The sequence below is a fragment of the Gopherus flavomarginatus genome, chromosome 8 (genome assembly GCF_025201925.1).
Source record: "Gopherus flavomarginatus isolate rGopFla2 chromosome 8, rGopFla2.mat.asm, whole genome shotgun sequence".
Lineage (NCBI taxonomy): Eukaryota > Metazoa > Chordata > Testudines > Testudinidae > Gopherus > Gopherus flavomarginatus.
Window position 1 is genome coordinate 109,662,540 of NC_066624.1, and position 69,365 is coordinate 109,731,904.

At 50.8% G+C, this 69,365-nt stretch overlaps 4 protein-coding genes across 8 annotated transcripts in view; 1 reads left to right on the plus strand and 3 right to left on the minus strand.

Moving 5' to 3' along the window:
• ZDHHC19 (zinc finger DHHC-type palmitoyltransferase 19) overlaps nucleotides 1–2,700 on the minus strand; it is a 15,490-nt gene extending 12,790 nt beyond the window's left edge. The window contains exons 1-2 of the mRNA XM_050963738.1: nucleotides 2,629–2,700; nucleotides 585–771 (exon numbers count right to left, since the gene is read on the minus strand). Coding sequence (XP_050819695.1) covers nucleotides 585–771; nucleotides 2,629–2,700 — 259 coding nt within the window. The remainder of the gene's footprint in view (nucleotides 1–584; nucleotides 772–2,628) is intronic.
• A 9,329-nt stretch (nucleotides 2,701–12,029) lies between these two features.
• SLC51A (solute carrier family 51 subunit alpha) lies at nucleotides 12,030–23,745 on the plus strand. Its single transcript, XM_050964825.1, has 9 exons — nucleotides 12,030–12,064; nucleotides 12,856–12,950; nucleotides 13,352–13,506; nucleotides 14,560–14,633; nucleotides 16,925–17,083; nucleotides 19,067–19,178; nucleotides 19,450–19,596; nucleotides 21,011–21,116; nucleotides 23,343–23,745. Exons 1-9 carry the CDS (start codon nucleotides 12,030–12,032, stop codon nucleotides 23,477–23,479), a joined length of 1,020 nt encoding a protein of 339 aa, XP_050820782.1. The 3' UTR covers nucleotides 23,480–23,745.
• Nucleotides 23,746–24,256: 511 nt separating this feature from the next.
• Nucleotides 24,257–57,348, minus strand: PCYT1A (phosphate cytidylyltransferase 1A, choline). 5 transcript variants are annotated; one of them, XM_050964823.1, is made up of 9 exons: nucleotides 49,139–49,206; nucleotides 43,738–43,890; nucleotides 39,447–39,546; nucleotides 36,152–36,268; nucleotides 34,351–34,502; nucleotides 33,316–33,394; nucleotides 30,516–30,658; nucleotides 29,727–29,915; nucleotides 24,257–24,360 (listed from the first exon to the last, which is right to left on the minus strand). In XM_050964823.1, the coding sequence occupies exons 2-9, from the start codon at nucleotides 43,852–43,854 to the stop codon at nucleotides 24,349–24,351; spliced, it is 909 nt and encodes a 302-aa protein (XP_050820780.1). In that variant the 5' UTR covers nucleotides 43,855–43,890; nucleotides 49,139–49,206; the 3' UTR covers nucleotides 24,257–24,348. The 5 variants fall into 5 exon arrangements, with proteins under 5 accessions (XP_050820780.1, XP_050820776.1, XP_050820775.1 ...); XM_050964819.1 differs by lacking the exons at nucleotides 24,257–24,360; nucleotides 49,139–49,206 and adding exons at nucleotides 24,670–29,092; nucleotides 57,269–57,348; XM_050964818.1 differs by lacking the exon at nucleotides 24,257–24,360 and adding an exon at nucleotides 24,670–29,092 and having other exon boundaries at nucleotides 49,139–49,207.
• Nucleotides 57,349–60,943: 3,595 nt separating this feature from the next.
• On the minus strand, nucleotides 60,944–67,719 carry DYNLT2B (dynein light chain Tctex-type 2B). The gene is made up of 5 exons (XM_050964837.1): nucleotides 67,602–67,719; nucleotides 66,354–66,487; nucleotides 64,106–64,175; nucleotides 62,588–62,651; nucleotides 60,944–61,392 (listed from the first exon to the last, which is right to left on the minus strand). Exons 1-5 carry the CDS (start codon nucleotides 67,667–67,669, stop codon nucleotides 61,345–61,347), a joined length of 384 nt encoding a protein of 127 aa, XP_050820794.1. The 5' UTR covers nucleotides 67,670–67,719; the 3' UTR covers nucleotides 60,944–61,344.
• Between the last annotated feature and the right edge of the window lie 1,646 nt (nucleotides 67,720–69,365).

Genomic DNA, 69,365 nt, shown 5'->3' on the forward strand with positions numbered 1-69,365 from the left:
GTCGGGAGGTGCTGCTCTAGCCCAGAGCAGACCACTCCCACCTGAGACAAAGCATTGCACAGTGAATATGGCTCTCATTATTGAAGGGAACAGCAGAATGCACCTGTGCATCCTGCCCTCTGCTGGAGGTAGATATCACTGCTTAACAGCGTGTCATAGACTCTATAATGGCAACAGCTGCTGAAGAGTCCCCCCAGCTTCAGTGGCTGGGGCTGTGCTTTGAGGATCTGAGCTCGCACCTCGTCACTATCCCCAAGTTACCAGAGGCCAGGATTTAATACGTTACTTTTGTCAAGCAGATTTGCTCATTGCTGGCTTCCGGCCTCTGTCTGTGCAACTGTGGCTGGGTGAGCGGCACAATGGGAGGAGAGGAGAGCACTGGGGGGCAGTCAGGTGCCTGTCCCTGTCCTGCCCGTAGGTTAGGTTTCTGCAGGACCCAGGGAAACCCCGGGCGGTGACTTGAGGCATGCCAGCCTGAGAGCTGGAGGGCCAGGGAGAACTGCAGAGCCCTCAGGACAAGGCCAGCCCTCACAGCAAAGCCTATCTGTCCCGCCCCTCGGGAGCCTGGGCCATGCTCCTGTTACCTCGGTGAAGGATCCCAGGGTCTGTGAAGCTGGCCAGCAGGAGGTTGGCCACGGCTGGGATGAAAAGGATGCCCGCGACCAGGGGGAAAGCCAGGGACACGTGGACGGCCAGCCAGCTGCATCTGAAATGGAAGGAGAGCGGAGCGTGGTAGCCCACAGCCAGCAAGCTCTTGGTGCAGCTTGGATGCTAAGCAGGGGGAGACCTGCTCAGTGCTTGGATGGCAGAGAAAGGCGCCAGCAGGGGTGGGGATAGGGGCTGCACCCCCAGGATCTGCTGTGCTGGGGCAGGTGTTGGCACCCAGAGGAAGGGGGAAACAGAGGCCATGTGGGGCCATTGCAGATCCCTGACCCTCCTCCTGAAGTCAAAGAGAGTTGCTAACACTGGGGTCCTGGGCAGATTCCCTCCTGGGTCCGGGTTAGCGCTGGTCTGATCCCTGAGCAGGCTCCTTTGCTGACCTGTCTGCTCCTGCTGGGGGGGAAATTCCCGGCCAGCCCACGAGCACCGAGGTTGGCAGCTCTTGGGACTCTTCTGCTGGCCAGAGGCTGCAGCGGGTGAGTCTCCACTGCCCCAGGGTCCTCAGACGTGTGCTCGTGCAGACATTCCCGCTCAGCCCCTCCTGCCTTGGGGTGGGGGTGGGCTTGAGAGCCTCTGTGGCACCGACAAAGCATGAGTACAAGTCTGTGGTGCCAGGCGGGGAGGCTGCCCCCACATGCCAGGAGATGGACCCATTGAAAAGAACCTGGGGGAAGGGTCCCAGACTTTTCTGACCCTCAGGGAAGGGCTGATCTGGTTTGGGGGCCAGGGCTGCTGTTCTCTCTGCTGTGGCCCATCCCTAGCAGGAGTGGTAGGCCCTGCCCAGCTGATGCCTTGGCAGAGTTAGGGTCTCAGTGGGGGTGTGGGAGAGACGGGCTTAGCGCAGCCCTGAGCTCTAATCCCAACTCCAGCTCTGACGCCGTCTGAGCCAATCCCTGACCTTGCGCTGGTTCCACGCCTCAGTTTTCCCATCTGTAAAATGGGGCTGTGACGAACTGGGAATGTTCTTAATGTTTTCTCTGAATACTGTGTTGGTGCCTCAGTGTCCCCATGGCAGTTCTTAAGTATCTGGCAGAGCAAAGGGCCAGTGCACCTAAATGCCTGGCACTCTGTCTCCTAGCAACTGATGGCCTGGGCCCCTCCCCTGCAAAGGTGCCAACTGAAGGTGTTGGAGACAAAGGGATCAGGTGACCTCCTGGCCCCGGGAAAAGAGCTGAGCAGAGAGGAGGGGCTGGGAGGGGTGGTTAGTCTGGAGCTGGCTGAGGGCAGATGTGGGGGTCTGGCTCACTGACCCCCAGAATGGACCCGGCTGAGGGGTCCAGTTCGCTGTACCTACAAGCTCTGTTTTAGACCCTGTTCCTGTCATTGACTAAACCTCGGTTTTACTGGCTGGCTGAGAGTCACGTCTGACTGTGAAGTGGGGGTGCAGGACCCTGTGGCTTCCCCAGGACCCCGCTGGGGTGGACTCGCTGTGGGAAGCGCACGGAGGGGCAGAGGATGCTGAGTGCTCCAAGGAGAGACCCAGGAGGTGAAGACATGTGAGCTTCTTGCCCTGAACAAGTCTGCTCCAAGGGAGATGAGGCTCCCCAAAGTCCTGCCTGGCTTTGTGGGGAGCAGTTCCAGAGCAGCGCCCGGGGACTCCGTGACAGGGGCGAACCCACCTAGCTGTGGGGGTTCATTGCAGGGCCGGTGTACAAGGCTTAGGTCTGGAGGCTGAGCGCTCTGTCCTTCAACGCTGACTCCTGGGGAGATCCATCTACAGCTGGCAGGGCCACCTAGCATGGGGCTGACCCCAAAACAGACACTGTGCAAACGAAGACCCCTCCCTTACCTGGCTGGCTCCCCACAGGCCTTGGGCCTCTTGACACCCCAGGAGGCTCTGACCTAAAGCACAAGCTGGTCCGTCTGCATGGGGACAGGCTAAGGTGCTGGGGAGCAGGTGCTAAATTCACCAGGACCAGCCCAGCCCTCTCTCCATGCCCAGCGGGGCTTGGCACTCCCGGGCCTCACCCCCTCTCTGCAGCCGGATGCCCTCTGCCCTCGCTGGGCCTGCTCGGCTGCCCTTGTCCCCGGGTGACTCATCTCGGGGGGAGGGGGAGGTGTTGTCCCAGCCAGCCCAGATCACCCTGCGTCCCCTCTGATCCCCTGCCAAACTGTGCCCTGGGCGGAGCTGGCTTCTTCCAGGATGTGCAGGTCAATAACCGCCTGTGGCTTAGTGGCAGGTGGGTTTGCAGGGCTGGGTCACAAAGGTGCCTGCCCCTCTGGGATTGACCTCATCCTCGCAGCTCCCTCTCCCTGGAGCAGCTCCAAGCACTCCGCAGCCTGTACGCGTGCAAGGGTCGCCGCAGGGCAGATTGCAGCCCCCTCTGGGGTGGAGGCCGCAGCGGGAGAGGTTTTGGCTACAGGCACTAGGGTACACGCCTGTCCATATGGAAAGCACCAGGGGGGTCCCGGCTGCCCATCAGGAGCTGTAACTGCTGACTGGAGGAACGGACAGGCGGACGGTACAGCCCTCGGTGCTGCTGAGCTGGTGCCGTCCTAGTGGGGTTTCGAGCCAGGGGCCCTGCTTACGGGAAGGAGAAGAACAGGCTGCTCAGGGCCAGGAGGGAGCTGAAGTGAAAGGAAGCGAAGAGGCTGGGCAGGACCCAGTGTGGCACCGCCCTGGCAGGGATCATGGCAGTGGCTGTGTGAGCACCCCACAGAGCCAGGGCTCTCCGAGACCCCCAGAACCTCCCCTGCAGAATGTCAGCACCCTGTTCCCTCGGTTACACGCTGACTTCACAGGGAGCTCCGCGGTCTGTGGGCCATCACAATGGTGCACTGGGGCCATGTGAGAGGGGAGTGGGGTCTAGTGGTCAGAGCAGGGGGAGCTGGGAGCCAGGACTCCTGGGTTCTATTTTGAGCTGTGGGAGGGGAGTGATGTCTAGTGGTTACAGCAGGAGGAGCTGAGAGTCAGGATTCCAGGGTTCAACAGCCACTCATTCATTGTATGAGCTTGGGCAGGGCTTGGTCCCACTCCGTGCCTCAGTTTCCCTCTCTGTACAGTGGGAGGGGTGACAGGTCCCTCCCCAGGAGCACGGTGGGACTTGCTGACTAGCGTGTGCCTTTAGAAGAGACACACAAAGGCCCAGAGCTGCCCAGCATCCCAGCATTGCTCACAGCCCTAAGCAGGGCCATGCCGCAGGAGGGCGGCAGAGACAAGGCCCCAGAGACCCCCACTGAGTGCATTGCTCCAGGAAAGGGATTTGGGTGGGTGCCCCCGAAGGAGGCAGAAGGGGTGTTATTAGCCACCCTTCCCATGGGGAAACTGAGTCACAGAGCAAGGGAGTAACTTGTCCCGGGCCTCCCAGGAAATCAGCAGCAGAGCTGGGGAGAGGACCCAGGAGTCGTGGCTCCAAGCGCGACACACTGGAGTGCCTCCCTGGGCACAGCGCTGGGTTTCCTGCCCCCGCCCGGCTGACACACAAACTCTGCCTAGTCCAAAGCACACGGGTGCAGCGTGCAACAGCACTGGGGCCATGAGCGTTTCCTGGAGATCCCTGGCCCGCTGGGGAGGCCACAACCCAACTGCTCTCTCCTTGCCCACCCAGGGACGGGGGTGTGTGGCCCTGATCCCTGCTCTAACCCATGGCTTTAGCACCCAGCAGCGCAAACAGCAATCACTGCCCTGCTGACAGCGCCAGTCCTGGCTCCCAGGGGCCATGGCTAGGATGGGGAGCAGAGAGCACCAGCATTCAGGCCTGACTGCGGCTCCGGCCCTACCCCCTCTCTGCAGGATCTGGCAGGGTAAGAGCTGCAATGCCTCCCTGGTGAGGGAGGCTGCCTCGGGGCTGCGACGGGCTGGCAGAACAGACCCTCAGCCGCCTCTCCTGCAGCGCCTGCTGTCAGTGCCACGTGGGCTGTGCTGTGCTAGTGGGCACACAGGGCCTCCCCGCCAGCCTAGACACAAGCAGGGGGCCAGAGCAGAGCCGTGAGCGCAGGGGTGAGCGTCCTTCCCCACGCAGGAGCCATCGAGTTCACTCTGTGCTCTCAGCAAGGCCCAAGAGCCAGGCTCCCGACACCCCTAGGGACGAGACGGTCACGGGGTTAGTCCCGGTCATTGTGGCAGGAACGTACCTGCCCCGGGGGAGTTCAGATGGTCTCTGCCAGGCTCTAGAGATGTGCAAGACCCCAGAACCATCTGCCTTTTGTGGGTTAGGCAGAAATAGCCTTTCCTCCAACCAGAGCTGGGACCGTTCAATCCTCTAGTCTGGCCTCCGGTCTGGCACAGGCCCTTAACTTTCCCCCAGGGACCCCTGGACCGAACCCCAGAACTTGTATCTGGCTAACACAGCAGGGCTGGACTGGAAGCCACCCAGGAGAACCCACGCTACCCTGGGCAGGTTGCTCCAGTAGTTTGCCACCCTCACTCTTCAAAGCGTGGGCCCTAGTTCTGATTTCAGTGAGTCTGGCTTCCGCTCCCAGCCGGCGGCGCCTGTTCGACCGTTCTCTGCCCCATTAAAGAGCCCGCTAGCGCCGGGGACGTCCTCACTGGGAGGGAATGGGCACGCGGTGACCCAATCGCCACTCGAGCCCCCTTTGGAGACGAGAAACACATCGAGCACTTGCAGTCTCCCACTCCAGGCATTTTCTCCAGCTCTCAACTCATTTTTTGGGCTCTTCTCTGCATTAGTTTTTCAACAGGCTTTTTAAACAGTGGGGCCCAGGACTGGCTGCAGTATTCCTGTAGTAGCACTGAGCGGGGCCGGATCCCCCCTGTGCTACTCACCCCTCCCGTTTATTCTTCGAAGCGCTCTTTAGCCCCGTTGTAACAGCATGGCTCTGGGAGGGCGTGTGTGGCCACTCTGCCCCCTCAGAGGCACAGCTGGCCTGGAGGCTGGCCCCCAGTCTGGAGGTCTGGCTGCGCTCCTTGGACCTAGATGTGCGTCCCTGTGCGTGGCTGGGTTCAAATGAATTGTGCTGGAATGGGCCCGGCTTCCCAAGTGATCCCTCGCCCTGCCTGACACCTTTGTCCGCATCATTATCCCCTCTCTGCCATCTTTGTCCCCCCCTACACTTTGCCAGCACTGGTTCTGCGTTTAGTTCCAGACCATCGACGAAAGTACTGAACAGTAGCGGGCCTCGCCCCGATCCTTGCTGCAGACACTCGCTAGAAACCCCTCCACGTAATGGTCAGCAGCTCCTTTGAGATCACTCAGTTAGCCAGCTCCTAATCCACTGACCCTGTCCTCCGATGATAATGCAGAGTGTTAATGTCCTGTGGCGCTGAGTCAAACACCTGACAAAAATCTCTTACACCTATGCAGTGACCTTTAACCACCAAACTTGTAACCTCCCCGAAGAATGCAATTGGGTTTGTCTGACAAGACCTATTTTCCATGAACCCATGTTGACTGGTATGCACTGCATTCCTAGCTTTGATTCTTTATTGATTAAATCCAGTATCAGCTTTTCCATTATTTCCCCTGGGACTGATTGATGTCAAGCTAACTGTCATGCATTGAAAACTGTTAAAATAGCAATCATCACTTTAAATTCTCAGAGGTTTTCCTGGTCTTTCCAGGTCAGAGGGCTCTGTAGAGAAGCAGGTGATCAGTGCCTGTCTACAGACTGACTGCCTAGAGAAAAGTTGGGGGAGCTGCACCTTTCTGTTTTTAGGGAGCAGCCTGCTTTGTCTCTCTCTGTTTTTGGCTTGTGTCATTGTTCTGGATTCTAAGAACTAAAGCTGTGTTATGTTGCAGCCCTCCAGCAAGAGGAGTTATGGTTTTATCTAACGTCTCTCTGTGTGCCAAGAAATGTAACACTAACCAGCCTAGTTACCCTGGGCGGACCACTTGCCCTTTCTGAATACAGGCACAACATGAGCACTCTTTCAGTCTTCTGAAATTTCCGTAGCATGCCACAATTTATTCAAAATTAACATCAGTGGGTCAGAGATCTCCTGAGCCAGCTTTGCTTGGTCTCTTCTGTGCAAGTTCCCTGGGGCAGATTTATCTCAGCCAAGCCCCAGAGAGGATAAAAGATGGACCAGACAAGATCCCTGTTCTTTCCTTATTCTCCTCTTAGCTCCCTGCCTACAGCCCCATCTGCCTGCCCCTCACAGCCAAAGCTAGCCCCCTGCACCACACCCCTTTTGTACTGTGTGGGAGGTGGGGGCCTCACTACCGCTGGCCCAACCCTGATCCCTGCACTCAGGGCAGACAGCTGGGCTCCATCCTTTGGGGATAAGGTTAACCCTTTCCCTGCCAGCATCCACAGGGGTTCTAATCATCCTGTGTCTAAACAGTCATGGTCACACTGGCCTGCCGGCTCGCCCCCTGCTACTGTGGAACAAAGCAGCAAACCCAGAGGGATAAGGCCCTAGGTGGGTAGCAGAGGGAGGCAGCGCGGGGCACACACAGGCCTAGGAGGCAGGGTTCCCTTCCCTTACCAGCTATGGGATCCTGGACAGTTCATCTCCCCTCCCCACTCATTGTCTGTCTTGTCTGTTTGGGGGCAGGGCCTGTCTCTTGCTCTGTTTCTGTGCAGCTCCCCGATCTCAGCGGGGGCCTCTCACACGGTGCTCTGCCCCTTTAAGGCCCCACAGAGCTGGGGAGCAGCAAGCCCTGCCCTAGGGAGCAGCCCAGCAGGCGGGTGTTGGGACCCAGCTGATCCAGCATCACCAGCTAGTAATTGGCTCCAAATCCCAGCTAGGAGATATAAGTGAGGCCCGGGGGTGGGGGGATTAAAATGAAATATGGCCCTGAGCAGCAGGGGAAGGCTGCAAGGGGGCAGGTAGAGCTGGTCCCCCTGGTGTGTTGGGACCCTTGAGCTGCTGGCGGGTGGGGGGCCCAGCTCACGACTCGCACGTTGGTTACGTTTCTCTATTTCTGGTGTTTGTGCGGCAGAAGAAATTGATCAAAGAGCCTGCGCACAAGGCGAAACCCTAGCACTGGGCACAGCTGCCTCCTCTGTTTTGTCCCCAAGCCGTGCACAGGCCCATCTGACTGCAAGGTCTCGTCAATGGTGCTGGAACGGGAGGAGTTTTTTGGGGAGCATGCACCCCCCTTTTAGCATGGACAGTTTGGAGGGCAATGCCAGGCAGCGTGAAGCGCAGCCCCTGCTAGTATCACTCCAAACCTGCCTGAGGCTCGCAGTTTTGGGGGGTCAATGCTACCCCCTGTCCCCCAAACTACACCCATGTTACAAAGGGGGGGGTATGGCCCTCTCAGTGTCCCCCCCCACGTCTATCAAGGTCCCGGTGCCTGTGGTCTCTTTCCACCCCTGACATATGTCTCCAGTGCCCAGATGTTGCCAAAAATCTTGCCAAGGGCGAGGCTGCAGGTGAGCTGCAATCAGAGCCCCGCGGCTGGCCCGGGCCAGGGGGCTGCGGCTCGGGGCTGGCTGATGCCGTGTAGACAGAAGTAACCTCGATCCAAGTATCCAAACTCCTGTGTAGCTTGTTAGGGCCGCCCTCTAGCGGTGAAGGAATGTGACCGTCTCCTTGCTGAGAGACCCCCAGGTATTTGTTTGGACACCCTGCGGCAGCGCTCTCGGGCTGCTGAGCTCTGAGTGCAGACAGACCCCTCTCAGGGACCAGCCATCTGCTCAGCAGGACCCTGAGCGAGGCTTTCTTTGGATCCAAGCCAGACACAGAAAACTTTAATTGTGACAATCTTCTTACACCACCAAACTCTTAGTTCCCTGTGACAAAGCTGTCGGGTGGGAGAGCTGGCTGGGGACTGAGAAACACACATGGCCACATGGCCTAAAGAACAGGAACGTCTGTTCTCGCTAACGATGCACAATCTGAATGGCCGGTGGTGCAAACACGGGCCTCGCGCAGCCCCTGGGCAGGGTTGTTTGGCTCCGACAACTTGAGCATGTAACGAGCTGGCAGACAATGTGTCACTCACTTCTCTTCTGCACCCTTAGAGCGAAACAGTCACTGTTCTGCGGTGCAGGGGCTGGCTGCACTGCTGAGTCGTCTCTGAGTGCACCCCACCGGGCTTGGACCTCAGGCCTCCACACCACCGCTCTCATCGTGGACTCGACTTGCTCGAGCTCACACAGGGCCCCTCAAGTGCTGATCATTCTGGCCCAGCAGCAGGTCCAGCTGGATCAGCAGCTGAGGTTTTTCCATTCAGGAGCTGTGACTTAGGTTGCCAGGTGTCTGGTTTTTGACTGGAAAATCTAGTCGAAAAGGGACCTTGGTCAGCACCACCAACTGGGCTGTTAAAAGTGTGGTTGGCGCGGGGCTGGCAGGCTCTCCACATGGCTCCTGCAAATGGTGACATGTCTCTCCGGCTCCTAGGTGGAGGTACTGCCAGGGGAGCTCCATGTGCTGTCCTCACCCCAAGCTCCGGCTCCGCAGCTCCCATTGGCCAGGAACCGCAGCCAATAGGAGCTGCAGGGGTGGCACCAAGGTGCCTCCCACATCCCTCTCCCTCTCCTCTACCCCAACCTCCTGCTCCAGTCCTGAGCCCCCTCCCACATCCAAACTCCCTCCCCCTCCCGCACCCCAACCCCCTGCCTCAGTCTGGTGCTACCTCCCACACTCCAAATCCCTCAGCTCCACCCCCCAGCCTGGAGCCCCCTCCTTCACCCCAAACGCTTCATCCCTGGCCCACCCCAGAGCCCACACCCCAACCTCTTGACCCAGCCTGGAACCCCCTCCCATGCCCTGAACCCCTCATTTCTGGCCCCAGCCCGGAGCTCACATCCCCAGCCAGAGCCCTCACCTTCTCCCGCATCCCAACCTCCTGCCCCAGGCCAGTGAAAGTGAGCAGGGGAGTGAGGGTGGGGGAGCGTGAATGACAGAGGGAGGGGGGAAGGAGTGAGTGGGGGGCAGGGCCTAAGGGGAGGGGAGGGGAGGGGCAGGGGGTGGGGTAACAGTGTTCAGTTTTGTGCGATCAGAAACTTGGCAACACTAGCCATGACCTGTGGCTGCCACTGACCCGAAACAGCCTTTCTCCAAGCAGTACCGTTTGTTTAACCCCAGGAGCAGAGCGCTTCGGAGCAAAGGGCTTTAACCCAACCCCTGTGCACGGCTGTCACACCACACTCCTGCTGGGGACCAGGGAAGCCGAAGTTTTCCAGGCCCACTCGGCAGGGGCTGGAATCCTTGCAGGCGTCTAGGCTCCTAACTTCAAACGAAATTGATGGGAGTTGGAGGTTGTGGGCCAGCATCCTCCCTCTCCAAACCCTGCTCTCTCCTTGCGGGACACAGCGGTGATATGTAACTGTGATGGGGGGAGAGCAGCTTCTGGCCTGGGACTAGGCCCGGGGCATTCGCCCCAGGGCCGTCTGCAAAGCAGCAGTGGGACGTGCTGGGACGCCAGCAGCAGGCAGCGGCAGCGGGTATCACTGGCCCCTAACCTAGGTTGTGGCCCCACCCATGCTCAGCACCCCATCCCCTGAAGCCCGCCAGGGGCTGGGACAGCCATGGGCAGCTTGGGCCACTGCTTGGACCAGCAGCTGTGGTGGCTCGGGGTGGCGGGGCAGGGCCAGGGGTGACCTGGGCTGGCCGGTGGGGATTGGACCAGCTGGGGTGGGTCAGGCCGGCTGGCACAACTGAGGTGGGCAGGCTGGAGGGGTTGGGGTTGGCTGGCGTGGCTAGGGCCAGCCAGCCCGGGCTCCTCCAGTCGCAAGGGGGTGGGAGAGTCTCCAGCCATGGGGGTGAGGGGATGAGGGGGCTCAGGGGCAGGACCTCAGATGGAAGGGGCGGGGCTATCAGGTTCACCCACCGCCCCCCAGCAGGGAAGGAGAAGCAGTCCCATGTAGCGGGGTGAGGCAGAGTCTGCAGTGGCCCCTCTGCATTAGCTGCTTTGGGACATTTAGCTGTTGCAATAGGGAAGGTAGAAATCCGGCTGGGCACGTGACACCCCCCAGCCCCTGGCCACCAGCCCCCAGCGTTGCCTCAGTGTCTCAAACTCCCCCACAACTTTTGATTCCCAGGCCCCGACCCCACTCCACAGGGACTAGTTCGCTCCTGGGGGAACCAGCCTGACAGGCCCAGTGAATCAAGGTGAAGGCTTGTGTGTTGTTCTCCAGCATCTGAGGATCCACCACCTGCCCCTTCCTGGGTGCATCTCCTGACAGCCGTGCTCCAAGGGCAGCCTGGTTAACACACAATAGTCATGCATCGTCCCTGGCAGCTCCAAGCCCATCCCCATGGGCCTACAGGCCGGGCCGGGCCCCGACTCAGAGCTCGGCTCTGGTGCAATTCAGAGCGAAGCCCAGCCTAGGGGCTGGTTGGTTCCTGCACCCCGCACTGCAAAACTGCCCTGGGGTGGTGGCCAAATCTCAGTGCAAGAGACCAGGACGCGTCCCTGGTAGAAGATTTCTCTGAGACTTTGCTCAGCACCCAGAGAGGGGAAGCCAGGGGCCAGCTGGGAGCCCAGGGCGCTGGTGGTGGCAGGAAGGTTAATTGTGATTCCATCGGTAGGACTGGACGTGAGAGACGGAAACGACCCACTCGCTGCTCTGGTTTGTCTCCTGGGGCCGGGGCAGGGCTGTTCCCTGGCCCATTTGCTGCCAGTTCATCCAGTCTAGTCTTAAATGCCCCAAGCACAGGGCCGCTCCGGGGGAACTATTCACTCTCCGGACACTTCCCCATGTTTCCTCTTTCTTAATTCCACTCCAGGGCAGCGAGTGCACCCGCCTCAGGCCTCCAATTAATCCCCTACGCCCAGAGCTGCTGCTCAGACTGTTTCAGCACATTCGGCTCCTTTCGGTTTCCCTTCTTGGTTGTTCCCCCTTGAATCCCCCCCCTTGCCTCCCGCTCTTTGCTGAACTCTTTCCATTTTGCCTAGCCCCACGGAGCAGGGCCATATGGGCTCACCGCTGCAAAGCCCAGAGCTGAACTGGCCTGGTGCACAGCCACATCTCATGGCAAACTCCTGACTGCTTTGACCTCCACTGTCACGCCCAGGGCTCTCTGAACAACTGAGCAGGGGGGCTGGAGGTCACCCCACAAAACACACGCATGTCCATGCACGCACTGCATTAACTTCGCTTCCTCCATGCCGGAAAGCTGTCCCCTCCCTGCTGCGGATGCAAAGTCCCCCAATCCCGGCTGGTTAGTGCTGGCGGGCCCCAGGTCAATAACCTGGCAGCTGATATCCGGGGCAGCTCAAACCGGTTGACTGAGATTCGTGGTAACCCTTGAATTTGATCTGCTAGTTGGAGCGTCCGTGTTCCCAGACAAGCCGCAACTGGTTGCCTACAGGGGATGCGTCGTGACCACTGATCTGTCCCCCATCTCCCCGAGGGAGACGAGTTACAACTGTACGAGACCCAGCGTGCTTGGCTGCAGGAGCCCTGCCCGTGAGCGCTGACCTTTGGGACTCTGCCCCTGCCTGGCAAACGCTGCTGGAGCCTTTCGCCAGCGAGCAGCAGGAGCCCGCCGGATCGCCGGGGAAAGGGGCAGAATGGGGTCCTCGGCAGAGCTCTTACCAGATCCCAGGTAGGGGACATCGAGGCTGTGGCCAGAGCAGCTCCTCACTGGCTCAGCCAGCAGCTGCCTGGTTGTGCACTGGCTGGGGGTGGGGGGGGGGACCTGAAGACTGTGTGAAGGATGAGGGTGAATACCTCCCCCTCCAAAGCCCTGAGGAAATGTCCAGACACTTGGTGCAATCTGCTCCCTGCCAAGTGTCATTTTTTATAAGCCAGGGGCAGGTCCCATCTGTCACAGAGGGCTGAGTACCCAGGGATGCAGGACGTGTCACCCTGCTCCTCCACGGGGGGTCCCCCAGGAGATCTCCTTCCAGCACAGCTCTGGGGCAGTTAGTGCCGGTCACCTCCTACCACGACAACAGGCCCCCCCAGAAATGCTTAGCCCAGGCCCCAAGAGCGAAGGGTGATTAGTCATTGGGGCACCTGCTCCAGGGGAACCAGGCTGAGACCTGCCATGCTCATTCCACAGGGGTCACTGCATGGCCGCTAGCCCCTCTGCAGCCCCTGGTTGGGTGCTGTTACCCAGCTGGGGGGGAGGGGGTTATGGATCAGGGCTGCCCATCGAGCGCTTTCCACCCAGGGAGGCCAGCAGCGCTCCCAGTGGCATGGGGCTTAGGGGGCCAAACTGCATGATTAGCGCTCGTGTGGCTGGGCGAGCTTAGCCGATGGCCTGTTGCAGATGGGCAGATCTTACGGTGGCCGGTGCAAGCTGCTGGCCGAGACGAGCCGCGGTCACTTCGCACTCCTGGGATCCCTCCCCAGTGCAGCGTGGAGCTAACCAGGGGCCTGTTTTTCCTGCAGGATCCCACCTGAGCTGATCGAGCTGCTGATTAAGAATTTTAGCATCCCCCTGGCCTGTGTCTCCCAGCCGCCCACCTCACTGCAGCTGCTGTACCGTACGTGGGGGGGCGTTGTCCCATGGGTGCAGGTGGGGCCGGGGCGGCAGGAGTTAGACTGAGCTGGCACTGAATATTGGCTGTGTCACAGAACCACGCCGCCCTCCAGCCTGCCAGCTCCTGGGTCTCAGCCCCTGTGCTGGGCAGGGGGAAAGGGCTCCTGGCTGTGGGGCTGAGGGAGAGAGTGGGGAGGTGGGGACGGGCAGGGACCCAACCCAGAGGATGGGGGAGAAAATGCAGAGGGAAAGCTGGCCAACCACTCATTCACCCTCCCTGGGGTGTGTTCACATCTCAGGCTAGGGGCCCCAAGCCTGGATTTCCAAGGCCACGCAAAGGGGGGCTTTTGCACCGCATGGAAGAGATGGCCATGAGACCTCTCTCATCCCCTCCCTCCCCTGCAGAGCTGGATCACATCGAGCTCTCCACCCAGGGCCTCATGACCTTCCTGACGCTGGTGTCGGTTGCCATCTTCCTCGAAGAAGCCATCTACTTGTCAAAGAAGATCCGCTGCCTGGTCAAGATGAAAACCCTCATCTGGAGCAGCTCAGCCCCCACGGTGAACCTCAGCCTTCGCTGTGCGGGAGGGGATAGTAACAGGACTCTGGCAGGGGTTCGCAGCCATGTTACGGGTTCCTGCTGTGCTGATGGACAGCGCAGGCCAGGAGTGAGAGCTGTAGCTTTAACACTGCTGCAGGGGACGGGGACTATGCTGGGTTGGTTAATTACATCCACATTAGGGAGTGGAACCAGAGTTCGGGGCACTGTAAATATCCCAGGGGGGTCTGGGATCATGACCGGGCTCTGAGCTCCCCCAAGCTGTGGGGCTGATGAGATGCCGAGACCCCTCTAGAGCCAGGGACCAAGTGCAAAATCCAGCTCCACAGACAGAGGTGAAAGTAAGCTGGTACGGTCCGGTATGGCATACCAGCAAGAGCCAGTACACCGTGCTGGACCGCATCGACTTCCACGGTGGGGATTGAAAGGGCTCAGAGCTCGCCCTGGCTGCGGGCAGCCCAGAGCCCTTTAAATCCCGGCCACGTTCTGGTGGCCGGGCTGGGGCCGGGATTTAAAGGGCTCAAAGCTCCCCGCCACTGCAGGCAGCCCAGAGCCCTTTGAATCCCGGCCACGGCTCTGGCAGCGGGGCTGGGGCCAGGATTTAAAGGACTCCGGGCTTCCCTCAGCGGCAGGAGCTCTGGGCCCTTTAAATCCCTGCCCCAGCCCCGCAAAGCTCGGGGTTCCCCGCGGCGGCCGGAGCCCTGGGGTCTGCCAGCCACCTCTGCAGCTGGGAGCCCCTGGTTGATTTAAAGGCTCGAGGCTCCCAGCCACAGCTGGCTCCACAAGGCCTTTAAATCTGGAGAGGCCACGCCCCCTTCGGATGAGGCCACGCCCCCCCCGACTCCAGCAGTACCAGTAGGTCCTGTAAGTTACTTTCACCCCTGTCCACAGAGCTTGGATTGTAAACAGTCCAGCCTGTGGAGCTCCAGGGTTCTGCTGTGGGCCCATCTCTGCCATCTGCTCACCCACCTACCCCAGGGCCTGCAGGGGAACCAGGCTGGAGCATGCCCGGCTACCTCCTGTTCATGCTGGTCCTGCCCCACTTCTTCTCCAGATGGTCTCTGTGTTCTGCTGCTTTGGGCTCTGGATACCACGCTCCATGATGGTGGTGGAGATGGCTATTGGCATGTGAGTATTGCTAACACCCTCCCCCGCCATAGCCCTGGGGAGCTTGGTCTGATCCGCTGCTTCTCGCCTAGCCAGAGGCAGATTAAGATTTATTAGGGCCCTGGGCACAAAGAACCTTTGCCCCCCATGAAAACACAGATATATCAAACTGCATTAACACGACAACTCCATGCAGTGTTTACACATGGCGTTACTAATGAAGCAAATCCTATCTCAGTTCCTTGCCTATATAAACTGCTCAATTTTTCCACATAGAAAATGAATCTAGCTAGATATTATCCATACCATCACTCTGCTAACCTGGACAACCCTGGTGTTAGAAGACTCAGTTAGTCATAGACCAACAAACGGTTCTTTTATCTCCCCCAATTTTCTTAAAGGCGACTATTATGCATTTTCCCCACCTATTGATCATGTTATCATGCAGTTTTTCTGCTGTCTGAAAGACAACAGGCACCATTCCAGAAAGTAATTTAATTAAAAGAAATAATCCAAACCTAAGGTAAAATTACTCTATTATTCAGAACTGTAAGTTTCAGCCAATGGTGAGAACTCCTTTAAAGCAAAGTTTGCAATTGATCACTTAAGCTATGAAGAAATGCTGAAAGAATCTGATCGGTGCCACGGTGCCTCATGGCTTTCTGCCAAAGGCAGTTCAGGTCAAACGATGAGCAAGGTGACATTTTACCAATTAGCTGAAATAGTTAGTCCTAAAATGTAATCAGAATCCAGTGTGTACGTACACATTAAATCACACTTTGAAGAATAGGCCAGGTTCTGATTAGCCAGAGCACACAACAGCATGTTCGGTCATCACTAAGCCAATGAGACTATAGTTTGTCCAATAATCCCACAGAGAGAGAATATTCATCGTTCCTTTCTCCTAATGCCTCATCATCAGTGTAACTGAGGAAAATAAGTCTCTGGAACTGAAGGGCCTCACAAGATACATTTCTCTCATTTCTGTAACCTGCTGGGTTTGTCCTTTATGTTTTATGCCCCAGCCTGGCTTAGCTTTGGCATTCCCATAACAACAGATGGCCATTAGCCTAGGACAGCCGTTGATTCCACTGGCCACCTTTGTGAAGTAAATTTGCGTGGGCCACCATTCATTTGTGAAGTGCATAGTTGAGTGAGTTGGAGCTGGAATCTGGGGCCCAGTGTAAACAGAGCCACATCAGTTCATGCTGGGTGAGGGTAAAACACAAGAACTTAAACGAACAGTCGGGGGTAACCAGCACTAGGTCTTTCATCCACTGCCGAAGAACTGTGGAAGAACTGAACTATGGAAGGCCTCACATCAGCTGAGCAGGGGGTGAATAAGGCCCTATCACAATGGACATGGTAAGAACCCGCACTAAGATCCCCAGGCTGCAAACCATGTGCATGGGGAGGTGGGATCCACAAAGGTCTCAGGTGGGAGTGAACAGGGCTACATCATGACATCTTAGGATAGGGGCAGCTAAAGGTCTCGAAACCATGGATGGAGGCATGAAAAACCCACACAAAGCCTCCATCTCACTATGTATTTTGCAATCACCAAAAGACAGGAAAAAACTGGAAGAGGAGGAGAGAGAACAGGTCATGCCTGGAGGGAGAGAAGTGATTGAATATTGAGGAGAGCCAAGAAAGAGGCCATGGGTGCGTGCGCGCAGGGGAGGGCTGGAGGTTTCCATATTTCCCCCATTGAGCAGGATAACAGAGAACCCCCCCTTGGCTCCCCGTGTGCGTGTGAGGCTGCATTTCCCTGGGGGCTCACTGGTGGGTTGAGGGGATTTCACTAGCTCCACTGGCTGCAGGGAGCTCCCTATCCCAGCAGGCCCCCACCCCTCATACCACCTATATTCTCCCAGTCGCTGATGTGCTGCAGGTTGCAGCCTGTGTCCTTGGGTTCAGGGCAGTAGGGCTCCAGCCGGGACTGGAGGAGACACGGCAGGAGGCGGTGTTCCCCGTCTCCCTTCCGTCTTTGCCGCCTAGCTCCGGCTGCCCAGCCAGATGCAGGAGCCTCCCGCCGGCTGATCCCCCTCACTGGCTCATCCAAGAAGCCTTGCCCCAAGCCCATCCAGCCTGGCGAGCAAAGCAGAGGATGCAGCAGCTAAATCCTGCTGCCCAAGCCTCATGAGATTTTTCCAGGGGTCACTAAATTGGCCAGGGCTCCTGGGCACCCGCGTGTTAATCTGCCCCTGCGCCTCGCAGGAGGGTGGCATGGCCCAGTGCGGAGCAAAGGACTCCGTGCCCCGGCGTGTGCACCTCCCCGGGCTCAATTCTCTCTCTGCCTCTGCCGCCCACAGGTACTTCAGCATATGCTTCTTCCTGCTCATGCTGATCATGGTGGAAGGCTTCGGCGGGAAGGAGGCCCTGCTCAAAGCACTGAAGGACACGCCCATGGTGATCAGCACAGGCCCCTGCTGCTGCTGCTGTCCCTGCTGCCCACGCATCACCATGACCAAGTAAGGCTGCTGGCCATGGGCATCGATGGGGGCCGTGGGCCAGGGGGCCATGGGGGGCTATACAGGGACAGCAGTGGCTGGGAGGAATGCTGGTTCCTTAGCCCCGCCCTTTCCGAGAAGCCAGATATTGGGCAGTGCAGCTTCTCCCAAGACGTGCATTGACTTCTATAACTCCCTCTGACGGTGCCCGGTCAGATGCACGGGAGTGGCTGAGCTGTCCTTGCGCAGCACCCTGTGGAGGGAAGGGGCGACAGTTGGCTTCTCTCCACTTATGGGCTCCTGGGACCACTGGTTTGACCCTGGTGCAATATAGAGCAGCCCGAAGGCTGCTCCGCAGGGCATGCAGGGAGTTAGCCACAGTGGCGCATAGCCAGATTGCAGGGGCTGCCTGCCTATGTCCCCTTCTGCCAGACTCACCCCCTGCTCAAGCTGACACAAATGGAGGTGGCAGCTCTCTGTCAGCCCGGGAACCCCCTTACAGCAGGGGTATCCCCGGGGCCAGAGCCAGCCAACGTACAGCCCCCTTGGGCCACCGAACAATCCTAGACACCTCAACTGACTGACAGATGCCAAGGCCAGCAGGGACCACTGTGCCCATCTAGTCCAAACCCCTGTATAACACAGGCCAGAGACCTGCCCCCCAAATGTCAGTGATGGGAAACCCCCACAAATTGGGTAAATGCACCAGGCTCATGGGGGACGCTCCAGCGCTGGCACTTGTAAAGTCTAGGTTGGGTGTTTTTCTGAAAGATCCGCTGGAGGAATTATTTGGGGGAAGCTCCCTGTGCTATACAGGAGGTCAGACCAGTGGTTCTCAACCCACGGCCCAGTCAGCACACAGCTGGGGCTCGTGCGGCATCCTCAGGGCCATACAGGCAGTAGATATAGTGAACATCTGCAGCCCTCGTAACCCATCGAGAGCTGCATCTACGGCCCACAATGAGAACCACTGGCCTAGATGCTCACAATAGGCTCTTGTGGCCTTGGCATCTATGACTGTAGACATTGCTCCAAAATAGTTACTTTCTCTCACCCTTAAAAATGGGCACCCTGTTCCCAGGCTGAATGTTTCTAGCTCTGCCTGGCAGCCTTGAGGTGGTGATAGACTTCTCTCTGCCAGCCTGAGCAGCCCATTATCCAATATTTGTTCCCCATGTAGATCCATAGAGACCAGCGTGGGGGTGGCTAAACGTACTGGCCCTCTGAGCCAGATACGACAATCTTCAGAAGTTCAAGAGCTGGGGCCCGCCTGCCGGAGCTCCAGCCCCACAGGAGGTGCCTGACGGGGCTTGGCTTCGGCCCTGCTTCTGCTGAAGGCCCAAGTCCTGGCAGGTGTGGCCCACAAGACTCAAGCCCTGAGACCCCCCTCCCTGCTGGGCAGAAGCCCCTTCTCCCCTACCTGTATGGGAGGAGCCCTGCCCATAAACATCTGCATCATCCTCCCTCATACTCTCCGTTGCCCCTGAGACCTACAACAAGCTCGACCAGTGAGGCTGCTGGTGAGCTGAGCCAGTCTTGGCTAATTGTTTCCTTCAACTCCACGGTCTGTCTGGATCCAGCTGTCGTCTCGTCTTACACAGAACCGGTCAGCGCTCTGGGCCTGGGGCCTGTCTTTTTGTTTGGCATTTGTCCAGCACCTCACACCATGGGGGCAGGGTCTATGACTAGGGCTCCCAGGTGCTCCCACAAGCCAAGTGAAAGACGCAGGACATCAGCCCCACAAGGCCAGGTCTCTGCTCCTAAGAGTTTGCTGGCCGATATGCAAGGCCAATGGCAGGGAAGGGCTGTACCAGAAATCCCCGTGACTTGCACGAGGCAGCTTTGGTCTCTGGCTTGCAGGGCATTCCAGTCTCTTTACAGTCCATTCTGCAGGTCCAGCCATGCTGGAGGGCAAAGCAAGGTGGCAAGTGGTGGAAGGCTGGGTAAAAAGCAGATTCCTGTCTCGGGCTCGGTCACTGACATCTCGCTCTGTTGCCATTATAGGAGAAATCTTAAACTTCTTCTTCTGGGCACTTTCCAATTCACCTTCTTCAAGACAGCCTGTGTCTTTGTTGGGCTGGTCCTGGCTGCAGATGGAAACTACGATCCGGCTGATGTAAGTTATAACCCTTCACCCGTCAAAGGCAGAGGGGTTAGGTACCGATTTAGTCCCAGCAGTAGCAGAGTGGCTGCTTCCCTGGCTGTGCGGCGGGAGGGGAACACCATAGCAACTTGTGAGGATGACTGTCTTGCTCGGATTCCCCAGGTCTCCTCGGTGCCCATAGGTATCAGGGCAGGACCTCCGTGCCCCACCCTAGACAATGCTCCGCTCTCCTATTCTGGCCTGGAAATCACAGCACTGCTTCCTTTTCTTCTGTCCTGCCCAGATCTCCGCTGAGAGCGTGGCCCTCTGGATCAACACCTGCCTCGGGTTCTCCACCATCTTTGCTCTGTGGGCCCTTGGGATCATGTTCCGCCAGGCCAGGGTGCATTTGGCAGAGCAGAACATGGGGGCCAAGTTCGTTTGTTTCCAGGTAACACTGCTCAGGGTGATTAGCGATTGTTAGCATTTTCCTGGCCATAAAGGGGCTTTCATTGACCTTTGTAAACTGGGTTCTTCAAAACACCACTCGCCCCATATGTGCAGCATACCATGTTCTGGCTGGCGGATACCCCTCACCCCAGAGCTGGCTGCCTTTCTATTCCTGCTGCCTTGAAACCACCTCGTCCTTTCAAGGAGCATGAGGGGCTTCAGGTGTGGAATGTGCAACAGATCAGCTCAATGCCTAAAACTGACCCTGGTTTCCCACAAGTACCCCTGCCCTATGCGGTGAGTGAGCAGCAGCAGTACATAGGAGGGTGGATCCAGACAGATAAGGATTCCAGCACATGCTAGGATATCTGGCATTGAAACGGCAGACATAGAAGGGGAAAATTATTTTAAAATGGAGAAATTGATATAAAAATTCCTTTGAGTAAACAGGAATTTGAAAGTTTAATTAAAAAAAAAAGGGGGGGGGAGGGAAGGGAAGGGCAAGAATTGTGGACCAAGGAAAAAGGGGAAGAAGATCTGCAAAATAGAGGATACTGTGCTACTCCCAAGTTACGGCAGGATCAGTGAAGGGCTTATATTTAGACTTAACTGGTCACCGTAGTTTGAATATGTTATTGACTACACCAGTGGTCCCCAACCTTTTCCGCCTGGCGGGCGCCAGACGATAAGCCACGAGGACCATGGCGGCGGACAAGCATCTGCCGAAATTCCACCGACAAGCGGCAATGTTCATAGGCATCGCCACCAAAATACCTCCGACAAGCAGCGTCATCCAGAGGTGTCGCCAAAATACCGCTGAAAATCGGTGGCATTTCAGTGGCGATGCCTCTGGATGACGCAGCTTGTCAGCAGCATTTTGGCGGAAGCTCGTCCACTGGCCAGTATGCAGGCGCACTTAGATGCCCCCGCGGGCACCACATTGGGGATGCCTGGACTAGACACAAAGCTGGGCTGTGTAACCCCTGCAGGATTCCAGTTCATCACCTGATACGGGAATGCAGGGAGTATTCCCAGGAAATAATTTAGTTGCCTTAAGTATCAGGAAAGTGGGCTAACATTAAAAAACCTCTACTCCTGTTTTTAAGGCTAAAGAACAGGGTAACAGTGTAGTGCCACGAACGGCTGAGGAATATGGCAGGTGGTGACAGACTCAGCGAATGTGTCTCCATCATAAAGAAGCAGCAAGGCTGCTCAGTGGATGTGTATTCAAAGCAGAGCTGGAGCTTTCTGCAGGGGCCTGGGGAGGCCAAGTGTATGGAAGAAAGTGACTAGCCGCTAGAATGAGGAAGTTATCAATAAGGAAGGGGGTAGGCCTTGGATACGCCAACACAGCACCTGTTAGGGGTCCATCAGTTTGCAATCAGCTCTCTCATCCTCACTTCTTTTGGGTGCAGGTGCTCCTCATCCTGACTGCGCTCCAGCCCTCCATCCTGAGCATCCTGGCAAACAGCGGCCAGATCGCCTGCACCCCACCATTGTCCTCCAAGACGAGGTCACAGTGTGAGTAGCAAGAGGCTCCGGCCTGGCTTAATTTAAGGACGAAAACTGGCCAAGGATCAAAGTCAGCCTCTCCGTGGCACAGAGGGGCAGGAATGTTTTCACAAATAATTTTGTTTCTTTTGAAAGAAAAGAGGAAGCCCCTTTTACTGCACTCCCTGAAGGAAAGCGTAACTGCCTTCTCTGCGTCTCCTCCAGGGCAGCGAGTTGTATGGACCCATGGTGCCAGGCTCCAGCAAATTCAGGGGCCCAGCTCCACCAATGTTCAGGGCTGGGTCCCTCCCCCAGCCCCGCCTGCCACCCCCGTGCGCCTCCCCCTGAGCGTCCCTGCCTGCCCCCTGCACCTCTGCACTGCACTCCCTCACTGCTACTGGCTAAGGGAGCGGCACCAGCGTCCGGCTGACTGCTGCGCCCATGGAGGGAGGAGGCGCAGCAGCATGGCAGCCTCCCTGCACCCCGGCAGGCAACTCCGAGGGGGCTTGTCCTGTCTGGACCTCTGGAGTAGCAGCCTGGGGCTTGGGTGAGTGTTGTGCCAGGGCAGAGGGGGAACTCCTCCCTGCCAGTAGAGAGAAGACTGTGGGGAGTCATAGAATCATAGATTGTTAGAGTTAGAAGGGACCTTAGAAGGTCATCTAGTCCAACCCCCTGCTCAAAGCAGGACCAATCCCCAACGGCCCCCTCAAGGATTGAACTCATAACCCTGGGTTTAGCAGGCCAATGCTCAAACCACTCAGCTATAGGTACGCCCACAGCTTGAATACTGTGTACAGGTGTGGTCTCCTTATCTCAAAAAAGTTCTACTGGCAGAAAAAGTTCAGAAAAGGGCAACTAAAATGATTAGGGGTTTGGAAGGTGTCCCATATGAGGAGAGATTAAAGAGGCTAGGACTCTTCAGCTTGGAAAAGAGGAGACTAAGGGGGGATATGATAGAGGTCTATAAAATCATGAGTGGTGTGGAGAAAGTGAATAAGGAAAATATATTTACTTGTTCCCATAATATAAGAACTAGGGGCCACCAAATGAAATTAATGGGCAGCAGGTTTAAAACAAATAAAAGGAAGTTCTTCACGCAGCACACAGTCAACCTGTGGAACTCCTTACCTGAGGAGGTTGTGAAGGCTAGGAATATAACAGGGTTTAAAAGAGAACTGGATAAATTCATGGTGGTTAAGTCCATAAATGGCTATTAGCCAGGATGAGTAAGGAATGGTGTCTCTAGCCTCTGTTTGTCAGAGGATGGAGATGGATGGCAGGAGAGAGATCACTTGATCACTACCTGTTGGGGTCACTCCCTCTAGGGCACCTGGCATTGGCCACTGTCCCCAGACAGGATACTAGGCAGGATGGACCTTTGGTCTGACCCGGGTATAGCCGTTCTTATGAATTAGACAGAGCTTGGCTACTGGAGTCCAACAGCGAATTAGAGCTTTTTGCTTTGGAGGGTTATTGATCCAAGAGTGCTGGGTTGTTTCCATATTCAAAAGAGTATTAATAAAGTTGATATTCTTAGTTAAATAATTTTTTCTTACGATAGTGATATTGTGCAATATCGGGAAACTTAAAAGCTTACTTTTTCGAGTCCATTTTTACATTATTTAAAATATATACATCAGCTTACAAGGCAGGTGTGTGTGGGTGTGGGGGGCAGGACTTGGACCCGTTCTGGGCACCACCAAAAACTACACAATCCTGCCAACACGGAGCTCCACTGCAGCAGAGACAGCTGTAATTTTCAAGGCCATGAAGCAGCAGGAGACTAGGGGCATCTACACGTTTGCTCACCCATGAAAAACAGCCTGGGTTACAGCGAAAACTGTCAATCCAACGGCTGCTGTATTTTTGTTCCAGCCCTTCCTCCTGGGAACTTTCCAGGCCAGCTTGTCTTCAGCACTCTTGTAACAGCGAAGTACACCACACTGTGCATGACGAGGCCCCTGCCTTGGTGAGGGACAAGGCAGAACTAGGCCTTACTCACTAGCTAGAGATAGGCACTGTTCACTTGCATAGAAGTGAAATTCTGCTACTCTAAAGAGTGAATTAATCCTTCGCCCAGAGGGAAATATCATCGGCCCCCATTTGGTAACTGTTGGGAGCTAGTGAATCCTGATTTCCCCTTACCCTCGTAACATACTTCTTTAAACAGCTGTACCGTTCTGGCTGGTGAGCGAATGGGGAAAAGCGCTAATGAAAGACACGCCAACTAAACCCTCTTTCACGGTTTGTTTTCAGACATGAGCATGCAGTTGCTTATCCTGGAGACCTTCATCATCACGGTGGTGACTAGGATGTACTACAGAAAACAGGATGACAAGCCAGGATACCAACCTTTCTGCCCGCCAGATGGGGACATTGAAAGCAAAGCCTAGACAGGAAGGAGCGGTGACCGGAAAGGAGCTTCTGACAGCACAGAGCCATGGCTCAAGAAGTTCCTCCCACACTGCCAAAATACGTCCCCTCTGCAATGTCTCAGTGACAGAATATTTCCCTAGGTAGCTGTTTGAAGCTTCTTTTGGCAAGTGACATATCAGAGGGAAACACAATTTGCATCCAGATAGTAGATGGGTCTGAAATCCAAAGGATACGAACCAAAGTTTCTGTAAACCAGCTTCTTAGTGCATGGGCCTAATCTGTAAAGTGCCTAGCACCCCTCAGGTGCTGTATAAATACAGAATAAAAAAAAAAAAAAAAAAATCAATCCATGCACTTAGACTGGGCTCATTGCTGTTGGAATGAATGCTGCTACTCCACTGCATTTCAACATCCTTTTGGAGGGGGAAAAGTGGGCACCAGAACTCTGCCTGCTCTGGTCTCAGAGAGCTGCGGGCTTGGCTACCACTTCCACTGGTTTAGACAAATGGGAATAGTTTAACACTGGGGTGAGAGTCTATGGACTTATGTAGTCAGGGGACGTGTGAAAAACCAGGCCCCTTTATACAAAATAGTGACCCCAGCTTTAATTATGGAAACATCAGTACCAGTCACAGCTACACCACCACTCATCCAGACGCCCCAACAGTTTTCACAAAGATGGGTATTAGTATTCCAGTTACACTATGGGGAAAGCAAACCCACAGATGGGCTAAGTGAGTTGTCTACGGTCACAATGGTGGAACAGAGAACCCAGGCATCCTACTCCTAGAGAGGTCTATTTTCCACTGGAAGCTGCTGCCTCTTTTCTGACTGCAGATCAAGCATGGCACAGACTGCACATCCCCTCTGCTTTGGCAGAACCGAATCAGCTGCCAGGCTGGAATTAAAGAAAGAAAAAGTTGCCTAGCACTACCAGAGCTGTAGAATACAGTCTGAAGTAAGAATCTGGTAAAGGAAAGCAGCAATAACCACCGCTGTACAGGGCACGTTTGGTCAGTAGCTCAGGGCTAGTTTTGCACGGAGAAGGGGAATTGGTGGGAAATCTGTTAAGAAAGGCTATGACTTCAGGAGTTCTCTGGGCAGGTTTTTACCTTGGATCATCTTTCCAATAAGGGACGGCAGATCAAGGGAGATTAAAAGGCTTAAATTAAGAAAAAAGGAAATACCGGGCACAGTTTGACAAAGGTTGGGTAAAATGACTTTGCATTTATTTGGCTAAACATAAAAACCAAAACCCAACTCCGAACAAGCCAGTAACGCGCGTGTGCGCACACACACACACAGAGAAACCAATACAGTTAACATTGATTGAGAGGAGACATCCCGAGGCACCCTAGTGAGAGGAGCAATGCGCCACCCCGGTGTGTGTCAAGTACGATAGCACCCCATCCTGCTAAGATAACAAAATTCCCGTGACTCCCATCTTGGTGCCCTAGAGCCACCCAACTTGGGATAGCATTGATGGAAAGCCCCACTTTCCCCCTAGCAATCTGAACCGCCGCACCCTTTAGCTCCATTCGTATCCCAGCATAAAACCTTATCCTGCAGCGTTTTTGTAACAAGGTAAGTGACGTTTCAGTGAATGGAAAAACTAAAAGAAAATCTGGAATTTAAAACAAATTCCCCAAACCACATTGATCCATTTATTTGAGTTGGAAAAATCTAAGCATTGATCTCGTCCCAAGAAGAAACAAAACAGAACAACTGTTCCGGTCGAGCTTTACGCAAGTGGCAGCATTTTAGATGAGTTACAAAACTGTCCAGTTTTACACAGTTGGTTACCCTCTTGTGACAGACAACGTATTGCTGAGAACATTCTCCTTCTCTCTCTCTCTCTCTCTCTCTTTGGCTTTCTAGGAGTCAAACAGCAGCAAGGTGAACACGTGCGCCATGGACCTGACACAAACGAAGAGTTGAAAAGACAGGTTCTGTCCCCTCGCTGGACAAGCTACACCCCATTCTGTATAGGAAAGGAAGGCAGGGGATCTGAACACAGTTAAAAGTCACAAGAAACAACCTAACAGGGGGGTCTGCATACAGGCTTCCTGCACAAGGTCCCCACCCCAGCATGTTCCATACATATTGTTACAAAAAGAGGAGGGAAAGAATATGTTAGAAGCATTAACGGCACTAGCACATGCTTCGAGTTACAGATGGACCCTAATCACACCTTCTACAGTGGGCCAGGTTTGAAATGATTTTGTTAAGAAGTTTTATGGGGTTAAACTCTTTAACAGACATGTTCCACTTTCCCTCCAGGAGCCTGAATGACTTTCTTCTGAAGCCCCAACTCACGCGCTGTTCAACGTCGCTATCATAGCTTCTTAGAGTCCAACCAATCGCACCAGAAGTGCTGCTCATACCCAGCCTTTGCCTGCTACTATCTGCTGCTTCACCTTTTAGCATCACTCCTCTGCCATCCTTCCTGTCCCATGTGGAAAGGCATTTGCAGTGGCCTGCCTTCAAAGCCAGCCGCCATATACATGAGATCAGAGATCGCTCGAAGCCGCATCTCATACGGTTTTGCAGAAATTGACCCATATGGATCTAGTGGTATTAAGTTCCATTTAACGTGGCAAATTCTCCATGGAGATCGATCTCGTAGTGGGGGAGAAACACAAACTTCTCCCATTCCTCCATGCTGCCACTTCCTCCATAGGGATTGATTCTAACAAGCCCCGTCCGACACTTCTTAGCAGCTGTTCCAATGTGTAGGTGAGGATCAGTAGAGACGCACGGAATGAAACAGTCAAGTGATTATGATGAGGTAACACCCAGGGAAACCCAACCTGTCCCTCACCAATCATCAGAGGGAACTTTGCTATGCCGAGAGTACATTACACTGTGCAGATGAAGGATTTCTGGCACTCAGCGACATGCGGCAACAGACGTGAAGTGTGCCAGGGTGTGGGCTTCATGCGATGATGCCGTCTCTCTAAAAGCCATGATAAACACACTGATTTGGGATTGGAGCTTCCATTTTAATTTGCAAAATGCAAGGAGGAAGCAGGGATTGTTAGGTACAAGAAACAGCTTTGATATTCCTAGTTACAGGCCAACAACATGCCCTGGCTGCCCAAGTGACCCCACCCCATGCAGGGAGACCATGCAGTAGCTTCCCCGTGCAGGATTTAGGAGTGATTGGACACCATAAATACTGTTATTATCCAAAGCTACAGAATACTGTTCACACCCTGTGTCTAACGTGACCTGTGCTGCCCTGCCTAAAGTTTGCGATCAGGTGAGGAAATAGACTTAAGTATCTGCCGAAGGAGGGTGTGTCTACAGGGAGTGACAGTGAGCAGAAGTGTTACAGATGTCTGCCACCACTCAGATGCTGAGAAATTAAGAATCGTTTGCATCTCGCCATTGTGGTGCCACCTCAGAACAACGCAAGTGCTCGCCCTACAGCGGCTAAAACCTTCCCAGAGCCATGGCCAACCCTGCTGGGAGGAATCACTCACACTGGGAAACTAAAACTTTCCTTCCCCTTTGCCAGCTCTGGCCTTATGGGAAATATAGGAGTGGGGGAAGAATCAGTTCGACCAAGTCTGGTGGAGGTCGAGAGTCTATGCCAAGCCCCAAAGGTGGCGTTTCACAGAACAGTTGATAGAACTTTGAGGAAGTAGCATCCCCTTTTACGTACAGGGTGGTCATGTTCGATAGCTGTGTCACTGCGTAGGATGGCTTTGGCATCTGCCTTTTAGTCTGCACAGAATCATTGTTTCCCTGGATTGTATGTCGTGGGTTTTAACACCAGCAGACTTTGCCCACGCGATTCTTAATCTGACCGTGCTGTCTGTTTGCAACATTCAAGGAAGCGCTTTTTAAACAGGAGATGGCAAGGCGAGCTTGAGCGCCAAAGCAACGTTGGGAGTTTCACAGCTATAGATACGGCAATGCTGGCTTCCATGATAGAGTGCGTTCCAACAAGACCCACAACCTGCCTGCCCAAAGGACCTCCCTTGGGCATGCGCCATGCAGGGTCTCAGTGTTTGACGCTCTGCTACAGACCTTACCGAGGGGCGCTTAAAGCGCAATATAAACATTTATTACATAGTTAATAGCAAAGTGTCATTGGACCACAATTTCAAACGAACAGGGGTTATCGGTTAAAATTAAAAACAGTGGCAGTTTCCTTTTATGCGATTTCTGCAACCTCAAGAAACAGCTAACGGACAGAGGTACCTGCAATTAATGCAAAAATGATTTGACACCTATGTGAGAACATCACTCTTCGCTAGAGTAACATATCCCAGCATTTATCCACCTGCACATCAAAGCAGACAGAGAATTGGCCACAAACATTCTGCCCAGCTCTCTTAGAAGGGTCTTCACCTCCCCGATAGGAGAGAGGTCACAGCTCTCCATCCCTTAGCGCACAATAATGTAAACCAATATGGACCCGTGCAAAGCAGAGCACCCAGTGTGGACGTTTGGACAGACAGTAATGTGTGGCACACCACAGACTAGGGGGGCGGTGTGAAGGCAGGAAGAGGACCTTTCTGAAGGAGCAGGCATATTTGTTATTGCCTAGCTGAGCGTATGTGCACACAAACACACAACCCACGTCTGGAAAGAAGAGGTGATACTCTTCCCTCAAACAGCAGCTGCTGGGCAAAATGAGGTTCTTCGTCTGAGATTTAGCCATGCTCCTAGATTCCCGCGTGGCAGATAGAACACTAAGACAGAATCAGGTATAGAGTTGTAGCCGCTGTGCAGGTTTCCCAGACTTTACAGAACAGCGCGGGATCCATTCTACGCTGGTGTAGCTTCTCAGATGGCAGATTTCCCACACAGGAGACACGAGGCATCTTTCCATTACGCAACATTGGGAACCTCAGCTAAAAGAAGCAAGATCAGAACACAGAGCTGGGCAGGTTCTTATTGGTTCCAGTACAGTACGGGCGTCTCTTTAGAATTAAAAAAACCGCTCCTCTACACGACCGCTTCCTGCACTGTCTTGAGTTCGCACCATCTGAGGACCTGGCACGTCCATCATTCAAGAGGTTCAGCAGCAATGGAGAATCCTGCCTTGGGGCAATAAAGGCTGCAGTGGGTCAAAGCAGCAGACAGACAAAAGGGTCTGATTAACTGTTCTCCCCACGCCCACCTGCTTGGCTGAGGTTTCAGGGCGAGGGCTTCAGTGCCACTCTCTTTAAAATTTTTTTTTTTTTAAAAAAAAATAAAACCCTCTTTTCTCTTGGAAACCATTGGAACGTAAACAATAAAAAAGGGGCGGGGGATAGGGAGAATGTTTGAGTGTGCTTCCCGGACAGTAGCCCTTGTGCAGAGCGGATGGTGCCTCTTGGAGGCTCGTCAGCAGCCACGTTACCATTGCTCTTGTGTTTAAAGTTCCCCGTGGGTTAGGAGCTGGAATTCGGCAATCAGTGATTCAGAGACTAGTCCTCCTCGTCCTCGCTGATGTCATAGGTGACAGCGGATTGGTTCCTGGAGAGGTTGGCCGGCGAGGAAGGAGGGGTCTTGGTGGAGAAGGGCCAGCGGAAGGAGGGAGAGGGGGAGCGCTCATGTGTCGGGCTGCTGCTAGGGCTCTGCTTTGGGCTGATAGCCTGCAACATCCGGCCTTTGCCCTCCTTCAGCATGTGTTTCTAGCGAGGGGAGGGAAACAGGAGGGAGATTAACCATGTGGCTGGTGGCATGTTTGAAGGCGATAGGAATGGGTGATAGTTATATGAACCCTATGGGAAAAACTCCACTTGCATGGGCACAAACGTAGCTGTAGTTGGACAGGCTCAGTGCCACATCAGTTCAGGCACCTACAGCACACAGCCGTAGGGGGCTGGGTAACAGAACAGGGAGCAATTTCACCACTGCGCGCTAAGTTCAAATCAATGGCTGAAAGTTACCACCCTCCCATGGCTACCTGGTTACATGTGTAAAACAAGTTGGATGTGTCAGTCCAACTCTCGGGGAAATCGGTGTTCCGAATACAAACACACCGTGGCAGCTGGCTCTAAGTGGCCAGCTCAGACAGGCCAAGGATAAGTGATCCTTGAAGACTGAGCTACCTTTGCCTCTAGCAGGGCCCCTCTTAGCACATGGCTGATGGAGATGGTCTGGGAGGGAAGCTGGCACTGCACCCAGTGCTGTGGTGAGGTAGAGGACTTCCCTTTGCAGGGCTATCGAACAGCATCTCCCAGAAGCGTTAAAGTTTACCAGGACGCTTTCTGAAACCCCCTTCCACCCCGTTTTTATTCCCCATCTCCAGGGTGAGCTTGTTACCAGTGCTCCTTCCGGTCCAAACATCTCCAGGAAGTTGCCGATGAATTCCCGGGATTTCTCCTCCCATTTTTGAATGAGGTCAATGCTCTTTTCCTCCACTTTCTGGACAAACTCCTTCGATTTCTCCTCCACGTCCTTTACCCTCTTTTTCACCTTGTCCACACGTTCCTGCAGGTGATATTTCTTCTCCTGCAGAAGCAAACGACGCAGGGGGAAGGATTAGGACATTGAGCGCTTAGATTTTCACCTGTCCCACAAGTAATTACTCTTACTTTTTAGGATTTAAAGAGGTGAAGATAATTTGCTGGTAATACTATAAGCGAACAGCACTGGCCCTATTGCTGAGCAGCCAGAGGCTCCTGGACACACACTAGTAGCTACGGCAGGGAATGGATGATGTTTCAATTAAAAACACAAAACGACACCCTGCAACCTGCGTCTGCAGTGTTCACAGCCCAGTACACAACCAGGAGCTGTTCTGATGCAGTCACATGGCTGGCTGGCGGAAACAGACAATTTCACAGAAAGATTTTGATTGCTACTTTGTTGGTGTTGAGTCTTCTGTGCAGAATTTCAAGGGGGAAAATGAGCTGACAAGATCCTATGACAACGTAAAAAGCAAATACTGGCGCAGTGTGTGTGACTGGTTAGCCCTGCAGATTTATATTGCAGCCACTCCCCGAGGCCTGGGTCAGGATCAGGCTCCCATTGTGTTCGCTGCTGTACACGCATGCAGTAAGAGACAGTCCCTGCTGGGGTGGATTTACAGTCTAATGCATTGAGACTCACGTTTATGAAGCTGACGTTCAGCTCCTTGGCAGTGTATCCCCTCTGCAGGTTCCGTCGGGCATAGACATCATAGTCTCGTACAATCCGGGTGATGATATCTGATGTGGAGATCCCTTCCGTCCTCTGAGTTGGTGCAAACATGCCTGAGAGCAGGGGAATTGAACCCAGGACAGGTGTAGGTCAGATGGAAGTGAGGAGCTGCTACTGACTCTCAGTACGCAAGCTGGGGTATTTCACAGGTTCTTGAAGATCATACCCTACTTTATAAAAAATATAGAATAAGGCCAATTGGGAAAAATATATATTTCCCAACTGGCCTTGTTCTATATTTTGACCCTTGAAAACTGTCCAGTTCTGGTGTCCACAATCCATGAAGAATGGTCAAAAACTGGAGAGGGTTCAGAGAAGAGCCATGAGAAGGATTAAAGAATTGGAAAGTATACCTTATACTGAGGAACTGAAGGAGCTCAAGCTATGTAACTTATCAAAGAGCAAGTTCAGGGGTGATTTGATCAGTCTAAGTACCTACACGGAGAACAGAAACCTGACTGTAAATGGCTCTTCAGTCTAGCAGACCAGATCCAATGGCTGAAGTTGAAGCTAGAGAGAGACTAGAACTAAGGTGAACTTTTTTAAACAGTGAGAGGAATTAACCACTGGAACAGTTCACCAAGGAGTGTGGGGGATTTTCCATCCCTGGCCATTTTTAAATCAAGATGGGATGTTTTTCTAAAAGATCTGCTCTTGTTCAACCACAGCAACTGGACTTGAAGTAGGAATTAATTCAGGGGAGTCCTCTGGCCTGTGTTCTGGAGGAATCCAGGCTAGATTATCACAGTGGTCCCATCTGGCCTCATCTAGGCAAACAGCTCAGCAATACCACCAGGCCTGAAACCTGCACTCAGAAGAACCTGCGGGGTGAGCCAGTGAAGTCTACGGGGCAGCACAGTGGCATGAGGGTCAGCCAGCTACAGCGGCTGGACTAAGGCTGCAGAGTGCAAGTCAAGGTACATTTCCATGGGTTTCTTTTACCTTGTGCAGGTTGACTCCTCGCTTGCCCAAAGGTACTGATTCCATAAAGGATGTAGGGAGACTAAGCCATGTCTCCAACACATATCACTTAATGCACCCAAAAAAAATGTGACCTTCAGCCTTGGAGAACTTAACATATCTAATAAAAGGTCAGGTTGCTGGCAGCAAAAACTTTATTTTCCTTCCCATGAAAATGATCCACCAAAGTGTATTGTGCAGCCAGCTGACTGGATGGGAATCTGGGTTTGTCACTGACCGAGTGACCCCTGAGTGCTAAATAGCCTGCTGGAAGGTGGGCTCAGATTCTCCACCCATCCCTCCTTCATTGGATCTCTGTAGTTATTTAGTATAAAACCGAGAGGGGGAAGCTGATGAAAAGCTGGACTCTAAATGAAGAGGAACGTTGTTACTGGGCTACGAGGATGAGTTAGAGAATAGACTAAAAGGTAACAATCACCTGGAAACGAGAATGTTTCTAAGAAGTGTACTTGGCTGGTTGGTTTGTACTCGGTTCTCTTTGATATTGCCAGAGATGCGTTGTATTCAGGTAGTCTCCAGCACTGAATTTATGATACTGTGCTTAGGATACCAGCCCATCCTCATGGAATGGGCCGAGACATGGCAAAGGGAGAAAGACTGAGAAGATGCTGCCTTTGTCTGAATACAAACAGGACAGGTAACCATGTTTGCGGCTGGAGGTTTGTCACAGTAGGACAAGAGTCAAGGATAGTGTGATTTTCCCATTTGTCCATGACTTTTCTCTTTTCATGCTACTGTGGCGGCTCCTTTTCCTGTAGGGCTGGGCCCAGTGCCCTGAAGTGGGCATTGCAGTTTAGTGCACCGGGCTGCAGTGCTGCTCCAGTCTGGCCCGTCTGACCCTCTGTCCCAACAGGGTGTTGATCCCAGTCCCGTAGGACAGGAACTGCAGGGTGAGTGTGGGGTGGGCTCTCTCTCCAACCCACTCCCCCTCCCAGGTACTCCTCTCCTCACCCAGCCAGGATTAAGATATCGGTGTTGCTCTAGGTTGCTGGTGCTCCCGGGGCAGGGCAAGAAGAGGGGCATTTTTTAAATTAAAAAAAAAAACAAGGAGCAGTCACCCAGGCTTCTTACTAAATCCACCGTGACTGCTCTGTGCTTTGAGACAAAAATGCCAAGACAAATTTGCAGTCCTACCCATGACACCGAGTACAAAAATATTGTAGTACAAGAGGTTTACATTAATTTAAGCCCAACAGATGTGAAAACTGTACCCTGCATTTTGCTTTTTTAGACCGGTGCCATTTTTAACCAAGAGACGAGGTGCACTTGCTATTTCTAGGATGGAGACTCAGGGATACAACTGTGGGTCACTTATTTTGCGAGCTATTAGACAAAAAGCATGTGGTTGTTGTTACCTAAAGGAAACAGCAGGAAAGAGCAGATCCATCATACCAGGACTAATGAACTAAGAGTGACCATGGTGTTAGAGGTGCTGGATTAGACCGTTGAGACCCAGGGCTTCTGTTCATTCCATGTGTCACAGGAAGAGCCCTGCCAATGTGGTGCAAGCCTAGTGTGGAAGAATCAAACTTTTAGGCACTCCGATCCCACAGCAAAGGGAGCAGTAAAAGAACCTGGACAGAAGTGAGATCAGTCTCCCTAGACACTCAATCCTTGCCAAGCTGGACAGTAACCATAACAACGTTTTTGCCATCACCCCTGCCTCAAGATCCACAAGCTAGTGCTAGATGGTAAAGGTTATAGGTCACCACCATGATTTATGCCTCACCTGCTTCTTTTATGTGTTTATAAACATCGTCACTCCCAGCAGAAGAATATGGGATGTCATCATGGGCAACAAAGTCAATCTGGGAATTGAAGAAAAGAGTTAGAATAAATCTTTCCTTGAAGCCACAGAAGGTACCTTTTTATCTAATGGCCAAGTAATGGTTAATTACTTACTGCTTAGCACCTGTGTACAGGTACAGGGCTAGCAAAGCAATGAGGAATGTCAATGGGCTTTGCTTTAGAAACAAGGTTAACTCTCCACAGCTGAGCCCTCCTGAGCAAACCCAGATACGCCTGTGAGTGCACGCCAAGGAGAAAGGCAACTGGAGTAAGAGGCAAATGGCAGTTTCAAGCTTCAAACAGTGTCATAAACCGAGCGAACTGTTGGCCCGTGAGCAGCAGCTTGTTGCCAGCAGAGGGCAATATCTGATGTCCTGAGGAAGGCTAGAAAGCTCCCTAGTGCATCTGGCCATAAATTCCTTCCTGACCCCTGCAGCAAATAAGCAAGTGTCCTGAAGCAGGAGATTTGATTCACCTTCTCTCAATCTACACAACCACAAGTGTTACTACTGGCTACTACAGCCCCTTTTTAAAGCCAACCATGGTATTTGCCTCTCTAAACTCCTGCTAGTGGAACTGCACCCATGGGCGTTACTTGTTTTGCATTTACCTGCCACTAACTTTGAGTGATGCCTTGTTCTCATATTAGGGAACAGAAAAAAGAAGGCCTCACTATGACTGACCCGCCATGGATCTGGCCTCCTCAGATTTTGACAGTACTGGCCACTACAGGCCCCTAACCTCCTTAGAAATAAACGTGGCCCGTTACACCAACTCACTGCACACACTAGGACGTGTAACACGAGGGCTGCTCTACCACAGGCCGTGCTGGCACGAATGACCAGAGGAAAATACAGCAGTTACTCGGAATCCTGTACTGCAGGTGTGCGGCAGGAGCATGGTAGTTACAAGCGCACATGCAGCACAATCGCCCGATTGTCTGAAAGCTTCTGGCAGCTCTACTGCTGTGTCTTACCTGGTGCTCTGCCAGGAACTCCGGGGTGAGGGTCCATGGTGCGTTCCTCACCACTTCATCCACGTAGCGGCAGTGCTGCACCGCGTCGTAACGCTCACTTTCGTTCATCACCGTGAAGCCCTTGAGGTTATGGGTCAGCTCATCGCTGCAGACTGCAGTCACGGGCACAGAGCAAAGGTGAGTTCTGTTAGTCTCCTGAATACCTCCCTGACCCCCTCCACTACCTGACTCCACCGTCTGCCCCGTGCAGCAAGAGAGAACTCTGTGCCAAGATCCTGGCAGATCTTCCAAGCTAAGCGGGCTCAGCAGTTACAGCTCAAGTGCCACAAGAGGTGTTCGCGATTCAGGAAGAGAACCCAGCGTTCAACTCCCAGTCTACAGCTCTAACCAGTAAGGCAAGGGTTCGCAAACTTAGAATCACAGAATCTCAGGGTTGGAAGGGACCTCAGGAGGTCATATAGTCCAACCCCTTGCTTCGTGACTCTCGTCTAACAACAAAAATTATTACATGACCCCAGGAGGGTGGATCAAAGCCTGAGCCTGCCCAAGCTCCGTTGCTCCAGGTGCGGGAGCCAAAGCTGAAGCCCAGGGGCTTCAACCACAAGTGGGGGGCCTGTAACCTGAGCCCCACCACCCAGGGCAGAAGCCCTGGGGCTTTGGCCCCAGGAAGTGGGCTCAGGCTTTGGCCCTGGGCCCCAGCAGGTCTCAGGCCAGTCCTGGAAACCCCATTAAAATGGCGTCCCGATCCACAGTCTGAGAACTGCGGCAGTAAAGCATAGGTGTGAAAGGCTTGGAGGTGGAGGGGGGAAAGAGAGCTCGCTATGGAGGCGAGGAAGCCTCTCAAATCAATTCCACTGATTTCCACACACGGTGAAGAACACAGCATTATGATGCGAAATTGGTCAGTTGACTGGCTGGTAACTCTTCGCCCCAGACCCTCAAGGGCTCTGGAACTCATGCTGCTTGGAGAAAAACGATGAATACAGAAAAGTCAGCTTTCCTTCAAAAGCTACCAGTGTTCTCTCTCTTTGGGCATCAGCACTGGGAGCACAGGGCAGCTCTATGGACCATCATTAGGTGGGGCACAGAAGCGCCTCACTAACACAGGGGATGACTTGGGTCCAGAACCCTGACATCTAGCAAAGAAACATCAGAACCAAACAGGTTCCCAAATTTAGAAACGAAGCCAAAACCCATCTGACCAAATCAGACTAGAACAGAATGGGTTCATAGCAAATCATCCAATTAGTCCAATTACCAGGTTGATTAAACCACGTGAAATAAAATCAACAATTTTTTATTAACTCTATGTAATAATTTGGGAACAGGCCAATCTCAACTGATATATTGCTGCTCCAGCCGAACAGCTGATATAGGGAGGGTGAAATCACTCCCAGCTTGAAGCTAACGTTGAGACTACACACACTGAGGAACATTTTCTTATTCTTCAACTGCTCCTGTTCTCCAAACAGTTGCTCAGAACGTCCCTTTACATTCTGGCAGCCTTTCTTGACACACAAATTTAGATCAAAGGTTAGACTAACTCGGTCAGAATAGAAAGTAGTTCCCACCTTTAAAAACATCAATTCTGGAGTTCCAATTTTATAGCCAGGCCCATTTGCACTGTATCCAATTCAGTACTGAAGAGGACGAGATTACAACGTGGCTGCCCTTTGAGCTGCCAGGCACAGCGTAAGACGCTGAGGTTGGGAGAGTGCAAAGGAAACTACGGGTTGCAATCCTACCTTTGGCAAGGTAAACTATTCCTGTAAGGCTGCCAAGTCAAGAGACCTCTCCTTACCTCCCACAATGAGATATGTGTTTGGGAAGAGGTTCTTTGCCTGCATCAAGGCCCGAGCATGTCCAGAGTGAAACAAGTCAAATATCCCATCAGCGTAAACCCTGACTGGTCGATCCACTGAGCACAAAAACAAACAGACGTTATTCATGGAGAGCCACTCCCGGGGAAAGCATTTGCTGGCTGCGCCTTACTGGGTGGGTCTGAAGACCTAGTGAGAGGAATTTGGTTGTACGTGTTGTTATAGAAACAATCGTCAGTATGTGGAGCTGTAGCCAGAAAAGGTTTGAGAAGGGAAATTGCTGGTTTGTTTCCGTTAGGAGTCAGTGCATGGGGGTGCCCACACTAAGCGTGGAATGACATTCACAGACAGACTTAAAACCTAAAGTGCCTTGCACGGTGTGCTCATGGGGCTAAGTGCAGCTGCCCTGCGAGAAGGTGCACACAGCAAAAAGGGAAACCTGGGGAAAATGCAAACATGGGACAGCCTAATTTTGGCAATTAACTGATCTTTGATTATTAGCAGGTAAATATGCCCAATGGTCTGTGATGGGATGTTAGATGGGATGGGATCTGAGTTGCTACAGAGAATTCTTTCCTGGGTGCTGGCTGGTGAGTCTTGCCCACATGCTCAGGGTTTAACTGATCGCCATATTTGGGGTCAGGAAGGAATTTTCCTCCAGGGCAGATTGGCTGAGGCCCTGGAGGTTTTTCGCCTTCCTCTGCAGCGTGGGGCATGGGTCAGTTGCTGGAGGATTCTCTGCACCTTGAAGTCTTTAAACCATGATTTGAGGACTTCAATAACTCAGACATAGGTTAGGGGTTTGTTACAGGAGTGGGTGGGTGAGATTCTGTAGCCTGCATTGTGCAGGAGGTCAGACTAGATCAGGGGTAGGCAACCTATGGCACGCGAGCTGATTTTCAGTGGCACTCACACTGCCCGGGTCCTGGCCACCCATCCAGGGGGCTCTGCATTTTAATTTAATTTTAAATGAAATTTCTTAAGAATTTTAAAAACCATATTTACTTCACATACAACAATAGTTTAGTTATATATTATAGACATATAGAAAGAGACCTTCTAAAAACGTTAAAATGTATGACGGGCATGCAAAACCCTAAATGAGAGTGAATAAATAAAGACTCGGCCCACCACTTCTGAAAGGTTGCCTACTCCTGGACTAGATGATCATAATGGTCCCTTCTGACCTTAAAGTCTATGAATCCAACAATGCCATCCTACAGGAATCAAAATGCATCATGTCAATGTTCTGCTCAGCAACCAACTACCAACGGGTGACTAGCCGAAGATATTTCATGGGTTTGTGTTACATTTGCCTAGCAGGCTCCTAGAGGAAATCCTGAGATCTGCCCAATTCCCCCCATACTCCATGGTGAACCTCACTACTATAGCTGCTGTTCTCCAATTCTGAAAGAATGGCCAATGAGAATTCCTGCTCAGCATGACTCCTAAATCAACCAGGCAGCGCTATCATTGAGCCAAGCTTTAGTTCCTGCTGCCAAGAAATGCAAAGCTGCACTGAAAATCCTCTTGAGGCAGCACAAACCAGTCCCGCTAGGTCTTGGGGCTGTCATAATTTCATGGAGAACCTAGTGCTGAATAAAGCTCTCCCCAGAGGCGGCCAGAAGGTTCAGCCCCATTCAGATTAATGGCTACTCCATCTCTTAGTAAAGAGCAGCTCATTTATTTCGATACTTGAGCTCACACATGCCTAACTTTTGCCCACTGTTTCACATTCAGCCTAAAGCATATTTCGGGAGCCCATCTACTACTAAAACCACAATACACTTCTTAACCTCCACTGTTCCGGGCCAACACAGGACTCTTGCTCACAGCTGTGGGACACATGACTCTCTGGGCCAATCTAAGCCAGACAGACAAGTCTGAGCCAGGGGGAGAGCACTTGGCAGATAGGAAGTGAGACTCCTTCATGCATAGGGGGCAGCATTTAAGCAGGTCTGAAGCTGAGGGTGGGAGAAGCAGATAAAGGGAGCAGCAGCAGGAGGGGACTAGGGGCCAGTGTGGGGGAAGAACATAGATGTAGAGTAATTGGGGACACTTATAGGGCATTGAAGGTGACACAGAGGCAGTCAAATTAAGGCAATAATATGAGTTTTGCTGGGAAGGGACAGATGTTAGATGATGCAGATGAGCTGTACAGCGAATGCTAAAAGACAGTAACAATTTATTACTTGCAGAGCCAATTTGATTGATCCAGAATGTGTTACATGGTTCCACAGAGAAACTGAAGAATCAGAGATTCAAGACCGCTAACCTCCATCTGTGGGCCAATACAGGCCTGGGCCCTTGCGTATGTATGTGAGAATGAGCATCTTGAACTTTTTCAAAGCATAGATCACAGACAACATGTTGGAAACCTGTGCACTAGTGTTTAGGCCAGTTTAGATTTGACTGTGCAAAGCCCGGGGGCTTCCAGAAATTCCCTTGGGAGACTGTTCAATAGGCCTTGACAGGTCACGAGATGAGTAAATCTCCTTTAATGACTTTACTGCTATTTACAGGAAAAGTGCAGTGCTTTCATTACAGCTACGAAGCTGGCACCACGAAGGGCTAGGTATGATCATGTACTTCGAACAGTCAGCATAGGAGCAGCAGAGGAATGCGGCCTCTAGCAGGGGTTACTAGCACTGCCATTCTCATGCTTCTGAACAAAACCTTGGCCAGTGAGTAATGTACCATTCTACTCAGAGAAGTGACTGTAGAAATCGGCGCCCTTCTATTCTGCGGGGCAGATCAGCTGAGCATACTGAAATTGGCTATTGAACGAATGCTGTTGCATCCTCCAGCGTGCAGGCGGGGTACCTCACAACGCTGACACCATTACGGGAATTTGTTTTGCTCACACATTTTATGCTTGGCACAAGACAAGTGATTTTTTTTTTTTTTAAAATGCCTTTTTTACTCGCCTAGCTGTTTTAAGTTCTCAGTTGCCGCAAAGAAGAGGGTTAGCACTGATATTGCTCTACAGCAACTCCGGAAGGTGGCTACAAGCAATGTTAGTATTGAGGAGAACGTAAGCTCTTTGGCAGGATGTGTATGTACGGCTCCCAGAACAGAGGCCCCAGTCTCCAGCACTCACGCAATACAAGTAATGATAGTCTTAGTCCCCAGGGTAGATACAACGCTCCTAAATAGCTAAGCAGGGCTCCTTCCAACCTGACACAAGGAAGGTTCTCTTTAATTGAGCCAGGAGAAGTCCTAAGACAGCGCACGTGCTTCGGTAACTGCCTTCTCATTTGGTTTTACAGTACTTACAGGGGGTGCCTCGGGTCGCCTCTTCCAACGTTAGTCTGATGTACGGCTTACTGTAGTCCACCTCAATTTCATCCGAAAATGGAGCTGGCTCCCTCAAGCCCTAAATAATCAGAGAGAAAAATAGCTTGCAAACCACCTAAGGTTCAGCATATTACACAGCACAGGCAGACAGGGATGGCAGGGGAATGATGATAGCCCAGGAATTCAATGGCAGAAACACAGGAGCCTTGTACAAAAAGGTGCTAATGAGATTTACCCATGGAGGTTAAGTCCGAACACCGTCCTGGGGGGTAATTATCCCTAGCTTACGGATGGAGAGAACTGAGGTGAGCTGAGGTTAATTTACATGCGGAATAAAGGGAAAGGCTCAGCAGAGCCAGGGCACAGACTCCCAGCTGGTGTGAATGGACTTCAGTGAAGCTATGACAGTTCACACCAGCTGAGGATCTGCCCCACGACTCCTTTACTCCCAAGTCCTCAGATCTAACCAAACTGCCTCAGCTGGATCATACCTTGAAACAAATCTCCCCATGCGTAGGCTCTAGTGTTGTAACGTACCAGTGGCTACAGGTATCAGAACACTGAAGCTATTACCACCTAAAGAGAAGCTGCTTATAGTTGGTCTGACTCTCCAGGGAAAGTGTTTATGAGCACCGATTTGTAAGCCCTAGGAGGTGGGAAACCAGTTACATTCTGGGGGAAGCACAGAAATCTGAAGGGACATTACAGGAACACCCCTCCCTCCCCTTTGAAACTACCTGCAAAAACACCACGTTGGTACAGTTCAGAGTGAGAATTAGGAGGCATAAGTCCAATTATAGCTACTGTGAGGCTGATCTCTTCTGGACCAGAACAAAGCATCTTACCCTCCAATAAGCAGTCAGTTCAGTTTCAGCTGAATGACTGTGACTGTTAACAGACTAACTTTCTCTTTTAGCAGGAAAGTGTGGCATGGCAGAAGACTGCCCTTCCCCAAGGCAGATGATTAGGACTCAGTCTCGCTGATCATTACATTAATGTCCTGACTTAAGCCAAACTACAGCTGCAAGAGACTCCTCAGCAATTTCCTCCTGCACACTGCGGTGAGCCCTGGCAGACCTTCTGCTATGCTGTGGTGAGCTAATGCCCTATCAACCTCGTTCCTAGCTCTAAATTTGTAGCCGAGGGCATGCATCTCCTCACTTCAGGGGTTCTTAATTAAACTCTTACATTTAATGAGGCCAAAATCCATTCCCCCATACAGCTTTCAATTTCCTACTTAACACTCAATCCCCCTTTGGTTTTTTTTAATACTTCCATGCTTGCCTCTGTTCTTACCGTGCCTTAGGTAACGGATCACACCAAACCCTCCTCTCTAGACAAAAAACAAACCAACTCCAGTCTTTCCACCACGTAACAGGGTCGGGGTATACACCCTGAAATACTGAATACAATACATGAGCAGAGCAGGGCTAAGTCAACCGGGCTTTTTATTACTGTCTGCTGGGGAAACTCTAGCACTGCAATCCTCCTAAATGAGCAATCAGCTCTTCAGTTATAAGTCTGTGCCAAGAGAGTGTAAAGTATCCGGGTGACATTTTTGCCCTTGCGGGAACAGGGAGCCCTGCTATAAACTCCTAGGAATAAAACCTTTCATGAAAGAAAAGAAGTGAACTCATCACGAGTCTGCACCTCAAAGAGACGGAGGAATTCTGAAGAGGGCTGGTTATATAGGCAGCATGAGGAAGCAGCAGAAGCACAGCTCGCTTTGGGCTATCTGTGATCAGAAGCCCTTGCAGGGCTCTGAGCGTAGCAAGGGGGTGGGGGTGCACATGTCCCCCCACATCCTTAGATGATATGTTACAAGGTCTGCTGGTTAAAGCACAGGCATGGAAGTCAAGGAGATCTGGGTTCTCATTGCCCAGCTCTGGCACAGCTGGTTTGGCAAGTCGCATCACCATTCTGTGCGAGTTTCCCCATCTGTAAAACACAAGACACTAATTCTTACCCAATTCAGGTTTGTAAAGCATTTGAGATCCTCTAACGGAAGGGAAAAGTGTTTGTCCATAAATTTGGGAAGGTAAAAGTGAAGCTGAAGTACAGTGCAGGGATTTTACGATTGACTTTGACCCCACAGTGATGGGGGAAATGGACGGCAGCCAGTGCTAAACAGAAAGATCAGGAAGGAACAACTCTAGAATGTGTGATACACACGAGCCCCATGGAGGGGGGAGGCAGAGAGCTGCCACACAAGGACAAATCTACAGTGTTACAGCAAGGCAGTACGAAGTCAAGGCAAGCTCTGGAAACAGGCAGGATTTGACAATGGTGATCCAATAAACCACCTTCAGTCTACTTGGGAGGTGGCAGGAGAAAGCAGATCAGGGTCTGGTACTAGCAGTGAGTGAAAACAATGGGCTTTGGGAGGGAGGGAAAGCAACCGAGTTATAGTTTCAGTAGTGTTAATGATTTAAAAATATAAGAAATCAGCCTGAGAGAGAGAGAGAGAGAGAGACAGACAGACACTCTTCGAGAGACACCATCAGCTTAAGGGAGTCCCCAGCATTTTAGTTTTGTAAAACAAGGCTGCACTGAGCCCAGTACAGACAAGAAATGTTCTCATGGATTGTTTGAAAAGTCTTCTGCAGTGCTGGAAACACAATACACCTTTCTCTGCTAAATGCACCAGAACCAGAAAGTGAAACCCATTAAACACACAATGAGATTAACCGGTCTACCGTCACCACAGAAGGCAAACCAGGGTGCATAAAAATAGATTTAAAAAAAAACAAAAAAAACCAAACAGATTTTATTCAGCGTAAATATTTTTTAAAAAAACCTATTTAAAATTAAATTTGAAATGACTTATATTAAAAGCCTGAACTTGCTATAAACATCATTTAATTTAAAATAAAAATATAATCATCAAGCAGTACGTATTTGCTGTGGAAGTTTTAAAGAAAGTCAAACCAGTGAACTGGTGGCAGTCACTGGCTAAGCACCAGGAACCAGAGTTTACTGAAGTGCTAAGAAGCTTTGACTGCAGCAGCCTCGTTTGCAGGTTCAGAGAGAATATTTTCTTCATTTCAGTTTATTCAACGACTTCAGCTCATAACTAGGTTCATGCGAAGTGAGAAACCAATTGGGAGCTGAAAGAGCAGGAAAGCTCGTTCTCCTTTTCCAATCTGTGAATAAAAATGGGAGGTTTGGGCAGATGAGAACTACTTGTTTTAAAACCCTGAAGAACATGGTGACCGGGAAAAAAAATCAGCTCAGCCAATGCTTCCTTGTTTAGTAAACCAGTTTAAATGTAAACCTTGTGTGGAATCAGCACATTTCATTTTATTTAACTAATTAAAAAATTGAAAATACTGGTTTTGTGCGTTTTTAACGCAATTCCAATCTCCATTCAAACGCAGCCTGACACAAATCACCACACACAAATCAACAACCTGGTAAACAACAATGCATCACTCACCATTTTTTAACATGATAAAAATGTAAATTTTAAGAAATTAAATAAGCATGTTAAGCTATATAATTGCTTAAATAAATGTGTATAGATACAGCATATCCTCAGGTTAGCAAAAGAGAGTACCAAATTTAGCATAAAGGCTACATCTAGCTGCAAATCAACATGTCTTAACAATTACCAACCAATAAGGATCAACCTCACTTTAGTAAAATAACTAAAGTTCAAATGCAAAACAAGATTCAAATGGATTATTTAAACCAAGGTTTCCTACTTGCTGATTTAAATCAATCTGCCTCAAGGCAAGATGTTAATTAACATTATTTTGGTTTTAATAATTTAGCCCCCAAACACTCATGCATGCGACTTTAAACCCACACGTAGTTCCATTGATTTCAGTGGCTTTATTCAGGTGCTTAACCACATGAGTAGCTGTAGGAACATGGCCATAAGTGGGTCTAAGGAACCAGTATCAATTTTGTTTAAAATCTCACCTACGTCACTAAAGAAATTCCATGTGAAAAGCTGATTTATTTTAAGTCTGTACACATCCACGCCCAGAGTAAACCACCATAATTACCACAAAGAAGCTTACCTCAGCTGGCTTTGGACTCAATTTTCTTTTATGCCTGTGTTGTAAGTATGTACATTAGCATGAGCAAGGGAAAATTTCAAACCAACTTTGCAAGAAGCAAACAGCACGAGCTGGGCTGCACTACTCCGCCTCTTTCCCTGGGCACAGAGGACATTTTACTTTGCCCTAATCAATGTTGCAACATCAGTATCATCAGCTGGTTTCCAAAAGTGAAATGTTTCTGATCAAAAGCCCTGCTTACTTACAAACGAGTGACGGGACATTTTCGGAGGGATTCCATCCAGCTCTGTTGCCCCATTGGGTCCTGACCCATCTTTTCCTTCTCTTCGGGAATTCAGCCTGGACGAGCTTGGTGGCTCCATCACAGGAGAGGTGCTTGGCAAGGTCTTTCCAGCAGACTATAAGAATGAAATAAAGAACAAGAAATAAAGGTATTTCACTCCAGAAGGGCTAAGAAACCAGCCAACAAGAGGCCCTGTGTATAAACGATCATCCCAAAAGCACCTGAACAGGAGGCCTAGCCAGCTGCACGTGGCATCAGGTGCCAAAACTTCTTGACAAACCGTGCTTGATGGGAACACTGAATAATTTCTCTCTGCAGAGCAGCTCCTAGTCATAGGAATGATGAGAGGGTAAAACTCAGCTGGCTGGAGAGAAACTCCCTCAGGCAGGAGTGATGATATCATTACCATGAAGCTAGTTATGCTATTTTAGTATCTGAGTGGCAGGCCAAAGATTAAAATATGCCCAGTGCACATGTCTGAAGGGTAACTGTGTACAATTTCCCAGCACTCATTTCAATGATAAACTGGATGCACAAAAAGAACCCCCACACAACAAGACATCTGATGGGTAAAGCTGGATTTCCTTTGGGGGGGCGGAGAACTTTGCCCCTGAACTAAATCATGACTAAGCTGTTTGCAGCGAGCTGTCAGCTGTTAACTTCCCATAAGCCAGGAATGCACGGAAGCCCCACATTGCTTGCTGGTGAAGTGGAACTAGGGCGTTTACATGAACGGGTAACACTGGAAAATCTCAGCTCCAACTGCCACAAGATTTAAAAGCAGACGCTGGATTTGCAAATTTGTGGCTAAAGACTGAGTTAAAGTTTTTCCTTTACTAAATCAGCTATATGCAGACCCCAGCATGGTCATCTGCATTTCTGTATCGCCTCTCGTCAGAGAAGACTGGCATATCCGGGAAATATGGTTCACACTCAAGTCTAGAAACCCTAGTAATAAATGCTCTGTGGATTTAGGACTCTCCCTCCCTCACACACAGTGAGTTCCTGGAACTCTTTGTAGGGAGTGTCTGGATTGATGATGAACCTACTGCAGGAAGAGAGCAGGCTACACCATGACTTGAACGCTACCCCGTCCCTCCATGAAACATGTGATTATATATTATCAATTGCTGCAAAGTATCACTGCTCAGAGACACCTACTGGATGACTTAACATAAAGTGGCGTTGGATGAAGCTCCATCAGCCAGATCCTACAAGAGCTTTTTGAAAGGGGGGGCTTTTAAAGGGACAACTATTGGTGGGGACTTCATCAGGAGCACAGATGACGCTGTTTGGGAAAGTTCCAGAGTAATGAGTCAAGCAAAGACAAAAGACTACTTAGGACATGCAGACTAGTGCTGTACTTTATAACATTCCCAATTTAGATTCAACATGGCCTCACGCAATGTTATGTCAGCAAAAATGGCCAATGTGGTTTTGGGTAGGGCTGACTGGAGGGCAACGATTCTGGTTTGTGGCAACATAGAGATGGTTTTTTCATTCCATGCTGGAACAAAACTATAAACCTTCTCACCATTTTGGGGAAAGCGTGAGAGTGACAATGTGCCAGCCAGGCAGTTAGGCCACTGGTGTGGAAGTGGGACACGCAGGTTCGTGTCCTGGGTCTGCCTGACTGAGAGTGCTCTGGGATGAAAAAACTCCTGCTCTGAATCAGGTTTCTCACACCCCGCGTCAGTGCCCAAACCATCCGATTACAGCGTGACACAGTCTTAGTGTCAGTCTCCGTCCTTCCAGAACCAAAAATCTTTTAGACAAAGTCTGCATCAGAAATGTTCTGCCCAGCTCTAGTCTTGGACTGAACGCGTAACAGCATGTAGCTCAACAGAGAGACTAAACGCTCCCTCAGGATTGTATCTGGACCACTATGTTCAGCTCTAGACAGATCGATCTCAGAAAGGGAATTCAGAGAAGAGAACCTGAGATCTCAGGGGACTGGAGGAATAAAATGATGACTAACAGGGAACAAAGCCGCCTGCAAGTACAGGAGGGAGAGTAAATACCAAGCAGGGACAGAAATCATTTTGAGCAGTGCAAGGGGGCAAAGAGCAATGGAATCAAACTGAGGGGAAATCTAAGCAGAATGTCAGGGGTGAAATTCATAATGCTGAGATTATTAGATTGTGGGACAGTCCCTAGGAAGCGATGGAAGCCCTGGCACCTGGGACTGGATGAGGCACTTGGTAGTGTGCTGTAAGGATCAGTCCTGTGCCAAGAGGAAGATGGATCAGATAAGCTAATATCTCTACTCTAGCGTTCATTCCATTTTAACATTCATCTGACAATGCTTAGGAGTGATTTTTGGAGAGCGTCCCATTATTGGAGTGGATATTATTTTATAGCACCCACAAGTGCAGTAGGGTGCTACAGAAGATGTACCAAGACAGCCCCAGCCTCGAAGAGTTTAAAGCCCAAGCCCTGATTCTGCATGCACTTAACTTGAAGTGATTAGGGCACTTCAGGATGCTATAAACACAATATCCCACCTACAGTCACTGTGAACCACAGGCGGTGCACATTGCCAGCTACGTATGCCCTTCATATCAGATACTCACTTCACTGGTTCAGCAACCAGTGCCCAGTTCATGAAAAACAAAGCGACCTGGGTCAGTTTTTCAAATAACTTGAATATTCATTAACATGATTGGAGAACTGACATCATACTTTCTTTTATGGCTTTGGGCAGAACAATCTGACACTGCGTTTAATCATCCCATTCTCTGGCCTGTCATTTTCTTCATCTCCATCAACCCCAGCAGCTGATACAATAGTCCCTACTGAATACAACATTAAAAGTCCACTGAATTGGCTGGTGCTGCTTTAAGCTCACAAACCTCAGGTTGTATCTAACCATAGGTGTTATTAACCCACTCAGTTTCTGAACAGAATGTGCTCTGCTTAACACCGCAGCCTGCCTAAGAGTGATCTCAGAATGACTCAGATTTCCATTCACTGTATTTAAACCAGTGCGTGTATGAGTGCACATGCGCTCCTTGCTGTGATACTGCCAGCGTGGTGCTGCCCGATGTAAAGGCTACCACAAGTCAAAGAACTGTAGTTCCTCCAATGGGCAATGCTATTTTATTTATTTCTGCATATGGAATGAGGGACTGCCTGCGTTCAGGGCTAAACCTATCTAGCCATCTCCCACGTCTGTCAGCGCCTCTTCACCACTCACTCTCCCTTTCGTGTTTCCTCCTCACTTACACTCATCCCCGTGCCCACCTGGCTCCTCTCTTCCGGTGCACATCCTTCTCCTCTCTTCCACTTTGGCTAAGGGAGCTCGGTGGAGAGTAGCACCCCGGGTGATGGGGTGGGTCAGCAGGGGAAATGGCCACACATCCACATCGCTTAGGGAAAAACCTGCTTTAGGGTATGCCTACACTACAATTAAAAACCTGCGGCTGGCCTGGGCCAGCTGACTCATGCTCGGGCTAAGGGCACGTTTAATTGTGGTGTAAATATTCTAGATTGGGCTGGAGCCTCAGCGCTAGGACCCTGCAAGCTGGGAGGGTCCTAGAGCTCAGGCTGCCTGAGCCCAAATGGCTACACTGTAATTAAACAGCTCCTTAGTCTGAGTCAGCTGGCATGGGACAGCTGCGGGGTTTTAACTGAAGTGCAGACGTAGCCTAAGGCCATGTCTATATAAGTTTTGTCGACCTACGTGGAAGCGTAGGTATGGCCTCAGACAACGATCCAGGTATGCACTAGCTGCACCAGTGCCAAGCACCAGATCCAACTCTCACTGGAAATCAGAGGGAGCCTTTCCAGTCACCTTCAGAAGAGCTGAACTGGACACTCAGAGAGCAAGCACAATTCCCGCAGACACAAACATGGATGCAGCTATTTGACAAAGCAAATTTTGCAATATTCCAGGCATCAGAACTCCACTTGCCTGTAGTGGGTGAGAAGCTTCCCCAGGGAGTGAGAGCTTTTAGCAACTAATTTTGGCAGAATTTAAGCTTCCATTGAAAAAAAGGTTCTTGCTCTTCTGGCTGCAAAGAAAGCCATCCAAACGTGAACAAATTATTATTAATATCATCGTAGCGCATAGGAGACCCTGTCATGGATCAGGACCAGTGGATGCTGTGTAATCTCTGATCCTGAAGGACACCCATCTGTAGGGTTGAGAAAAGCATTTTGTTAACTTCACCTCACAGCTAGCCTTGGGCAGTGTTACAGCAGTTTAGTTTCCGTAATGAAGATCTGCCCCCGCTCAGCAGCTAGGGAAGAAACGCCTTTCATCCAGCAGCTAGAATGAGGTGGGAATGTCAGATGGTGAGACACTGGCCAGAGGCTGATGATGTTCCCCTACTGGGATTTAGAGACAGCAGCACCCACAGAAGTCCTGGCAGCCTCCCTCTCTCCAACAGCAAGGTTTGCAGCAGGGTCCTGCTGGGTCTCTCCTCCCCAAACTTTCATCTGTACCTCTGGCTAGCAGGTTTATGGTGAATCTCCAAGCTCTGCATTAGCGTTCTTAAGAACTGGGAAGATCTTGCACTAAGAGTCACTATGAGGCAGTTACTAATCTTACAGCATTTATTTAGGACTAAAATAACACCATGATTCCTCAGTTAATGCTGACTGGATCCAACGTCTGTATCACAGCTTAGCACACACTCTCTCTTGTTATTCTTGGAATGCTTCAATGTTCTACAATTAATTACACTCATGGTGGATAGGGGCTTTCCTTTCAAAGCTTCATTTTAAATTCTTCTTGGATCAGTTCTGGTATGATGAAAAGGAAAAGCCTTTTGCAAAGTTTTAATACTCTTCTGTTTTACAAGCAAATTTCTGGTTTAAAAAACCCTCACTGCATCATTTGCTCCACATTAGGCAAGAGAACTGGCTCATTAGGAGGGAGGTTAGAAACCACTCTACGGCCTGGTCTACACTATGCGGTTAGGTCGAATTTAGCTGCGTCAGGTGGATTTAAAAATGAACGCATCCACAGAACCAACTCTGTTCTGTTGACCTAAAGGGCTTTTAAAAATGACTTCTGTACTCCTCCCCTGCGATGGGAGTAGCGCTAAAATCGACTTTGCCGGGTTGAATTTGGGGTAGTGAGGATGCAAATTGACAGTATTGGCCTCCAAGAGCTATCCCAGAGTGCTCCATTGTGACCGCTTTGGGGAGCACTTTGAATTCTGATGCACTAACCAAGTACACAGGAAAAGCTCTGGGAACTTTTGAATTTCATTTCCTGTTTGGTCAGCGTGGCAAACTCAGTAGCACAGGTGACCATACAGTTCCCCCAGAATTGTAGAGTGTAGAATGTTGCTACGCTCCCCTTATCATCTCTGTCCCTGAGGTTATTGCAGATTAGAAGGTGAAAAAAAACACACCCCAAAAGAAATACTCGCGATGACATGTTTTCCGAGCTCATGCAGTCCTCCCACATTGATGGGGGGTGCCCTCCGGGCACTCAGCCACTCCACTGCAGAGGATGGCCAAGCAACAGAAGGCTGTCATTCAAACAATTTGATTTTAGTGTGGCTACAATAAGCAATGTGGCCTTGTCCTTCCCTCCTCCCCCACCCCACCTGGGCTACATTGTCCGTTATCTAATTTTTTTTAATTAAGAAAGAAAACACATGGTTTCAAAATAATAGTTACTATACTTCAAAGGGGGGGGGGGGGGGGCGGTTGGCTTACAGGGAATTAAAAACAACAAAGGGGGTGGGTTTGCATCAAGGAGAAACACACAGAATTGTCACACGGAAACCTGGCCAGTCATGAAACTGATTTTCCAAGCCTCTCTGATGCACAGTGCTGTACCCAAAACCACCCACAACATTTTTTGTCCTATCAGGCATTGGGAGCTTAACCCAGAATTCCAATGGGTGGCAGAGACTGTGGGAACTGTGGGATAGTTACCCACAGTGCACTGCTCCGTAAGTCAATGCTAGGCATGGTAGTGAGGACACACTCCGCCGACTTCATGCGCTTAGTGTGGACATACGCAATCGACTGTATAAAATCGATTTCTAAAAATCAACTTCTACAAAATTGACCTAATTTCGCAGTGTAGACATATCGCAATACAGCAAGCCCCGCAGGACAAGCAATCTTGTCCGCTGGGCTAGCAGCATGTTCAGCTTCAGATTGAGGGCATGTGACAATCTTGCATTGCTTTTCAACAAGCTTTCCCCTGGCAGAATAGTTTGATGAAATCTATAAGAAGTTGAATATCTGATGGCAGGACTATTCAGCCCCGCTGTACAATGAAAGCACAGCATCCTGCGTCTTGAACGGTGCAAGATAAGGGGGAAAAAAGGGAATCCTCTTTAAATTACTGAAAATACCCTTCAAGGATGCCCAAGTCCATTACTGATACAAATTCTACAGAACTCAAGTCACCCACCACAGAAAACACAGCCACCTCTGGGGTGAAAAAGTGGTAGGCATTTCACAGTACACAGAAACACTACACAAACATTTGAGGATGGGAGTGAAGAATAAGGTAGACAACTGAGATTATGGGACACAACTAGCTGAGTTGGAATTTGGCCAGGACATGAGAATTAACACCTCCATGTGGAATCTTTAGTAACCATGAGTGGCGATTCTTGTTGCTAAATTGAGGGCTGATCTCAATGGAGAGATGTATATTCCTTGATGAGGGTTTCAATGTTTTGTTAGCCAGGTGTTGTAGTACTGCTGAGAAGACCCTATAATTTGAATATATATCATCGAAACACAGCAATGGAATGAGGAACTGGCCAAACTGCATTCCACCGGAAGAAGAGTTTCATTAAGAGAAAAAATTTGTTTGCTGATGAACAGGGGAGGGGCAGAGAACTGCTTCATCAGGAGGCCTGTACAAAGCAAGAGGCTCAAGTGAGAATACCTTCAGTTAATGCCACTCTGAAACTGTCCTCCAGCCCTGGTCTGAAGTCACCATGACTTCACTGAGACAGGTACCAAAGGAATTGAATGTCAGAACCTCAAGGCTTCCCTGCATAACACAGTCGGCTTTCTTTCTTCTGTGCCATCTCTCTAAACCTTGGAGGCGTTAGCACAGTCAGATAGATGCCAGCAGTCATGTGCTGCCCTGCTTACAAGATTATTCCAGTATACTGCAATGTCTCCTCTGCTGACTCATACGCAGACGACTACTACTAGGTTTGCACTCGACCAGCCACCCATTAGGGAGATTGACCCTGACAGAGAGAACATGTAGTGAGAGCTACAGACAAGTCCTGTCACCAAGGACATTAAAAGCTAGACTGGGCAAATTACTAGAAACACTGAGCACTGCTGGGGTAGGATGAAGGTGGAACAGACATTATTCTAGAGTGAATGTTTCTTCCACCTTCATTATCTGTGACAGAATGTGTATACGGATTACATCAGCATATTAACTGATGTATTGGTTGTACAGCAGAAGCAACCAGAGGAGTTTGTGGGGGTTCTCTTGACTCTCTTGGTTGGGAGCTTTGATGACTATTTAGATTCCCCATGATTTTTACATGACCAAACAGCAGCAGTGATCCAGACTGCTTTTTGCATCTGCAACCTCCTGACCCATCTTGTCTCTCAGATGTGGATCTTCAAACCATAATCAGGGCATTTGGCCTTGTCTACACATAAAAGGTTTGCTGGTGTAGGTGTACCAGCAAACCCACTTTAATCGAAACAGTTTATTCAGAAAAAAAATCCTTTTGCTAGTATAACATATACAGTTTATTTCACTCAGGGAACTGATAACAGCAAAAGGACTTTTTTACATAAGAGCGGTCATATTGGGTCAGACCAAACGTCCATCTAGCCCAGTATGCTGTCTGCCAACAGTGACCAATGCCAGGTGCCCCAGAGGGAATGAACAGAACAGGGAATCACGTGATCCATCCCCTGTTGCCCATTCCCAGCTTCTGGCAAACAGAGGCTAGGATCATCATCCCTGCCCATTCTGGCTAATAGCCATTGATGGACCTATCCTCCATGAATTTATCTAGTTCTTTTTGAACCCTGTTATAGTCTTGGCCTTCACAACATCCTCTGACAAGAAGTTCCGCAGGTTGACTGTGCGTTGTATGAAAAAAATACTTCCTTTTGTTTGTTTTAAATCTGCTGCCTATTAATTTCATTGGGTGAACCCTAGTTCTTGTGTTATGAGGAGTAAACAACACTTCCTTATTCACTTTCTCCACACCAGTCATGATTTTATAGACCTCTATCACATCCCCCCTTTAGTCATCTCTTTTCCAAGCTAAAAAGTTGCAGTCTTATTAATCTCTTCTTGTATGGCAGCCATTACCATGTGGTCCAGCTATATTCACCTCTTGGACCTGATCCTGTGCTCCACTTAGTACTAAATCAAGAATTGCCTCTCCTCTTGTGGGTTCCAGAACTAGCTGCTCCAAGAAGCAGTTATTTAAGGTGCATCCGTTCCTGAGGTGACATGTACTCAGGCAATATGGGGATAGTTGAAATCCCCCATTATTATTGCATTTTTTATTTTAATAGCCTCTCTAAGCTCCCTGATCATTTCACAGTTACTATCATCATCCTGGTCAGGTGGTCTGTAATATATCCCTACGGCTATATTCTTATTATTCATGCATGAAATCACTATCTGAGATTTTATAGTACAGTTTGGTCCCCATTCCACCAAGTATCTGTGATGTCTATTATATCAATATCCTCATTTAATACAAGGCATTCTAGTTCGATCATCTTATTATTAAGACTTCTAGCATTGGTATATAAACTCTTCCAAAACTTTTCACTTTTTAGCTGCCTGCCATTACATGATGTCATTGAACAGGACTTTTTTTCTTTTGACTGTTTCTTGAAGTATTCTTACCAGAATACTTTTTGCTTCTCCTTTAGGGCTTTGGCCAGCATAGCTACATTGGCATAAAGTCAGACCTTTGTCTGACATAGCTATGCTGCCAAAAATTAAGCACAGATCAGGGCCTATGTCACGTCTAGATTGGACGGCAATGTGCTCTAGCCGGGGCTACACCTTCACTCCATTTGGAAGACAAAAGCTAGTGCAGGACATGATGATTTTGGCCTTGTCTATCTTAAAAAGTTTTGCTGCTTTAGCTATTCTGGTGTAGTTAAAGCAGCAAGCTACAATACTGCAAATTCAGTTATGCTGGTATGAAAGAGCTTATACCAGGTCCAGCTTTGCAGAGCAACAAGCCATACCGGCCTTATACTAGTGTCTTATACCAGTGTAACAGCTTCTACACTGAGGGCTTGTCTACATCAGAAAGTTGCAGCGCTGGTGAGGGAGTTACAGCGCTGCAACTTAGGAGGTGTACACATCTGCAGGGCACCACCAGCGCTGCAACTCCCTGTTTGCAGCGCTGGCTGTACTCCCGTTTTGTCTCGGGTGTAGAGGATCCAGCGCTGGTGATCCAGCGCTGGTAATCAAGTATAGTCACTTACCAGCGCTTTTCTTGACCTCCGTGGAATAAGCAGGTATCCCAGCATACCTGAGGAAGCCTCTGGTAATCAAGCTGGTCTCCTTCCCCGGCTTGCTCTCGCGTTCCCTGAACCCCGAGCAAGCAGGTCTCCTTCCCTGAGGTTTGCTGGGTGGTTCCGGGAAGGCGAGAGCAAACCGGGGAAGGAGACCAGCTTCGCCGCGGTTTGCTCTCGCGTTCCGCGAACCACCCTGCAAACCGCAGGGAAGGAGACCTGCTTGCTCGGGGGTTCGGGGAACGCGAGAGCAAACCGGGGAAGGAGACCAGCTTCGCCGCGGTTTGCTCTCGCGTTCCGAGAACCACCCTGCAAACCGCAGGGAAGGAGACCTGCTTGTTCGGGGAACGCGAGAGCAAACCGCGGCGACGCTGGTCTCCTTCCCCGGTTTGCTCTCGCGTTCGCCGAACCCCCGAGCAAGCAGGTCTCCTTCCCTGCGGTTTGCAGGGTGGTTCGCGGAACGCGAGAGCAAACCGGGGAAGGAGACCAGCTTCGCCGCGGTTTGCTCTCGCGTTCCCCCGAACAAGCAGGTCTCCTTCCCTGCGGTTTGCAGGGTGGTTCGCGGAACGCGAGAGCAAACCGCGGCGAAGCTGGTCTCCTTCCCCGGTTTGCTCTCGCCTTCCCCAAAACCCCTTGAAGCCGCCCAACAGCGCTGCAGTGTGGCCACATCTAACACCACTTTGCAGCGCTGGTTGCTGTAAGTGTGGCCACTCTGCAGCGCTGGCCCTATACAGCTGTACTAATACAGCTGTAACAACCAGCGCTGCAAAATTTTAGATGTAGACATGGCCTCAGGCTTTTACCAGCATAACAATGTCAGTTAAAAAAAAAAAAATCACATCCCTTAACTACCATAGTTATGCTGGTTAAACTTTTTAAGGCTAAAGCAGGCCTTGTTTGTTAAAATTACCCCAGCACTCTGAGATCTGTGGAGTTCAGTGTGTTGGTATTACCTACAAAGCCCTAAATGGTCTGAGACTGTCCTATCAGAGTCTCCCCTTTACCCCCCGAAAAGAACACCACATCTGAAATCAGCAAAGGCACCTCAGCGAGAGCTTTTTTGGTATTTAAGAGAGCTGTGGGTAGGGCACTCTCCATAAAGGACTTTTATCTTTGAAATTCACACCCCTCCTTAGTTCAAAATAACCCAAATGTGGTGTTGATGGGCCATACGTGCCACACAGCCCATCTGCTGAAGCAGGAAAAAGGAAAGGAGAGAGGTGATAGGGGTAGGTTGTATAGGGCAGCAGTTCTCAAACTGTGAGTCAGGACCTCAAAGTGGGCCGTGACCTGATTTTAATGGGGTTGCCAGGGCCAGCATTAGACTTGCTGGAACAACTGAAGCCCAAGCTCCACCCGCACCCGAGCAGTGGGGCTTAGGCTGCAGCCTCCTCTCCCCCGACCTGAGGCAGTGTGGCTTGAGCTGTGGCCCTCTTTCCCCCCCCCAACCCCGGGGGGGCAGGGCTCTGACTGACACCCCTGGGGTCATGTAGTAACTTCATTGTCAGAAGGGGGGGGGTCGCAGTGCAGTGAAGTTTGGGAACCCCTGAAATAGGGAGTAGGAGGGGAGATTTTGATTTCTTACCTCTGTTTGCTGACTGGCACTTCATAGGAGGGATAGGGAGGTGTGCTGTGGTTTTGGTTTGGTAATGGATTTTGGATTGTTTTTCTAAACTGATAAAAACCCCTGGCCTCTCAGGGCTCTGTTATTACTCTTATTTTAGTACATTTAAATCTAAACAAGTAGGTGGTTAGCTCTAGTGGTTTGCAAAATATTACACCTTCAAACTGTCACTGCCTCGTCATGCTATAATAATTTCTTGGCCACAGTCCAGCACTGAGAATAATAAATTCCAGACACCAGATCAATGTATCAGAGGGGTAGTCGTGTTAGTCTGGATCTGTAAAAGCAGCAAAGAATCCTGTGGCACCTTATAGACTAACAGACGTTTTGGAGCATGAGCTTTCGTGGGTGAATACCCACTTCGTCAGATGCATGTAGTGGAAATTTCCAGGGGCATGTATATATATGCAGCTAAGCTAGAGATAATGAGGTTAGTTCAATCAGGGAGGATAAGGCTCATGCTCCAAAACGTCTGTTAGTCTATAAGGTGCCACAGGATTCTTTGCTGCTTTTACAGATCAATGTAGTTTTAAATCCACACATTCAACAACTCTGACATACCGCACACATCTGCTGGTGTGGAGACCAGACTTTTTTGGTCTGGATTTGAGACATAAACATGGTGCCCACATTAGCACAGAAGTCAAAAAAATAACTGTCCCTATCACACAACTAGATAAAAACTCATCTGCGTACTCTGCTTCAAATCAATCAACCCTAATCTCTGACTGTCACCAGCCACAGGGAAGTGGAGCACATATGGGTGGGAGGCAGAGGGGAGGGTGTGGACTCTGCTTCTGTCATTACTATCAGAGATAAGGAAACTGAACAAAAGGAAGGACATGCAAAAGCAAATACTGTCATGGGGCACCCTTAGCAGACCTGTCTGGACACAAGACTGGGCACGGATGAACAAGGCGGGGAGGAAGCCATGTTAGTTCATGCTCCTCTCCTGGATAATCTAAAGCAGGGGTTCTCAAACTGGGAGCCATGAGGTTATTACATGGGGGGGTCATGTGCTGCCATCCTCCACCCCAAATCCCGCTTTGCCTCCAGCATTTCTAAAGGTGTTAAATATATAAAAAAGTGTTCTTAATTTATAAGGGCGGGTCGCATTCAGAGGCTTGCTATGTGAAAAGGGTCACCAGTAAAAAAGTTTGAGAGCCACTGATCTAAGGGAGGAAGCCAAATCTCATTATATCACCCATTACACCCCACACATTCCCAACCAGTGCCCCCCCGCAAGCCAAGTATCCCCCCCCAGCCATCCAAGCCAGGGTCCCTCAATGCCTCCAAAGCCAAGTACCCCCATGCTCCCCATCCAATAGCTCCCTCCCCCTGAACTAAATGCCTCCTGTACTTACCCAAGACAGTGTCCCCTCAACATCCCCAAGCCTGGTACCCCCAGGTCCCCAGAACTGATTGCTCCCTGTACCCCATAGCCAGTACCCCCATGCTCTCCAGCCAATAGCCCCCTCCAAGACCTACATGCCTCCTTTGCTTACCCAAACCGGTGTCCCCTTAACCCCCCCACCCAGTGCCCCCATAACTAATTGACACCTGTACCTACCTATCCTTCCCCAGAGTGCCCTCAGCCACAGCCCTTAAAGAGCCTACTACTCCCCCATCCACGGCAGTGTCTCCTTAACCCTCACAGCCGGGTACCCCCCATGGTCCCCAGCCAATAGGCCCCCAGAGCCGAATGCCCCCCACACCCACTCAAACCAGTGTCCCTTTAACCCCCACAGCCAAGTGCCTCCCAGCCAATGCCCCCCTGAACAGGGTACCCCAGCCAGTGCCCCCTCTCAACCGAGTACCCCCCCAAATCAGTCCCCTGAGCCAGCAGCCCCCAAGTAGGGCATCCCTCCTGGCCGGTGTGGCCCCCAAAACCGGGTACCCCCAGCCAGTGTGCCCCCCAGCACTCCCTGAAGAGGGTGCCCCCCAGCCAGTGTGCCCCCAGCCGAGTGTCATCCCCCAGCAGCCCCCGAAGAGAGCGCCCCCCCATCAGTGTGCCTCCCGAAACCGGGCACCCCGCAGCCGAGTGCCCCCCGAAAGCGGCCCCCCCCAGCCAGCACACCCCAGACGGCGCCCCCCCAGCCGAGTGTCCCCCCCGGCCCGGCCCCCCCCCAGCCAGGACACCCCAGGCGGCGCCCCCCCAGCCGAGTGTCCCCCCCGGCCCGGCCAGGACACCCCAGGCGGCGCCCCCCCAGCCGAGTGTCCCCCCCCGGCCCGGCGCCCCCAGCCAGGACACCCCAGGCGGCGCCCCCCCAGCCGAGTGTCCCCCCCGGCCCGGGCCCCCCGGCCAGGACACCCCAGGCGGCGCCCCCCCCCCAGCCGAGTGTCCCCCCCGGCCCGGCCAGGACACCCCAGGCGGCGCCCCCCCGGCCCGTGCCCCCGGGAACGGGCCCCCCGCTCTGACCTGCCGGCCGCTCCCGGCTCCCTCGCACGCCAGCGGGGCGGCAGCCCAGGACGCTGCGTGTCGGGTCGGGCCGGGCCGGGCCGGACCGCACGGGAAGGGACCAGCCGCGCGCAGCGGCTCCAGCGGGGCCCCCGGGAAACCGCAGCCGGCAGCAGCGTTCCGGCCAAGCCTCGGGCCGGCCCCGGCGGGCTGGGCTTGTTATTGTAGGGTCGCCGGGCTGGTTGTCGCAGGGCTGCAGGCGGAGGGGTTTCTTGTTTCTGCAGGGTCACTGGCTGCCCCGGGTTAGTGCACCGCGCTTGTTATTGTAGGGTCGCCAGCGGACCCCGGCCCTGACCTGCCAAGTTGTGGTAGCGTTACCAGTGGGCCCCGCATTTGGTGTTGTCGGGGTCACTGCACACCCAGGTAGGGTGACCAGATAGCAAGTATGAAAAAATCAGGACACGGGGTGGGGGGCAATAGATACCTATGTAAGAAAAAGCCCCCAAATCAGGACTGTCCCTGTAAAATTGGGACATCTGGTCACCTTCAACCCAGAGCCACCTGAGCTAGGTTTGCTATAGGAGGATCGCTTATGGGCCACAGGCCGTGTGCACTAGGTTTGTTATTGTAGGGTTGCTGATGGCTTCCATGTTTATTATTGCTCGGATTCTAAGGGGCCCAGTTTTCCAAAAGGGTTGCTGGTGGGCTCTGGGTTCTGCAGACTAGATTTGTTATCCTAGGGTTGCTAGTAGTCCAGTCCCCCCCGCCCCACATTTTAGGGTCACTCATTAATTCTCAGACTGTGCAGGACACAGATGAAAGTGGAGGGTCACACTCATGACCGCAAGATGCCCAGGCTGAGTCTGTTATGTCAGAGTTATTCCTAAGCAGTGGATCGCGTGCATCATAAGAACGGCCATACTGCTTCAGATCAGTGGTCCATCTAGCTCAGTATCCTGTCTTCTGACAGTGCCTGGGGCCAGATGCTTCAGAGAAAATGGACAGAAAAGGGCAATTATCTAGTGATCCATTCCCCGTCATCCAGTCCCAACTTCTGGCAGTCAGGGGTTTAGGAATATCTAAGGGTTTAGGGGTTGCATTCCTGACTATCTTGACTAATAGCCATTGGCAGACCTATCCTCCATGAACTTATCTAATTCGTTTTTGAACCCAGTTATACTTTTGTCCTTCACAACATCCCTTGGCAACGAGTTCCACAGGTTGACCATGTTTGACCTGTGAGTGCTGAGCCACCTGCTAGGTTTGTTTGCCAACCTGGGTTCCTCATGAGGTGCGTTATTTGCATACTTAATATCAGCCCAGGGCTGCATGGACAAGAGTGTCTTTCAAGCTATGCACCCACTGCAACATAAACACAACTCCAGCATTTTAATCAGTGTCCGAATCTTAGCAATTGTAGCATATCACACATAGAAAAGGTGTGGCACGTATCAGTTACTCACAACAAACTGTATAGCATCTGTCGAGGCTCTGATGATGTAGGCAGTTGACAGGGGCATCATCTTTGAAGTGGATGGAAAATCTCAATGAACTGACATGAGGGCTTTGAGATCAGTGAGGAAAGCACCTGCCTGAGGTGCTGGAGTAGGAGCCTATGAAACTCCTTCCCTTCATAAGAGGAGGCTTTGCTTAACTTACCCAGCATGGCAATGGTGGAGGAGTTTCCTCCTCCTGTGAGTCCCACGGCTCCCCAGTGGAATCTTGGCTACGTGCAGGAGATACGGTCCGATCACGCCACTTTGACTCCAAATCCAACCCTGTGACAGAGAAGGAGGAGGCAGGCTGGCAGCACATAGGACACAGTTCTCCCTCTGATGTTCCTGGAAAGGGAGCCTCACACACTGAGCACCTTTTGGATTTGCTGTGGTGCTTTTGTGGGCGATCTGCCATTCTGAGGGTGCAGAAGAAGCCTGACAAGGTGGGTGCCAGAAAGGCGAGAGAGATTCAGACCTCAGCGATCCACCAGAAGGGAGGAAGAGAGACAAGATTTAAAACAAAGGCAGCTGCAGTAGTTCCACTGCTGGAAGAAGGGTTGGAAATGAGGGGCGGGGCTTGGTGTGGGGCAGGATTCCCAGGCAATAGTGCTGTGGGGCCTCTGAGAGCCACAAGGGGGAGACATAGCCCATTTATGGAGGACTGTGTATGTCAGGAAGTGACAGGTTCTTACCATTGCTGGGGCCAGCCACTAGAGGGGACAACCACATGCACTAGGTCTCATATTACACCCAAATATCTGCCTTGGGGCTAGAGGCCCATTGCTTTGCCTCGAGGCCTGGAAGACCCTTTGTGTGTTAATGGATTCTATTAGCAAACAAAACCAAACCTAGAAATGCAAGGATGCTGCATCACAACTTGTACACGAACTTATCTAAACAACTAGCATAATTGGGGCAAAGTACTGTGCTGCAGAACGTTTTGTGCTAATACAAGTTTTCTCTAGAGCATCAGCTGTTACATTTTTCTTGAAAAAGGGGGAAGATACTGTCAGTTAGCTTAGGTAGGTTATAGTAGGGTTGTTTTACAGAGTTCAATTTAACAGGAGCTTTAAATTTTTCTTTTGTAAAAATCTCATTTTCATGAGAAATCTGTTTTTCTCACAGTGGTTTGGTAAAAAATGAATTGGTATAGAAAGAATAAGAGTTTAAAAATCACTCCTTCTGGTGCCTTTTCACTGGATTGTCTCACTTTTCTTTGTACCTCAACTTCAGCCAACTTGCAGCGTTAAAGCAAAATAAATTCCCAAATGCATGAATGAGTGACCGTCAGATGTGCTGATTGGTCACTGCCAAGGTTCTGTAGCAGAGTTCAAGCTGGATGAAACCAGGGTACATCTGGCTTTTGAGTAGCTGTTGGAGATGGGAGTGAAGTGTTATGGCACACTGGAGCATGTTAGCTTTACTGTTGCAGACGATATGAAGTTGGAAAGGAATGCACATCTTTCCCCTTAATCTCTCTGTTTTTAAGGGTTTGGATGGAGGAACACGCCCTGCAGCAACCTTAATTGTCACTAAACGTAGGTTTTGTTTGCTAATTTATGCTGTGGTAGCATCCAGTGATCCCACTCAGCATAGGAGTCCTACATGGGCTCTGCATGGACAGATAAGTAGACTGGGTCCCTGCCCCATAGTGCTTAGAAACTGATGCCACAATCCTGCAACCACTTAAGCACGCGCTTAACTTGGCAATGAGATAACTCACATGCTAAAATTAAGCATGTGAGTTGTCGTGCTTGCAGGATCTGGGCCTAATGTGAAACAAGATGCAACCAGTGAGTTTAGCAAATGACAGGAAGGAAGGATGAGGGTAACAGTAATAGAATCATTAGTCACACAGGCTAATAATGAGTCCGCGTTAATGGCTCTGAATCATTTTAATTGTTTTTCCTCCTAAATATCAGATCTCCCAGATTGGCCAATTAACGTTAGCTAGATTGAACTGTGGTTTCTTACAGGCATCACAGCCATAGGTGGTCTTGAGGAGGGATTTACAAGAGGACGAATAGTGGCCTTCTGGCCTAGCTGAAAGAGGGCATTCTAGCCATAGCAGGAAACATGGAGATGTGTGGGAGAAGCAGCTATATGAACATTCAAGGCTGGCGTTTTTGGTGGACTGGAGGGAGCAGATGCTAGCACTAGAAGAGACAAGATCAGATACACAGGGATGGACAAAGCTGCGGAAAGGTATAATATATATATATATTTGTATTTATTATATTACATTGCTTATAAATATTTATTACATTATGGAAACAAGTCACTACTAATAAAAGCAATCTAGTCCTTTTAAGGCACTGTATCTGGCTTCTAGGAGTTAATAAATCCATTTTGCACAAAGCAGGAAGGATGATTAAAAGGACAAAAGAAAAACAATATGCTACAAAGCTATATTTATACAAGCAGGAAAGAAGAGGACGTTGTGGACACATCAGTGTATTATACAGATACAGTGAGCATGCTTTGTACAATTGTAAGTCTGCTACTTTGAGAAAACATGAGTACAAATTGTTGAAGAAAACCAAACAAACTAAAAATCCTCTCTACAATTACTGTAGTTCCTTTCTGCGGTCTTCACTGGCATCAGTAGTAGAAACAGCCAAATGCTGCTACCACGCAGAACAGACTGTCCTGAGAAAACAATAGAGAATCATATTAGTTTTACCAAAAGTGAACTCCTCCCACTGAAACAAGTGGTCATATTGAAACCCAACTAAAAGTTCAATGTGAAAGGAACATTTTGCTATTCATTACAGCCTGTTCTTGGCAGAGGAATGGGTTTGCTGAAAGATTAAATTTTTGTTATGTCTTTAATTTGGTGTAAAGAAAATCTAGAAGAGAACGTAGAGCATTTTTTTAAACAGACTAAAACAACTTTCACACCAAGTTTGTCTTTTATTTTAAAGTAATTTTATTATTCACTAAAAACTCAGAAATCCTGATGCTGCAGCTATCCTGTGTTACAAACCGACTTCATATGAAGGGTCAAATTCTGCCTTCGAATGCTTGCGTGCTGCTAACGAGAGCTGTGTGCATATACCCAAAGTCTCACTAACTGGTTAAAGATGATAAACAACACAGTCTTCAAGTTTTGCAGGACACATCCTTCTAATACCGGATTCACTTTTAACTGCTTACTTAGAATGTAAGCAGGGCTTTTCTTCTTCTTCTCAGCACCCCAATATTATCTTCATTTTGCAGAGAGGTTCAGTGACTAGTTCAAGGTCAGAAGACAGTCAGTGGCAAAGCTCAGGATATCCGGGTTTCCAGTCCTGTACTCTGACTAGCAAAGCATTAAACATGGCCTTAGGTAACTTCACCTCCCTGTGCTGCAGTTTCCCTAGCTGTAAAATGGAGCTAAGGATACCTACCTCTTTTATAGAAATCATAGAATATCAGGGTTGGGAGGGACCTCAGGAGGTCATCTAGTCCAACCCCCTGCTCAAAGCAGGACCAATCCCCAGGCAGATTTTTACCCCAGATCCCTAAATGGCCCCCTCAAGGATTGAACTCCCAATGCTGGGTTTAGCAGGCTAATGCTCAAACCACTGAGCTATGAGTGCTTTGAGATCTTGGATGCAAAGCACGATGTAAGATCTAAGTATTACACTATCATCATCAAGTGCTTTGGTGAATTGGGGCCTATACAAATTCCACTTCTGAGTATTGGAATTTTTTTTCAATATTGCTTTGGTACTTAGTACTAACGAATGGCCTCGAGGTGAATGTATCGAATCCACATTCTATGATCAGAATCTCTCTCTATATAAAACACATACAGAATAGATTCACTCAATTTTCCCCTGAAAAAACTGCAAATACTCACATTCATAAAAACATCCTGTGCATAGTTGTCAGTGTCAGCATCCCAGAAACATCGTGCAGCCATGCTAAACAAATGAATTGGGACAAAGCCATTAACACGCTACATCTGGGGGTAAACTGAGATATTAATATCTGCTCACTACTAACTCTCCCTGAAAACCAAGAGTTGTTTTTCTTTAAAGAACACAACCAGCTCTTTTGGACTTGGGAATGTGTCTTTGTGCTGGGTGAAGTTACGGAGAGCATTATTTGCAATTTCCCCACCTCAAACACTATCTGAGTCAATAAGAGCACAGGGTGGGCCAACTTGATACCCTAGAGCAAAGAACTTAAGGTCACAGGTTGTAAGACCAGAGGGGACCATTATGATAAATCTAGTCCATCCTCCTGCATAACAGGCCAGAGAATTTCCTCCAATGGTTTATACACCAAGTCAAGGGCACCAGAACATTTGTAGAAGTGAAGGGGCCACCGGTGCTGGAACTGGGGGGGTCCAGGGGTCCTGCCCCCCACTTTTTAACATGGCTGTAGTTTGGGGAGTAAGGGGTTGCATTGCTCCCCCAAAATGGAAGTCTTGGGCAGCCATGGAGCAGCACCAGCAGGGGATGTGCTTGGCAGTGGTGCTGCTCCCCCAAACTGCCAGCCTTCATCCAGCACTGGCCCACTGCCCTCCAAACTATGCCCGTATTAAGAAGTTGGGGGGCCATGGCCTCCTGGTCCCCCAGTTCTGGTGCTGTTGCATGAAGCTCAACAACACAGGATTCATCAGACTGGATTACATCATTGGTCCATCGAGTTTGGTATCCTGCTTCAGACAGTGGCCAGCATGGAGATGGTTCAGAGGAGGGGGACCACCACACACACATTATATCTCATCAAATGTACAACGCTGTAAAGCACAGGGAAGAGATATTCTTTCCTGACCTCTAATTAGCTTACACAAAGGGTATGAGATCTGATTACCCTTATCTGTTGCATTGATGTCATTGAGGAGCACACAGATAAACACAGCAGATACAGATTGCCTACTTCCTGGGTTGTTCAACACCAGCTCTTTTCTTAGCTCAGCACGAGTGGAAGCCACAATCTTTCTGTGTCAACATGAAAGAATACTTCACTAATCACCAGCATCTGGGGCCATATTTTCAAGTGCTCAGCATCCACAATTGAGGTCAGATTTTTAAGAGAATTCCACAGGTTAAGTGCAGAGCTCTTTTGAAAGTCTAGACACCTATTCGAGGGCCTAACTGGGAACTGGGCACTTTTGAAAATCTGGCCCTTAGTAAATTGCTGCCTAACAAGAGGATATGACCAGCCTTGCTTTGCTAACTACAGCAGAAACCCCTGTCACGTGAGCTATGTTTTATAGATTTTAAGTCCAGAAGGGACGATAGTGAATATCCGGTCTGACCTCCTGTATAACACTTGCCTGTCTCTGATAATTAGGAGCAAGGGGGTTGCTGTATTAATTCTTGATGAGGATGACAAAAGCAAGACACCTGAAATGCACAGAACTTACTTCACTCCTTCACCCCTCTGTTCTCCAATCACAACCTGCACCACCATTTTATATCGGTGAAATCCCTCCGCTGCAGAGTAAAAGGGAGAAAAACGAACAGTTTCAAAATGGAAGAGTACAGAATTTTATTATCGTCAGACAAGACACAGGGAGAGAGCTATTTATTTTGTAACTAGAAACCCTTAGTTTCCAATGAGCAGTGAAACGAATACTACGTACACTCAGGGCCGGTGCAACCACTAGGCGGTCACCTAGGGTGCTTAGTGGTTGAGGGCACCTAAAAGCCTGCTCAGGTGAGGAGGTGGAGTGGAGGTGAGCTTGGGCGGGGGGGTGCGGGGAGGGCCGCCCGCAGTAACAGGGGGGAGGGGGAGGTTGCACAGGGGAACTGTTCCCTGCCCCAGATCACCTCCACTCTGCCTCCTCCGCTGAGCATACAGTCCTCACTCTAATTCTCCTCCAATCGGCGCCACAAGCCTGGGAGGGGAGGAGAATTAAAGAGGTGCCGACCTGCTCGGTGGAGTAGAGCTGGGGCGGGCTCCCCAGGCGGGGTTTGCTGCCACAAAGTGTGTGTGGGGGCTCCCCAGCTGGGGATAGCTGCTGTGGGGGGGGGGTGGCGCAAGGTGGAAGTTTCACCTAGGGCGCGAAACTTCCTTGCACCGGCCCTGCGTACACTGGATAAGCTGCCTAATGGCCACACTTTCATAAGTGCTAAGCACCAGAATCCTATTCAAATAAATGGGAGTTGCAGGTGCTCAGCACCTTTGAAACACAGGCTAGGGAGAGGAAAGACTCTCAGATACATTCAACACCAACCATGCCAAATAGACAACTTTTCAGGGTTAAAAACAAAACAAAACAAAACCACCACCCAAAAAAAGGATCAGAGTAGAAGCGAGGCTGTTACATGAAACCCAGAAGGTTCAGGTAATCTGAATTATTTTAAATTGTTCTAATCTTGAAGACATTTATTGCTATTTCTGCCACGTATTACTAGTATCTTTAAGGTTCCTGTTTTAGTAGCAGAGGCCTCAAGAGCATGCACAGATCTCAGCTACATGACTACAAACTGTCTGGCTCTAGTCCAAAAGAACAGCAAAGAGATACCGTCAGGGTCTGGGTGATACCCAATTTGGTAGAGGGGGTGAAACTGGCAACGCGCCAGAAATGCAAGAGCCAAAACAAATTTTCTTAAAATAGAACAAAAATGCCAGTGCCTCTATCTTCAATAAGGCAAGACTCCAGCATGCTACACTCCATTTGTATCTCAGCTGCAAGATGCAGCGTGACAGCTAGATCTGGTAGTGCTCACAGTGTCATTCCTCATTCAAGATGACAGCAGACACAGAAGTCAGGCAAAATCCTATGGGCTGTATTGGGCCACTCCTGTCTCAGGGCATCATGTACATATTTATAAAGCACTGAAATCAGGTCCTGGGTATATTAGCTCAGACTACATATGCTACATAAGCTATTTTAAAATTAGCATATCTGTAAGGGAGATCTAAAACACACTGTTAATGCAGGAACTCATATGATATTTTGGTTCTCCTGCTGCAAAGGCAGGCAGCCGAGGGAGTACAACCCTATTCCCAAAATGATGATGCTGACTCTCATCTGGGTTGTTATTCCAGAATTGAACATGGGGAACATTTAATGAGTCCTGAAATAACTTCTGGGATCCAAAAGATGCGAAGCAAAGTTCTAAAACAACACTGCCTTTATGCAACATGCCATCAGTACATGACCATGTCATGACCCACAGCCTCTTGCTCCCTAGTCTCTTACCTCTCTCTCAGCTGCTCCCAATGAGTCTGATTCCCAGTGTGGTCCCTTTGGACCTGATTCTGATCTCATTTACATCAGGCTAAACCAGGAGTGATTCCATTTATGGAAGTGAGGTCAGAATCAGGTCCTGGTCTCTCTCTCCAACTCTCAGTTATGCCCCTTCTTCCATGCTACCCATGCTCCATGCATTCTACTTCTTCCATGATACTTCCTAAGCTGATCTGTCTCACCAGTGGGTCTGTAAGTAATCAGATTAGTCTGAATTAAAGGTTAAGATTTTGAGGCCTGAGACCAAGTCATGAAGCATCATGTACATATATACTAGTTTATTAAATAATATTAGGTTGTGTCAGTCATCAGTGAATGAGGAGTTTTAAAGAATAGAGGAGAGAATCAATACTTGCAAAAAGAAAAGAACAAATTTAGTAAGGAAAGAGGCAGTTTCCCCACCAATCCTCATTACCTTTCAGTCTATCTTTAATTGTCTCTGATAAGGACCGTGTGAGCTCTGGCGTTTCCTCTGGGTTGTATTGCACATTGGCTAGATTCTCTTTGAGTATCACATGGATGCACTCTTTTACTGCAGAAGATCGAAATCTAATGGGAAAAAAATCCTAAATCTCAGAAAGTTCACAGTACAGGATGAAATGTAGCTATGTTGGAAAAATTCACCTTTGATTCTTGGCAAGTGGAAACGCATGAAAAGAGCTGCAAAAGTGGAAGCTAGTTAACAAACCTCACAAAACTGTACATGCCCACCAACTGTACAGATGGGCAAATAAAATCTAACATTGGATCATAGTCATATTGTGACAGCGTGGACTAGGCCCAAAGGCCCCCGAAGGAGGCCTCAGGGTTCTGCCAAAGCCATCCCCGGAAAGGAGCAGTAGAGAGGTTCTCCAAGCAGCCTAGAGTGGCTGCAGGGGGAAGCAGCCAATCAGGGCCCAGGAGGGCCGTATAAAAGGAACTGCAGAGCAGAGCGCTAATAGAACAAACTGCAGGTCTGGCCAAGCAGCAGGACCATGGACAGCCAAGTCCGCTGGCAGGGACTGGGCCTGAGGAGGGCTACAGAAAGATAGTGTCTCCTGGGAGGAAGTCTTGGGGACATGGCCCCATACCAGGGCTGGCCTATTTAAAGACTAAAGCCCAAGGAGGGCTAGAGAGAGACACACCAGAGGAGTGCTGAGATAGGCCCCCATGGACTGTAAACCCCACGCTGGCTAATGTGTCACTGGGCTGGAGGGCTGAGTCACTCAAAATGCACCTGAGAGCCACCAAAAGGGGTCTCCAGACCTAAAGAACGCAGACACCCAACCAGAGGGGGGAACTTCCGAGAGGGGGGTGCCAACCCTGTTACACACACCTTCAAGCATAGAGGAGAAGGGTCACGGTCCACACTCATCTTCCCTTCCCCACACAGCACTGAGGGGACAGCCACTGGGGGGCAATGTCCACCTCCCACCTCTCCTCTGGACCTCACAAAGAGGGTGGTCAGGGAGGTGGGGGGGAAGGGGCAGGACTGAAGATTTGTGACCCAGAACCTTAATTTCCCCTCCTGCCCTCACTGCTCCCCATCCCCCCTACTCCATCCCCCAACACCTCCCCACCCCCAGGGCCCTCACTGCTCCCCACCCCCTCTAACCCCACCCCCATGGTCCCCCAGTCCACCCCCCAACACCTCCCCCCAGGGCCCGCCGGCCGGGCCGCTCACTTGTGCTGGAAGGCCGGCCGCAGGCTGTACGTGTTCTCGGGGCCTCGCCAGTCCTGCGGCTCCCCCATGGCCTCGGCCTCGCCGCGTTACCATAGCAACATGCCCCCCCCCGCCATTCGCTTCCTCTTCCGGCCTCTGCCCCCTGCACGTGACGGAGGAGCGGCGCGAGCAAGTGCCCCGCCCCCGCCGTACGTGCACTGCCGGGTGCCCCTCTGCGTGCGCGGGCAGGAGCAGGGCGGGCGTGGGGCGGTTACTTCTGCACGCGGGGCAGGCTCCTTTTTGGGGGGGAGGAGGTACTCACATCTGGGGGGGGGTGTACGCCCAGGGCAGGGGAAGGATGCACATCTGGATGGGAGGGCTCGGGCCCAGAGCCTGGGGGAGGAGGCACTCACATCTGGAGGGTGGAGGCGTGCGCCCAGGGGAAGGATGCACATCTGGATGGGAGGGCTCGGGCCCAGAGCCTGGGGGAGGAGGCACTCACATCTGGATGGGAGGGCTTGGGGGAGGATTCACATCTGGATGGGAGGGCTCGGGCCCAGGGCCTGGGGGAGGAGGCACTCACATCTGGATGGGAGGGCTTGGGGGAGGATTCACATCTGGATGGGAGGGCTCGGGCCCAGGGCCTGGGGGAGGAGGCACTCACATCTGGATGGGAGGGCTTGGGGGAGGATTCACATCTGGATGGGAGGGCTCGGGCCCAGAGCCTGGGGGAGGAGGCACTCACATCTGGATGAGAGGGCTCGGGGGAGGATTCACATCTGGATGGGAGGGCTCGGGCCCAGGGCCTGGGGGAGGAGGCACTCACATCTGGAGGGTGGAGGCGTGCGCCCAGGGCAGGGGAAGGATGCACATCTGGATGGGAGGGCTCGGGCCAGGGCTTGGAGGAGGATGCACATCTGGACAGGGGACATATGCCTAGGGAGGAGCATGCACATCTGGACAGGGGACCTCCGTGCCCATGTTATAGGAAGATGCCCTATAGGGACATGGTGTCATTTTTGGGTTACACTCCTGCGTGGCAGCCTGCAGCCAGCTGGGAAGAGACATGACCGACAAACAGTTTCTCTGGTCTAGGCCCAGACAAAGCCTGTGGGCATTCAGTGAACAGCAACAAAATGCATACGACTGAAAGGGAAGTGGAGAGAGATCTCCTCCCGTGATACAATTTGTAGTGATGAAAATCATTTAAAAGCAGGTATTTGGGACAAAGGGTTGAAGGATCCACTTGTGGACAAATACCAAGTGGGGCTGGTGATCGTTAAAGATCCCATGGTGCTACTGGCAAAAATAAAAGTGCTGACTCAGGTGTCTTGACCAAAATCCAGCTCCAGTAGCTGCCTTTTGCCTATTTAAGTTCCTCCTGTGATTTCAGCTAATGTGTTGTTCTTTACTTCCTGTCCTAAACAGCTGTGCTTTGTGAAACAGCTGCCCCGTTCCATCCGGGAGCAGGAGGGGCTGCACTTCAGTGGTTGATAAGGTGAGCCCTCTGCTATGGGATCTGGTGGGGTGAAAGATGCTCCAGGGAAATGCGGGACCTTACTTATGAAGGAACAGAATGATAGCAGCCTTTGCTTTGCCAGCCTGTGAGCCATGGTGAAGAAGTCACAAATAATGTCTACAGATAAATGATCTCACAGCCAAGCGGGTTACAGTTTAGCTGCACGGCAGACTCACATGCAAAACACCCACTCTAAGCTTTTTTCCCCCTCTCACTACAGCGTGAAGCATCACCTGGAAATGATAATCTGGCAGATCAGAAATCTG

Bases quoted from the DNA above. Each gene is read 5' to 3' on its own strand.
- DYNLT2B (XM_050964837.1), bottom strand. From the start codon at position 67,669: ATGGGGGAGCCGCAGGACTGGCGAGGCCCCGAGAACACGTACAGCCTG. The intron at 62,652-64,105 runs GTAAGTTCTGTG...TCATTTGTTTAG, and splicing joins CAGAGGGGTGAAGGAGTGAA to CATGGCTGCACGATGTTTCT. The intron at 61,393-62,587 runs GTGAGTATTTGC...TTGTTTTCTCAG, and splicing joins CACAGGATGTTTTTATGAAT to GACAGTCTGTTCTGCGTGGT.
- PCYT1A (XM_050964819.1), bottom strand. From the start codon at position 43,854: ATGGAGCCACCAAGCTCGTCCAGGCTGAATTCCCGAAGAGAAGGAAAA. The intron at 36,269-39,446 runs GTAAGTACTGTA...TTTTGTGCTCAG, and splicing joins GGCGACCCGAGGCACCCCCT to TGGATCGACCAGTCAGGGTT. The intron at 33,395-34,350 runs GTAAGACACAGC...TTCAATTCCCAG, and splicing joins AGTTCCTGGCAGAGCACCAG to ATTGACTTTGTTGCCCATGA.
- SLC51A (XM_050964825.1), top strand. From the start codon at position 12,030: ATGGGGTCCTCGGCAGAGCTCTTACCAGATCCCAG. The intron at 19,179-19,449 runs GTAAGTTATAAC...TGTCCTGCCCAG, and splicing joins GAAACTACGATCCGGCTGAT to ATCTCCGCTGAGAGCGTGGC. The intron at 19,597-21,010 runs GTAACACTGCTC...TTTTGGGTGCAG, and splicing joins CCAAGTTCGTTTGTTTCCAG to GTGCTCCTCATCCTGACTGC.